The following is a 61,711-nucleotide window of genomic DNA, read 5'->3' as shown; positions in this document are numbered from 1 at the left end:
TAATTTACCGAACCTCGTTAAAACTCTTGTGTTCTTTCTTGTCCTATTTTTCTTTCAATATTTGAGGGTATAATAGTAGTATTTAATTGTGCTATTAAATTACTATAGAAGGGATATTCTGTCTAAGGAAAGACTTGGTATTTAAGAGATCCATGTGATCCACCTCTCTTCCCTGGGAATTGAACTTTGTGTGATTTTTTAGTACAATAATTTACACGCTTCTGACCCTATTGGAACAACAAGTGGTGTCAGAGCCGAAGGTTAATCGTAGTATGCTCTATGGTTGCAGTTTAAACTGATCTTCCACATCAGAAAAGATTTCCTTAGGTATATTGAAAGATTATGGAGAAAACGGTCGGTGTAGGAGCTTCAACATCGTCCATGTGGACAAGACCGACAATTGCAAATGCAAGATTGCCCGTGGAGATCTTTGATGGCACGGGCCATTTTGGTATGTGGCAAAGTGAGGTTCTAGATGCCCTTTTTCAGCAGGGTCTAGACATTGCCATTGATGAAGAGAAACCAGATGATGTACAGGAGAAAGATTGGAAGGCGATCAATCGGTTGGCATGTGGCACAATTCGATCATGCCTTTCTCGAGAGCAGAGGTATGCTTTTTCAAAGGAGACTTCTGCAAATAAGTTGTGGGTGGCACTTGAAGAAAAGACTGTTTCGCTTCACATATGTCCCAAGTACCACAATGAATGATCACATCACCGAATTTAATCAGTTAGTCACTGATTTGCTGAATATGGATGAGACATTCAAAGATGAAGATTTGGCTTTGATGCTGTTAGGGTCACTTCCTGAGGAGTTTGAGTTCCTAGAAACTACTCTACTTCATGGCAGGAGTGATATATCTCTGAGCGAAGTCTGTGCGGCCTTATACAGTTATGAACAGAGAAAGAAGGACAAACAGAAAAACTCAATCAGAGATACAGAAGCTTTAGTAGTCCGAGGTCGTTCATACACTCGGAAGAAAACTCAAAAGCGAAGATCAAAGTCAAAGTCCAGACTCGAGAAAGATGAATGTGCTTTTTGTCATGAGAAAGGCCACTGGAAGAAAAATTGTCCAAAGCTGAAGAATAAGGGAAAAGCTGCTGTAGATGCTTGTGTTGCTAAGTATGATACTAGTGACTCTGAACTATCACTGGTTGCATCATCATCGTCGTTCCATTCAGATGAGTGGATATTGGATTCGGGTTGTACCTATCATATGTCCCCTAACCGGGAGTGGTTCTCTGATTTAGTAGAACTAAATGGAGGAGTTGTTTATATGGGCAATGACAATGCCTGTAAAACTGTTGGGATAGGTTCAATCCAATTAAAGAATAAAGATGGATCAACCAGAGTTCTGACTGATGTTCGGTACGTGCCCAGTTTGAAGAAAAATCTCATCTCATTGGGAGCCTTGGAATCCAATGGTTCAGTTGTTACTATGAGAGATGGGGTTTTGAAAGTGACATCTGGCGCACTTGTGATATTGAAGGGCATCAGGAAAAATAACTTGTATTACTACCAAGGTAGTACAGTTATTGGAGCAGTCGCTGCAGCTTCCGGCAATAAAGAATTGGACTCAATACAGTTGTGGCATATGAAGTTGGGACATGCCAGCGAAAAATCCTTGCAAATTCTGGCAAAGCAAGGATTGTTGAAAGGTGCAAAGGCTTGCAAATTAAAATTTTGCGAGCATTGTGTTCTGGGAAAGCAAAAGAGAGTGAAATTCGGTACTGCTATCCATAATACAAAAGGTATTTTGGAATATGTTCACTCAGATGTGTGGGGGCCTTCCAAGACACCTTCATTGGGAGGAAAACACTACTTTGTTACTTTAGTTGATGACTTTTCCAGAAGAGTTTGGGTGTATACCATGAGAACTAAGGATGAGGTGCTTAGAGTTTTTCTTAAATGGAAAACTATGATCGAAAACCAGACTGGCAAGAAAATCAAGCGGCTTAGGACGGACAATGGAGGGGAATATAAGTGATCCGTTCTTCGATGTGTGCCAAGAGTATGGTATTGTTCGACACTTCACAGTTAGGGATACGCCACAGCAGAATGGATTGGCAGAGCGTATGAATCGAACATTGCTGGAGAAAGTTCGATGTATGTTGTCCAATGCTGGGTTGGGCAAGCAATTTTGGGCTGAGGCTGTGACATACGCTGGCCATCTTGTTAATCGTTTTCCATCATCTGCATTAGAAAGAAAAACTCCTATGGAGGTATGGTCTGGAAAACCGGCTACAGATTATGATTCCTTACATGTGTTTAGAACCACTGCATATTACCATGTGAAGGAGTCAAAGTTAGATCCGAGGGCAAAAAAAGCTCTCTTTATGGGAATCACTTCTGGAGTGAAGGGATTTCGTCTTTGGTGCTTAAGCACAAAGAAAATGATCTGTAGCAGAGATGTTACCTTTGATGAATCTGCCACATTGAAAAAGGTAGCAGATAAAGATATTCAGACGAGCAATACTCCACAGCAGGTGGAGTGTACTCCAAAACAGGTGGAGTGTGAGCAGATGGGGATTTGCCCAGTTAATAAGTCTAATTCTCCAGCCACAATGGAGGAATTAGAGGTTGAAGAGGTTCTGACCCAAGAACCACTAAGTACACCAGAACCAGTTGCAGTTGCAAGGCCACGGAGAGAAATTCGTAAACCTGCTCGATTTACTAATATGGTGGCCTACGCCCTTCCCGTTGTTGATGATATTCCTATCACTTATCAAGAAGCAATGCAAAGCTTAGAAAGTGATAAATGGAAAAGCGCCATGGATGAAGAAATGCAGTCTCTTCGGAAGAACAATACTTGGGAGTTGGCACAATTACCAAAAGGTAAAAGGGAAATCGGATGCAAGTGGGTATTCGCAAAGAAAGATGGATCTCCTAGCAAGAAGGATATTCGCTACAAGGCAAGATTGGTAGCTAAAGGCTATGCTTAGAAGGAGGGAATTGACTACAATGATGTATTTTCCCCTGTTGTGAAGCATTCCTCCATTAGAATTTTGTTGGCCTTGGTAGCACAGTTGAATTTGGAGCTAGCTCAACTTGATGTTAAGACGGCTTTCTTGCATGGTGAGTTAGAAGAGGAGATCTATATGACTCAGCCAGAAGGATACACAGATGCTGGTGGTAGAAATTGGGTTTGTAAGCTTAACAAATCGCTATATGGATTGAAGCAATCCCCGAGGCAGTGGTACAAGCGATTTGATAGCTTTATGAGAAGGCAGAAGTACACAAGAAGCAAATATGACAATTGTGTATATTTGCAGAAGCTGCATGACGGATCTTTCATTTATCTACTCTTGTATGTTGATGATATGTTAATCGCTTCGAAGAGCCAAAATGAGATAGATAAGCTGAAGGCTCAGTTGAATCAAGAGTTCGAGATGAAAGATCTAGGTGAGGCCAAGAAGATTCTCGGCATGGAGATAAGTAGAGATAGACCGAGAGGCAAGCTCTGTTTAAATCAGAAGCAATATCTGAAAAAGGTATTACAATGTTTTGGTGTAAATGAAAACACAAAACATGTAAGTACCCCACTTGCTTCTCATTTGAAACTTAGTGCTCAATTATCTCCGAAGACTGAAGATGAAAGAGAATATATGGCGAAAGTCCCATATGCTAATGCAGTTGGGAGTTTGATGTATGCGATGGTGTGTACGAGGCCTGACATTTCACAAGCTGTTGGAGTTATGAGCAGGTATATGCATGATCCTGGAAAAGGACATTGGCAAGCTGTGAAATGGATTCTACGGTATCTTCGAAAAACCGTAGATGTTGGTTTAATTTTTGAACAGGATGAAGCACTTGGTCAGTTTGTAGTTGGATATGTTGATTCCGACTTTGCTGGTGATTTAGATAAACGTCGTTCAACTACGGGGTATCTGTTTACTCTTGCGAAAGCCCCAGTGAGTTGGAAGTCTACCTTACAGTCTACAGTAGCTATGTCTACTACAGAGGCAGAATATATGGCAGTTACAGAAGCTGTTAAGGAGGCTATTTGGCTTAATGGATTGTTGAAAGACTTAGGAATTGTTCAAAGTCACATAAGTTTATATTGTGACAGTCAGAGCGCTATTCATTTAGCGAAAAATCAAGTCTATCATTCAAGAACCAAGCATATCGACGTAAGATATCACTTTGTGCGGGAAGTCTTTGAAAAAGGAAAAATTCTACTTCAGAAGATTCCGACAGCAGATAATCCCGCAGATATGATGACCAAGGTGGTAACAACAATCAAGTTTAATCATTGTTTGAACTTGATTAACATCCTGAGAATTTGAGCACCTTCAGGTGTATGGCGCTCGAGAGCGCATTTGTAGGCACTACAAAAGATAGCTTTATCGAATTTGGGGAGTTGAAGAAAGTGTGTGAAGATGTGATTGTCCTAATCAAATCTTCAAGGTGGAGATTGTTAACATTAATGGAAGACAATTAATAATGATTGCCATTAACATTAATGGGAGACAATCAATAATGACAACCACCAACTTTGGAAAAGTGGCAAGGGATAATTTTTTTTTGGTCCTTGAGATAATGGGCTATTTATTGTTTGGTCCTTAAACCTCAACTATAAATAGGCCTTCTCATTTCTCATTTCAATTCATCCCAACCAATCTTTCTCTCTTAGTTTTCTCTCTTCTCTCATTTGAGAATTCTTAAGGAATTCTATTTGTTTGTAATACTTTGAAGATAGTAAAGTTATCATCTGGTGTTAGTGCCCGAGGACGTAGGTATAATTTACCGAACCTCGTTAAAACTCTTGTGTTCTTTCTTGTCCTATTTTTCTTTCAATATTTAATTGTGCTATTAAATTACTATAGAAGGGATATTCTGTCTAAGGAAAGACTTGGTATTTAAGAGATCCATGTGATCCACCTCTCTTCCCTGGGAATTGAACTTTGTGTGATTTTTTAGTACAATAATTTACACGCTTCCGACCCTATTGGAACAACATTTACCTCTTAGTCCAATTTCTTTGTAACAAAATTTTAAACAAAATTTAGTTACTGTTAGTGTAGTTTACTTAAAAATAGTTATGATTAATTATGTATACAGGCATAAATTTTGAGCAAAATAAAAAATAGAAAATAATGGCAGGGCTGATGCAAACTGCAGTAGTGGCAAGTCCAAGCGAAGGTTTTAAGACTACATAAGTAGCTGTGCTAAAAGCAATCCCCATGGCAACGAGTGCAGGGCCGAGGATCACATCAGCGATGAACATTTTAGACGTAATTGAACCAAGCGATTTTGGAAAAAGAGGAAGCAGCATCCCAAAGTGGATGAAGATGGTAGAAAGAGAGAGACTAAAGGCCAATGCATTTGTTACAACAAATGTTCTAAAAGCTACCTCATGAATCAGATAAGGAGTGCCCTGGTCTGAACCTTCTTCACTCTTGAAACCACCTGGAACGGTTATTGCCTCTGCGAATGTGACGGTGACTATAAGTGCTGCCACTACTAAATGAGCATCTCTTGTTTTCTCCAAGTTTATATCTGCAGATATGTTTGGCAAGCCAATGGGACAAACTGGTTTCTCCGCGACTTCTTCATTCACAATTTCTTTTAACAATTTCACAATTTGCTCCTACCACATTAGCCGATTATATTATAGATCATTATATTATATATGTTATATAATCATAATTCAAAACACAAATATTAATAAAACCATAGCCGTAGGCATAGAAATACACATATAAATATACCTTTTTCTCTTCCTTATCATATTGACATGCATAGAAAACTTGTTGAGGTGTGATTCCACTAGCATCGTTCCAGTCCCTTAGATTTCTGACTGATCCATATTCAGTGGTAGCATCATCATCCTTTAATAAAAATCCAATAGGAAGGTCTCTAAATGCCAAAAAATGAAGTAAATTCCAACCTCTTTTGTCCACTCTTTCACAACAATCTGGACAATAAGACAGAATCTTTCTTACTGTTCTAAAAAAACCTTGCCTGGCTGCCATAAGAAGGGGTGTCATCCCCCACTTTTTATCACCTATATAAGCAACAGATATATCCCATTTTAACAGCTCTTCCACAACTGCATCGTGACCCAAGTGTGCAGCATAGTGAAGAGGGGTGCGTCCATTTTCATCTGTTTCCTTTGTCAAATTCCCTTTCTTCTCTAGAATTATCCTTGTAACCCCTAAATTCAAGCCCAAAAAAAAGTCAATGGTTCTATTCTCTATTTATTTCAAACAAAAAAAATTTTGAAACTTAACTTACTTGGATCTCTAACCATAGCTGTTGCATGCAAAGCTGTTCTACCGTGGGGGCCACCATGAGCAGTTGATTTTGATTTATCTAATAATTGTTGAAGCCGTGGCCTACATTGCAACAAAGAACCAACAGCAACAAATTGGTCAAAAGACCAACAGCAGCAAATTGTACAATTTTAGCTGCTATACTGTTTTATAGCAAAGAAATGGAGTTGGTTCAGTTATAAAATTACTTTTTGAATATTTGTTCCTATGGAACTTAGTCTAAATCTTTGTAATGAGTTAGCTAAGTTAGTAGGAAAGATTGACTGATGTAATAGCTGGTATGCCAGCTTTCTTTTGTATACAAGTTGTTATATTTTTAGTAAGTAAGAGCAGTTAAATTAGTAGGTAACTGTCAAATACTTTTGTAACCATCATATATTCAAAATTTGAATGAAATTATGACGACTTCTCAGTTACAAATTTTCTTGCTGAGTTCTTTTCTTTTGTTTTTTTCTTTCATTCGTTTTTGCTTTCTTTGCTACTGCCATTTTATCTAACAAATGGTATCAAGAGCTTTCAGTCTTTGAGGGCCTTGGTTGTACACTGTCACTAAGCAAATTGTGTTTGAAACAAAAGAAGAATAGGTTGTTTTGCTTGCTGAAAAATGAGTTTTACACCACCTCCTCCACCTGTCTTTGCTGGAGAAAATTACAACATCTGGGCAGTGAAAATGAGAACATACCTGCAAGCACACGACCTGTGGAATGTTGTTCTCAATGACACTGAGCCACCACCACTAAGAGCCAACCCGACCATAGCCCAGATTAGGCAGCACAATGAAGACTGTGCCAAGAAGTATAAGGCTATGTCGTGCCTTCAAAGTGGAGTTTCTGATGTTATTTTCACAAGAATAATGGCTTGTGACACTCCAAAGCAGGCCTGGGACAAACTTAAGGAGGAGTTTCAGGGGTCTGACAAGACTAGACAACAGCAACTGATCAACATGAGAAGAGATTTTAAAAATATCAAAATGAAAGACTCAGAAACCATCAAGCAGTATGCTGATAGAATCATGACTACTGTCAACAATATAAGGCTACTTGGGGAGGAATTCAGTGACCAAAGAGTGGTTGAGAAGGTCATAACAACCTTGCCAGAAAAGTATGAAGCAAAAATTTCTTCTCTGGAAGATTCAAGGGACTTGTCAACAATCCCTTTGACAGAGCTTATAAATGCTCTTTATGCTCAAGAGCAGAGAAGGGCAAATAGGCAGGAGGATCACTATGAAGGAGCTTTTCAGGCTAGAAGCAGAGAAAGCTCAAGTGCAAACTTAAATGCCAAAGGCAAGAAGCCCTGGACTGAGAAGAAGAAGAAAGAACCTGTCAAAAGGAAGTTCCCACCTTGTGTTCATTGCAAGAAGACTACTCATCTTGAGAAATACTGCTGGTATAGACCAGACATTCAATGTAGAGCCTGCAAGCAATTTGGCCACATTGAAAAGGTCTGTAAGAGCAAGCCAAAACCACAACCACAATTTCAAAGCCAAGCTCAAGCTGCAGAAGAGGTTGAATCACCAGAAGAGCATGTCTTTTCAGTATCATGCTTTGCAAGCTCGAGCAAAGTTAGTAAAATATGGTTGATTGACAGTGGATGTACCCACCATATGGCTTCTGAGAAGAGTATATTTAAGGAGCTTGACACCACCTTCAAGTCCAAAGTTAAAATTGGCAATGGTGAGCTGCTGGAGGCAAAAGGGAAAGGCAAGACCTTGATAAGCACCAAGTCAGGTATTAAAACCATTTCTGAGGTTCTCTATGTACTTGACATTGACCAAAATTTGCTAAGTGTTGGCCAGCTATTGGAGAAGGGTTACTCTCTGATTTTTGAAGGAAAAAACTGTTTGATCAAAAATGCTGCTGGTGAAGTGTTGACTACAGTGGCTATGCAAGACAGAACCTTCATTGTGGATGTGAATCAACTGCAAGCCAAGGCATATGCATCTCAGTCTGATGAGACAGACTTGTGGCACAGGAGGATGGGGCATGTGAACTACAATTCACTAAACATGCTGCACAAAATGGATTTGGTCAGTGATATGTCCAAAATTGAGCCAAAGGATGCTGTATGTGAGGTCTGTCAGCTAGGCAAACAGACCAGATTACCCTTTCCAGTCAACAAGGCATGGAGAGCACAAGGGAAGCTTCAGCTTATTCATACAGACATCTGTGGACCAATGAAGACTACCTCCTTAAATGGCAGCAGGTACTTTGTACTCTTCATTGATGATTATTCAAGGTTCTGTTGGGTAAATTTTTTGAAGCATAAGTCAGATGTTTATGACTCCTTCTGCAAATTTAAAGCCTTGGTTGAAAACCAAGCAAATTGCAAACTAAAATGTTTGAGGTCTGACAATGGTTCTGAATATGTATCTCAGAAGTTTCAAAAATTGTGTGATGATGTTGGAATTCAACACCAAATGACTACTGTGTACACACCACAACAAAATGGTGTTTGTGAAAGGAAAAACAGAACAGTCCTTGATATGGCTAGGTGTTTGTTATTTGAGGCTAAAATGCCTAATGTTTTTTGGGCTGAAGCTGTGAATACAGCTATTTACCTGTTGAATAGGTTGCCAACTAATGCAGTCAAAGGAAAAACTCCCTTTGAAGCCTGGTTTGCACAGAAACCATCTGTCTCTCATTTGAAGGTATTTGGTTGTCTATGTTATGTGTTGGTACCTGAGGAGAGAAGAACTAAGTTAGACAGGAGGTCCATGCCTGGGGTGTTTGTTGGCTACAGCAACGTGAAGAAAGGATACAGAGTCTTTGATCCACTGACCAAGAAGGTTGTAGTGAGCAGAGATGTAAAATTCAGTGAAGCAAGTAGCTGGAAATGGGATGGAATTGAAGCAAATTTGCCTGATGGAGAAGAGATTGATGTTGATCTGCAGCAAGCTGAAAATGAAGAAGTAACTGAAAATGGGTATGATGATCAACCTGTTCGAGGCACCAGGACATTAACTGACATCTATGAGAGATGTGCAGTAACTATAGTAGAGCCTTCATGTTTTGAAGAAGCTGCAAAAGAAAAATGCTGGCAGGATGCTATGGAAGCTGAATTTAAAATGATTCAGAAAAATGATACATGGGAGCTTGTAAACAGACCTGAAAACAGAAAAATTATAGGTGTAAAGTGGGTCTATAGAATTAAGAACAATGCAGATGGCTCTCTTAATAGACATAAGGCCAGACTGGTTGTTAAAGGTTATAGTCAGCAGCAAGGGGTTGATTTTTCTGAAACCTTTGCACCTGTTGCAAGGTTGGATACAATCAGATTGCTGCTAGCTTTGGCAGCTCAAAAGCATTTAAAAGTGCATCATCTGGATGTTAAGTCAGCCTTTCTAAATGGCTTTCTTAATGAAGAAATATTCATTGAGCAACCTGAGGGTTTTATGGTCACTGGTGAAGAACAGAAGGTCTACAAGCTGAAAAAGGCTTTGTATGGTCTAAAACAGGCTCCAAGGGCCTGGTATGAGAGGATTGATGGCTACTTAGCAAGGCTCGGGTTCACAAAGAGTATCAGTGAGCCTACACTCTATGTTAAGAAGGATCAGGAGGAAACCTTGTTAATTGTTTCCTTGTATGTTGATGATCTGTTGGTTATTGGCTGCAAAGATGAACTTATTGAAGACTTCAAGAAACAGATGCAACATGTCTTTGAGATGAATGACCTTGGTCTGATGACCTACTTTCTTGGCATGGAGATAAAACAAGGAAGTGATGGCATTTTCATAAGTCAGCAAACATTTGCTTCCAAGGTGCTTGAAAAATTTTGCATGTTGAAATGCAAATCAGTCACTACACCAGTTGCATTGGGAGAAAAATTGTCAAGTGCCAGTGAACATGATCGAGTAGATGAGAAGGCATATAGAAGCTTAATTGGTTGTTTGCTTTATTTAACAGCAACTAGACCAGACATTGTCTATGCTGTTAGTCTACTTTCAAGGTTTATGCACTGCAGTAATGTGGCACATCTGAAGGCAGCAAAAAGAGTGTTAAGGTATGTCAAAGGAACCATCGATACTGGTGTGAAGTTTTGGAGGGCAAGGGAGCTGAAACTCGTAGGCTATTCTGATAGCGATTGGGCAGGGTCAGTTGATGACATGAGGAGCACTTCAGGTTATTTTTTCACCTTAGGCTCGAGTGTTTTCAGCTGGAGTTCGAAGAAGCAACAAACTGTTGCACAATCTACAGCAGAGGCTGAGTATATCTCAGCTGCAGCAGCTGTGAACCAAGCCATTTGGCTTAGGAAGATTTTGGATGATTTGAATGAAAGTCAAGTTCAGCCTACTGAGATTAAAGTGGATAATCAATCAGCTGTGGCCATAGCCAAGAATCCAGTCTTCCATGGTAAAACTAAACACTTCAAAATCAAATTCCATTTTGTTAGAGAAGCTGAGCAATCTAGGGAGGTTAGCTTAGTTCATTGCAGCTCAGAAATTCAGCTAGCTGACATTTTAACTAAACCATTGGGAGCCAACCGATTTAATGCTTTGAAGGAAAGGATTGGTGTTTGTTGCATACAGACCAAGGAGGAGTGTTGAAGCCGTGGCCTGCATTGCAACAAAGAACCAACAGCAACAAATTGGTCAAAAGACCAACAGCAGCAAATTGTACAATTTTAGCTGCTATACTGTTTTGTAGCAAAGAAATGGAGTTGGTTCAGTTATAAAATTACTTTTTGAATATTTGTTCCTATGGAACTTAGTCTAAATCTTTGTAATGAGTTAGCTAAGTTAGTAGGAAAGATTGACTGATGTAATAGCTGGTATGCCAGCTTTCTTTTGTATACAAGTTGCTATATTTTTAGTAAGTAAGAGCAGTTAAATTAGTAGGTAACTGTCAAATACTTTTGTAACCATCATATATTCAAAATTTGAATGAAATTATGACGACTTCTCAGTTACAAATTTTCTTGCTGAGTTCTTTTCTTTTGTTTTTTTCTTTCATTCGTTTTTGCTTTCTTTGCTACTGCCATTTTATCCAACAATAATATGCTCAGCAAGCGCCGACTTCCTCTCCTAGCTGCTAAGTAAAGTGGAGTTTCGTGGTTTATATTGGCAACATATGGAAAATCAGGGTCTTCATGCTCCAACAATGCTTGCACCACTTCAACATGGCCATACCGTGTTGCTATATGTAAAGCCGTATTGGATTCTTGATCCGTATGTCTGATCATCTCCCTCACTGCATTCAGTTGATCCATTCCCAGCTTCTCTAAATCTTTATCAATAACTCTTGCACAAAACAGGATTAGAAGTCGTACAATAGTAGAATCTCCATACCTTGTTGCAACATGCTATGGAGTTTGACCTTTAGCATTTGTTTGGAGTAGCAATGATAGACACTTGACAAGAATTTTTAGGACAAAATCTAATCTGCTGGTACGTTGCCAGATACGCTCAGGGGTTGACAAGTTAACATGGAGCACGTTGTCATGGTTTGGGGTCTTCAGCGACTCAAGTTCAGGCCCCTGGTAATTATCGAATTCTTTAATTTTGCCTATTGCTGCAGCTTTATACAATGAAGCATCCATGTAAGTGATGTTCTCTGCAGGCTTCTCAGGTTCATCGGAGGAAATAACAATGTCGTTTAACGATGGTCCCATATTTGTTGATCTATTGCATAGCTTTCTTCCTTGAAAACACCAATTAATCAATTAGCTTGGAACATTCAAAGATAAAAGAAAAAAACATTACAAATTAAGAAAAATTACAAAATGCCTTACTTATTCCACGACACCTAGTGGCTTTATCAAGACAAGTGACACACACACACACATATATATATATGGCTTGAAGTCTTTAACATAGCATATAACAAAAGCGTGGCATGCATAATTCCTTTCTTGAACACTTCAGCATAGTATAACAAAAGCCCCATAGCATGCATAATTCATTCCTTCAACACTTTAACTTATACTTTATTCTATTTAAACAAAACAACATTTTACTTGCTTTATTCTTGTTGTGTTTTCAAGCAAAGTTAGTAAAATTCCCTAATATAATAATAACAATAATTACTTTAAGAATAAGAAGTATAGATTTATATAATTCTATCACAACATATCTATTTCAGTTTCTTTTAATTGGAGATGAATCGGGTAGGCTTGGACGACTCTAGCTTTGTGGAGTAAAAAGGAATGGACCTACAAAACGTAATAACACTTTAAGAGCATTGGAGTTCAGACTTCGAGATACTCTTCAATTCTTAAATCAGATAACAAAGATAGGGTTGTCAAGGTTCTTAAGGAAAATTATAGGAACAAATTGTTTGCTTCTAAGACTTACCTATTCTACGGCTACTCTACTGACTTTAAGTCCGATAAGGATGCTCTCCGAGATGCTCTCAAACTCATACGATAATTTTTCCTTAATCATAATTAACTTGTGTTAATGTCTATAAAACCTTGTTCAATAAGTGGAATGCATTAATTATCTACTCTCAGGATAAGCAATAAGGGTCAAAGACATCAAATATTATTAAGGGAGGAGCCGAGGTTGTTGAGACATCAAATATAATAGGTTGGAAAGCTCAAATATAATAGATTGTTGAGACATCAAATATAATAGATTGGAAATCTCAAAATGACTTCACCAAAGTTGGTTGAAAATGTATGGGCTTAAGGTAGAGCCAAGGGTTGGTAAGGCCCTACCCCTAAAATGGGAATTTTCTGTTTTAATCCCTTTATAATTTATAAAATTTTAAATTAATAATCATAAAATTTCATTTTGGCTCCCAAAAATAATAAAAAATTGATTTAATTATTTAAAAATTATAAATATATAGGCTATTAAAATGGTAAAATTATATATATATATTACTATCATAAAAATATACAATTTAATTTTAACCCCTTAAAAAAATTATTGCCTTTGCCCCTATATGGGTTAATGAATGTTTTGATTTTGTTTTTACCACCTGTAAGAAAGCCTACAGCAACTTAATTATTTTGATACTTATATTAACTTTTTTTTTTAAATATTCAAAAGCTAAAAGGATTTATGATGACTTCCCATTTTTAAATAAAATTTTGTGTTTTTTTAATCCTAAAATTCTCATTTTATTACTGATTTGTCAAATTAATTTTTAATTATAATAGAAAATTAATTACAATATCTTTATTATTATTTGATATTAAATATATCTTACTTTACAAATATTGTGATCTTTTTTACCTTTTTGGAAATTGTATGTCTCTCAACTAATAATTTTATATTGATTTGAATTAAATGGAAATTGTTAATATTAAGGTATCCCAAAAATAAATTAAAGTAATATTGATAAGGTAACATTGGCACTAGGAATTGGAACAACATTGTAATAGAGGATAAAGTAATATTATCTATTTATATTTTACATATAAAATGGAGGATTCAAAAATACCTACATCCAAAGTAAAAAGGCAGGACAGATGAGATATGAAACAATGGCAAATTCATAAGAAGGTTTTAAGGCCACATAATTGCCTAGGCTGAAAGCCATCACCATCGCCCCGTTGCACAGCTAAGGATCTCAGATATAGACCGAGTTCGATATAAAACTATTTGAAGCCAAAAAAACTCCTGCTAATAGATAATCCAGAACCCCTAAATGAAAGATGAGGGCAGAAACAGAGAAAATAAAGGCTATTGCATTTGTTACAACAAATGCTTTAAAGGCTGCCTCGTCAATCAACAGGGGAGTGCCTTGCTCTAACCCTTTTTCACTAATCAAACCACCAGGAACAGTTATTGCCGCTGCGAATGTGACAGTGGCTATGAGTGCTGTCACTACTAAATGAGCATCTCCTGTCTTCTCCAAGCTTTCTGTAGAAATATTTCGGAATCCGAAATGACAAACTGGTTCGTCCGCCACTTGATCATTCTCAATTTCTTCCAACAATTCTTTGATTTGCTTCTATCATACCACCCACATTAGCGGATTGTATTGTAAGTTTATTAAATATGTTAATTCAAAATTTAAATATTAATAAAACCGTAGCCATGGAAATGCCATATATATATATATATATAGACCTGTTTATGATGATGTTTCCCGAAATGATTCTCAGATCGAAGTGCATTGTAAACTTCTTGAGGTGTCATTCTAAAAACACCTTCTAACTCCATTAAATTTCTGACTGATCCATATGCAATTTCAACACCACCACGCTTGAAAAGAGAACGCCTCAATGGAGAGGAAAGGTCTCTAAAAGCCAGATAATGAAGTAAATTCAAACCTTCGTTGTCCACCTTTTCACAACAATCTGGATATAAAGAGAGAATCTTTGAAACTGTTCCAACATAACCTTGCCTGGCTGCCATAAGAAGGGGTGTCATCCCCTCTTTTTATCACCTATATAGGCAGCTGACACATCCCTTTTTAACAGTTCTTCCACAACTGATAATCTAGAACCCAAGTGTGCAGCATATATAATGAAGAGGGGTGTGTCCATCTTCATCTCTTTCCTTTGTCAAATTCCCATTCTTCGCTAATATTATCCTTATTGCCTCTAAATCCAAGCAAAAAAAATGTCAATAGACCTGTTCTTTTTTTATTTCAAAAAATTTTAAAAGAAATTGGAACTAACTCATTAACATACCTGCATCTCCAGCCATAGCTGCTGCATGCAAAGCTGTTCTACCGTGGGGACCGCAATGAGCAGTTGATTTCAATTGATCTAATAATAGAGTCAACAAGCGCCCAGACCCTCTCCTCCTAGCTGCTATGTAAAGTGGAGTCTCCTGTTTTTTGTTGGCAGAATACGAAAAATCAGGGTCTAAATGAAATTTTAGAGCAGGGAGCGAAATTAAATTGTATTTTTTATAATAGTAAAAATAAAATTTTACTATTTTAATAATTTATTGTCTTTATAATTTTTAAAAGATTAAATCAAATTTTTATTATTTTAAGGGAGTGTAATTTTAGCATTACAAATTTGAATTTTTAAAGGCCTTAAATAGAAATTTTCCATTTTAGAGGGCTGGGCCTGCCAACCTCCCTAGATTCGCTACTAACCAAAGTAATAGAACTTGTAGACATTGAAGGGCTAAATTTTTATTATGCCAATAAAAAAAGATTATATCAATATTATGATCATGATTTAAGGAGTGACCAAAATATTAAATGTTGATAATTTTAACAATTAAATTAGACTTTTTTAAACTTGAGTGACCAAAACAGTAATACACACTAATAATTGAATGATTATTTGTATAACTTACTTTAGATATTATTATTATATAATGACTTAATTGTAAAGAAAAGAAAAGGAAATGTTTTAATGATGTATTTGGATACTATATATTATTGCTTTATATTTTTACTAAACAAAGACGACTATCTCTGGTTAGATGTCAGGTCAATAAAGTACGAGTTTTTTATGGTTTAAAGAAACTACAAAGAAGGAGAAGAAATGAAGAAAAAGAATGGAAGAAAATGGGGTGTACAGCTCTTTGTGGTGAAGTCAATGCTGCCCTATGCTGCTTATTAGGCCATAATCAAATTTAAGAGCAGGTGCTTAGCAGCTATAAGCCCTTGTGTTGTGGACAAGGCAGCCATGAATTCCTTGCAGTGTGACATATATATTTTGATTACTTACTATGCTGCTCAACACTTGGAACCACATCCACTTTGGCTTCATATGGAGATTTAATTCCCTTTCACAGATATTTGGGGAAATAAATGAAGTTGTTGATAACATATTTCCTTATCTAAATTGCTTGCCATTTACAGCCATAACTGCTGCATGCGAAGTTGTTCTACCATTGGGCTTTCATGAGCTCTTCTTTTTATTGTCCTTTGGGCAACATGAGTACTTTTTAGTAAAAATTGATGCTCTCTACTTACAAAATTCGGAATTCCATTCATTTCTTTACAAAAAAATTCAAGTGTTTTTGTTTGAGCTTTATAGATACTTAATTTTGTTCGGAGCATTAATAATGTATAATTTTAAGAACTATACACAATAGTATTACGAAGAGACTCTTCAACCAACATAGCCATAACCCAACTAAAACCAAAATCTTGCTCCAAATTTTGAGAAAACCAAAATTCAAAGTAAAATCAGGTTTATATGATTTTTATATAAATTAACTAGGATCCGAGCATGATTTGGACAATAGTGATATTGTCCCTATTACATAATTTCTAAAAGAGAAATAAATTAGGTGACAATTATACATTTATAAAAACGATTTAATTGTGGAATAATTTAAACCGTCACAACTATTATCATAATAGTGACGGAATTTTTTATTATCATTACAACTATTGTGGTATCAATTTTAAGAGTCGTGAGGGTATTAAAACCTTCTTTCCGCATAACCAACTCTCAACATTTTTATCTGGATTTCTATCATAAACCCAAAATTATCTTTTTAAAAAGGAATTTTCAAATTTTTTTAGAAGGTGATTTTATAAGTGACTGATCACATGTAGCTAAATAAATTAGCGGCGAACCTTCTCATATTATTCAATGATTCATCAATATAATTTTAAATTATAATGGAAAATTAGTTACAATATCTTTATTATTCTTTGATATTTAATAAATCTTACTTTGTATAATTTATGATTTTTTGATATTTAATGAACCACCCTTAATTTTTACGTAAAAGGTGGAATAATCAAACCATAAATCAAGGCTAAGTTGTCTTGAAATTCATGTGTATTAATGATGGATTACATTCTTGTTTTAATTTGTGGAATTGGGATACAATTTTTGTTAATATTTATTAGTTTTGAAATGTTATTGTTTTCTATTCTATTTAATTTCACAATTTTTAAAGTCGAATGTTTCTGAACTTTGGGATAATATTTGATTTGGCCCCAAATGTTTTCTTATTTGTTCATATGTGTAATATATGATAAAAAATATAAAATGGAAAACCTCAAGAAAGGCCCTTGAAATTTGAATATGCTACATCTTGATCCTTATTTTTGTTTTGCTATTAAATAACCGATTCACTCATTTAATATATTTGTTTTTAATTTATCAAAAATTTGGATCATAATTAAGTACCTAGATATGAAATTTAATTTATGAATGTAGACAAATCATATTTAACAAGGTGCTAATTTTGAGTGTCGCGAGCGTGTTAAAACTTTCCTTTCATATAATAACGTTTTTCTCTTAATTTTTATCCTAGGCTCAAAATTATCTTTTAAAAAAGAATTTTTAATTTTTTTTATTAGGAATTGGAACAACATTGTAATCAATGATAAAGTAATATTATCATATTTATATTTCCATATGTATTGAAGGATTCAAAATTCCATAAAAATAGAGTAAAATGGCAGGGCCGATGAGCCACGAAACAATGGCAAGTCTGTGGGAAGGTTTTAAGACCACATAACTACCTGTGCTGAAAGCAATCACCATTGCCAACGTTGCATAGCCAAGGATCCCAGAAACAACCCGAGTTCGATATAAAACTGTTTGACGATAAAATTTAAATCGTGAAAATAGATTATCCAGAACCCCAAAGTGGGTGGTGAGGGCAGAAACAGAGAAAAGAAAGGCCAATGCATTTGTAACAACAAATGCTTTAAACGCTGCCTCATGAATCAAAAGGGGAGTGCCTTGCTCTGACCCTTTTTCACTCTGCAAACCACCTGGAACAGTTATTGCTGCTGCGAATGCGACGGTGGCTATAAGTGCTGCCACTATTAAATGAGCCTCTCTTTGCTTCTCCAAACTTTCTGTAGAAACATTTTGTATGGGAAAGCGACAAACTGGTTCCTCCGCCACTTGATCATTCTCAATTTCTTCCAACAATTCTTTGATTTGCTTCTGCCATGCCACCCACATTAGCCGATTGTATTGTAGATTTATTAAATATGTTAATTCAAAACTTAAATATTAATTAAACCATAGCCATGGAAATGCCCCACATATATATATATATATACACACCTGTTTATGATGATGTTTCTCAGATCGAAGTGCATTATTAACTTCTTGAGGTGTCATTCCAAAGGCACCTTCCAACTTTCTTAGATTTCCGAATGATCCATATACAATCTCACTACTACCATACTTGAAAAATGGATAGTACTTGAAAAATGAACTCTGTATTAGGGAGGAAGAGCCTCTAAAAGCCAGATAATGAAGTAAACTCAAACCTTTGTTGTCCACTTTTTCACAACAATCTGGACATAAAGAATGAATCTTTGAAACTGTTTCAAAATGACCTTGCCTGGCTGCCATAAGAAGAGGTGTCATCCCCCTCTTTTTATCACCTATATAGGCAGCTGATACATCCCATTTTAACACTTCTTCCACAACAGAAATGTAACCTAAGTGTGCAGCATAATGAAGAGGGGTGTACCCATCTTCATCTCTTTCCTTTGTCAAATTCCCCTTCGTCTCTAATATTACCCTTATTGCCTCTAAATCCAAGCAAAAAAAAATGTCAATCGACCTGTTTATTTATTTCAAATTTTTAATATAAAAAAGGAACTAATTAACTCAACAACATACCTGAATATCCAGCCATGGCTGCTGCATGCAAAGCTGTTCTACCGTGGGGGCCGCCATGAGCTGTTGATTTTGATTTCTCTAATATTACATTCAGCACGCCGCCGTCTCTTCTCTTAGCTGCAATATAAAGTGGAGTCTCCTGTTTTTTATTGGCAGAATATGGAAAATCAGGGTCTTCAAACTCCAACAATGCTTTCACCACTTCAACATTGCCACACCCTGCTGCTTCATGTAAAGCCGTGTTGGATTCTTGATCCCTAATCCTCAGCATCTCCCTCACTGCACTTACTTGATCCATTCCCAGCTCAAAATCTCCATCCCTAGCTTTTGCGCAAGAATTGATTAGAAGTTTCACAATAGCAGAATGTCCATACCCTGCTGCAACGTGCAAAGGAGTTTGACCTTTAGCATTCGTTTGGAGTAGCAGTGACGGACACTTGCTCAGAATTTGTTCGACAAAATCTGGTTTTTTTTTTATAAAATCTGATTTTATTTTTCTTTCTATCGTAGTAAGGAAAGAATTCAAAAACCGATTCAATGATGCAAGTACTTCGGAATTCAAAAACCGAATCAATGATGCAAGTACTACGGAGAAGATTTTGAGTTCTGGGAAATTGAAAATCTCCTGGGTAGCCAAGTTAACATGGAGCACGTTGTCTTGGTTTGGGGTCTTTAGCGACTCAAGTTGAAGCCCCTGGTTATTATTGAATACTTCAATGTTGCCTTCTGCCGCTGCCTTATACAGCGAAGCCTCCATGTGAGTGATGTTCTGTTCAGGCTCCCGAGGTTCCATTTTTGTGGATCTATTTCTTCCTGGATAACACCAAACAGAATTTAATTAATTAGCTTGAAGCATTCCAAGCTCAAGAAAAAAATACTGCAAATTCAGAAATTTACCGAATGCCTTTTCAGTTAGGTACTTGCTTGCATATGCCTGCATTCAAGTAGGAGTTTTTTATGGTGAAATTTGGTTTTAAGGAAACTGCAAAGAAGGAGAAGAATTAAAGAAAGAATGGAAGAAGATGGGGTCTACAGCTCTTAGTGGTCAAGTTAATGCTGCCCTATGTTCTTTTTCTATTCCAAGACAGTGTTTGGTAGCTCAGAAAACTGTTTCACACTAAATTTTGGTCATGTTAGTTAATATTGACTCATTCAGACTAAACCCTAGATTTTCTTTTCACCCTTACAACAAAGAAAATCCCTAAGACCAAAATGATTTACCACATTTTCAACAAAAGAGATGATAAATTAGATTAACTTTTTATTTGTGTTTTTCTTTGAAGTTTTTCTTTAAAGAGAAAATTGAGTATTAATTTATCTATACATATTTTTATATTTTTTTATGCATTTTATAATTTTGTATATATTTTTATCTAAAAAAGCTATTAGATATTTGTTTTAAGTTTTATTATAAATTTTTAAGAATCAAGATTACATAATCTATAAAGTTAAGGGCTAGATTTTTTTTTTTAGAATTAGGACCAAATTAATAGAATATATAGGCATTGAAGGGCTAAATTTATTATTACACTACTAAAAAAAGGATGCGTCGGCATTCTGTTAATGATTCTCGCAACAAGACACAATGAAGGAGTATATGAAAGAATTCAATGAATTGATGCTCCAAATCACGGATTTGAATGAGAAGGTGGGCATTATTCTTTTTCATCGTTGATGATTTGAAGTCGTGGGTTAAACAGGAATTGGAACGTCAAGGGGTGAAATAAAGATATCATCGGCAATCCAGCTAGTCGAGGATGTTCATTGTGGGAAAAACATCGACTTAGTAGATCAGAGTGCTAAGAAAACCCCCTTAGAAATGCTAAAGGTGCGACAAACCAATGGGAAGTTTGTTGAGTTACCAATGGGGCTACCACTTATGAGAAAGATAGGTTGTGTATCAAATTTTTGAAGAAAAGTAGTAATGTAAACTGGGCAACTAAATTGAGTAAATTCTACGAGCGAGGTACATCCCAAACACTTATCTAGTGTTTTACATTATGACTTATTGTTGGATTGGTAAAGACACAGAGGGCATTTCAATGTTCTGAAGTGGGTAAGCCAAAGGGCTTAAAAACCAAAATTAGCGGCAATACCCAAGGTTAAATCGGTGTTTAATGTTGGTGTGTTGAATCTTGTTTTTGAGGATTAAGGGGATCTCGATTGAGACAAGTCACAATAGGGACAAGTAAAAGCGGTGACCTCTTACGATCGAGATGTACAAGAAAGAAATATAGTTCGAGTTAGGCGACGGTGGAGATATAAGTCAAGGCAAATATTCTGAGAGGCGGAACTATGCGATAGAGAGACTAGTTGGGAATTAGCCAAGGCATTGAGGCAGTTCTAAGACGAGTCAAAGCAATATCATTCTGAGGATACGACGAGGGTGTTGCGAAAATGGGTGGAGGAGAATGTCACGGGACGCAGATCAAAGCCCATGACTATTGCACACAAAACACCTCATAGACGTCAACTGATTAAATGGGGCTCATTTAACTCACTTAAACTGACCTGATACAGGGAACACATAGAGAAACCCATCTATTTAAAGCCTTGGTGGCCTAGTAAAATACTCCAATGAAACTAGAGTTACCATGGTAATTATTGTAAATCTTAAGGGATAAAGATGAATAGAGTTTAAATCCCTTAGGACTCTTATCTTGTAGGTTGACACTAATCTCAGTTATTGATGTAATTCAATTTGTACCGTTGGATCTAGGCGAGTTCAACTATAAATAGAGATTTTCTATTCTTGAGTTAAATAATACTTTTGAGAGCATTTACTCAAACACTTGGTATGCACAATTTTTTTTTTGTGTGTGTGTGGCTTCTTTCTTTTTCAAGTTTGCTTCTACTTTACTTTCGGTGCCTTAAAGAATTTTTGCAAAAATTTTTATTTTTCAAGAATAAAATTGACTTAGACAAATTTGAACTCAAGAAATCGCCTTAAGAAAATTTCCAATAGGAGCTCATTTAGAAATTTTTTAGTTAAATTGATTTTTTTTAATCTAATTTTATAATTGAACTAATTTTTTTAGTTTGGGTTTTGAATTAAAATTAAATGTCTGAATTTAGAACGAGGGTTAAATTGAATTTCTTTCCAAATTTTTGAGGATCAAAATTGAGTTTTACTCGTAAAATTCTGATTAAATCACGGGTCAAATGGAATAGAGTGTTGAATGTTGGCTGTAAAATTTATGTTCGTAAATTCTTTTTGAAAATTTATTCTTTTATAAAAGAGATGGCTATCAACTTCGTCAAAAAGTGATATCTCACAAACACATGATGAGATTTCTAAAAAAAAAAATGTGTTACCTTTGAAAAGTACACCCTTATCCCTCAAAAGGTTTAATAAAAAAAGTATAATCATAAATTTACTCATAATATTTATATTTTTTTTAGTTAAATTTAACTATTAACTTTTTAAAAAAATCAAATCATTTTTATTAACATAATACTATTTATCTTTTATAATACATTAAAAAATAATTTAAAAATTGTAAAAACTTAAAAATTATTTTAAAAAAATTCGAAATTCAAATAGATTAGCATAAAGAGTATGTGAATTTTCACACGGACTACCATATTTAAAAATGTAACATTTTAATGTAAAAAATAGCAATTAAATTCTTTTTAAAAGTGGATGGCTAAATTTTACTCTTTTTAAAAGATTGACTGCTAAATTTAACTAAAAAACTAAGTATCAAATTGACAAAAATAAATAAACATTTAAAATTTTGGTGTTAAATTTTAACATGAGGAGCATACTATCAAATAACATCATAGAGCGGCTCGATAGGGGAGTGGCGAATCTAGCATGGTCTGAGAAGTTTCCATCTTACAGGCCCTCACTCATGCTGATAATACAATTTCTGATCATTGTCCTTTGTTGTTGGATACGAATTTTTCAACTAATTCAGGTAATTTCTCTAATGCAGGTAGATTATTTCATTTTGAAACGGTCTGGCTCCTAGAAGATTCCTGTTATAAGCAAGTCAAAACTTTGTGGGAATCCAACAAAAATGTGGCAGTGCCTGAAAGGTTAACTATGGTAGGGGAGGGTCTGAGAAAGTGGGCAAGTCGTTTGAAGAAGGAGAGGGGTGCGATTATGGAGGAGTTAAGAGGGTGTCTGAATAAATTGACTGCGGAAGATCCATCAGATGAGATTATTGAAGCTATGATTCATACTAAATTAGAATTGAATCTTGAGATTGATAAGGACGAACTTCATTAGGAGCAAAAGGCAAGAGCGAATTGGCTAAGGTATGGGGACCGAAATACCAGTTTTTTTTCATAATTTTGCATCGAGTAGGCGTCGTAAAAATAGGATTATTGGCCTGAAGGATGAAGATGGGTCAATGAAGGAGATGGAAGAGGATTTTATGCGTATTGCTACTAACTATTTCAGAGGATTGTTTTCAAGTGAGGGTTGTAGGGGGACTCGAAAAATCTTTGAAGGGGTGCAGAAAACAATAACGGATGAGATGAATTGCATGTTGTTGAAAACTTTCCAAGATGAAGAAGTTAGTAGGGTGGTTAAGGAGTTGGGGGGAACTAAAGCTCCGGGGTTCGATGGCTTCCATGCTGTGTTTTTCCAAAGATTTTGGGTGATTGTAAGTGAGGATATTACAAAATTTTGTCTTAGAGTGCTTAACATAGAACTTCTGTTAAATGAGGTAAATTTTACAACTATTGTTTTAATGCTTAAAGTTTCAACGCCAGATTGTATGACATCTTTTCGGCCCATAAGTTTATGTACGGTGCTTTACAAGATTATTGCAAAAATTATCGCAAACAGATTTAAAAAGGTGTTAGATGGTTGTATTGATAAAGCCCAAGGGGTGTTTGTTCCTGGCCAGCTTATTACGGATAATATTCTTGTGGCCTATGAAATTCTTCACACATTAAAAAACAGAAAGAAAGGGAAGAATGGCTCTTTTGCATTAAAGTTGGACATGAGTAAAGCATATGACAGGGTTGAGTGAGGGTTTATTACTGGTATGATAAGGAGTAGGGGTTCGATGAAAAATGGGTAGAGTTGATTTACCACTGTATCTCTTCGGTCTCGTATGCGATTATGGTTAATGGAAGTTTGAGTGAGCCTTTCCAACCAGAACGTGGCCTTAGACAAGGGGATCCATTGAGTCCCTGTCTGTTCCTCATTTGCATTGAAGGATTCTCAATAATCCTTAAACTAGCAAAGCGGGATGGGCTAATAAAGGGAGTTTAAGTTTGTCTGGGAAGCCTGAGGGTAACCCATTTGTTTTTTGCGAATGATAGCATTATTTTTTGTGAAGCAAATGAGAATGGTTGTAGGTTAATGAAAGGTTTTCTTGATGATTATGAGAAAGCATCAGGTCAGAAGATTAATTTTGAGAAATCTCAAATTTTCTTTAGTTCAAACTGTTCTGAAGATATTCGAGATCAATCAACAAATTATATGGGTGTTAGGGTAGTTATCTACCAACTATAGTGGGGCGGAAGAAGAAAGAGGCTTTCCAAAGGATTAGCGATAGATTGAGGAAGAGGGTGAATGGGTGGTGGAGTCGAATGTTTTCCCAATGGGGTAAAGAAGTATTCATCAAAGCTGTGTTACAGGCCATATCGATTTACTCTATCTCTTGTTTTCTTCTCTCGAAATCGTTGTGTGCTAACTTTGAAAAAATAATGAACCGATTTTGGTAGGGTAAAGGAAGTAACCGACGTGGTTTGCATTAGAGTTGTTGGTCAGAATTATGCAAGGCAAAGGAGTGTGGTGGTTTAAATTTTCACGATATGGGGAAATTTAATATTGCTTTGTTAGCTAAACAATGATGGCGGCTGGTTATATATCCGGATTCGTTATTAGCTAGAATTTTTAAAGCAAAATACTACCCTCTGTCAAGTTTTTAGGAAGCAAGATTGGGGGCTTATCCTTCATATATTTGGCAAAGTATATATGTGGCACGAGGATTGTTAGAGCAACGGATGGGCTGGCGAGTAGGAACTGTTGTTCCAATAGGGTCGGAAGCGTGTAAATTATTGTACTAAAAATCACACAAAGTTCAATTCCCAGGGAAGAGAGGTGGATCACATGGATCTCTTAAATACCAAGTCTTTCCTTAGACAGAATATCGTCCTCGGGCACTAACACCAGATGATAACTTTACTATCTCCAAAGTATTACAAACAAATAGAATTCCTTAAGAATTCTCAAATGGGAGAAGAGAGAAAACTAAGAGAGAAAGATTGGTTGGGATGAATTGAAATGAGAAATGAGAAGGCCTATTTATAGTTGAGGTTTAAGGACCAAACAATAAATAGCCCATTATCTCAAGGACCAAAAAAAAATTATCCCATGCCACTTTTTCAAAGTCAACTTTAGGGTGCTAAACTTGCACCACTTTGTATTGTTTGCCATTAATGTTGTCTCCCATTAATGTTAACAATCTCCACCTTGAAGATTTGATTAGGATAATCACATCTTCACACACTTCCTTCAACTCCCCAAATTCGATAAAGCTATCTTTTGTAGTGCCTACAAATGCACTCTCGAGCGCCATACACCTGAAGGTGCTCAAATTCTCAGGATGTTAATCAAGTTCAAACAATGATTAAACTTGATTATTGTTACCACCTTGGTCATCATATCTGCGGGATTATCTGCTGTCGGAATCTTCTGAAGTAGAATTTTTCCTTTTTCAAAGACTTCCCGCACAAAGTGATATCTTACGTCGATATGCTTGGTTCTTGAATGATAGACTTGATTTTTCGCTAAATGAATAGCGCTCTGACTGTCACAATATAAACTTATGTGACTTTGAACAACTCCTAAGTCTTTCAACAATCCATTAAGCCAAATAGCCTCCTTAACAGCTTCTGTAACTGCCATATATTCTGCCTCTGTAGTAGACACAGCTACTGTAGACTGTAAGGTAGACTTCCAACTCACTGGGGCTTTCGCAAGAGTAAACAGATACCCCGTAGTTGAACGACGTTTATCTAAATCACCAGCAAAGTCGGAATCAACATATCCAACTACAAACTGACCAAGTGCTTCATCCTGTTCAAAAATTAAACCAACATCTACCGTTTTTCGAAGATACCGTAGAATCCATTTCACAGCTTGCCAATGTCCTTTTCCAGGATCATGCATATACCTGCTCACAACTCTAACAGCTTGTGAAATGTCAGGCCTCGTACACACCATCGCATACATCAAACTCCCAACTGCATTAGCATATGGGACTTTCGCCATATATTCTCTTTCTTCTTCAGTTTTCGGAGATAATTGAGCACTAAGTTTCAAATGAGAAGCAAGTGGGGTACTTACATGTTTTGTGTTTTCATTTACACCAAAACATTGTAATACCTTTTTCAGATATTGCTTCTGATTTAAACAGAGCTTGCCTCTCGGTCTATCTCTACTTATCTCCATGCCGAGAATCTTCTTGGCCTCACCTAGATCTTTCATCTCGAACTCTTGATTCAACTGAGCCTTCAGCTTATCTATCTCATTTTGGCTCTTCGAAGCGATTAACATATCATCAACATACAAGAGTAGATAAATGAAAGATCCGTCATGCAGCTTCTGCAAATATACACAATTGTCATATTTGCTTCTTGTGTACTTCTGCCTTCTCATAAAGCTATCAAATCGCTTGTACCACTGCCTCGGGGATTGCTTCAATCCATATAGCGATTTGTTCAGCTTACAAACCCAATTTCTACCACCAGCATCTGTGTATCCTTCGGGCTGAGTCATATAGATCTCCTCTTCTAACTCACCATGCAAGAAAGTTGTCTTAACATCAAGTTGAGCTAGCTCCAAATTCAACTGTGCTACCAAGGCCAACAAAATTCTAATGGAGGAATGCTTCACAACAAGGGAAAATACATCATTGTAGTCAATTCCCTCCTTCTGAGCATAGCCTTTAGCTACCAATCTTGCCTTGTAGCGAATATCCTTCTTGCTAGGAGATCCATCTTTCTTTGCGAATACCCACTTGCATCCGATTGCCCTTTTACCTTTCGGTAATTGCGCCAACTCCCAAGTATTGTTCTTCCGGAGAGACTGCATTTCTTCATCCATGGCGCTTTTCCATTTTTCACTTTCTAAGCTTTGCATTGCTTCTTGATAAGTGATAGGAATATCATCAACAACGGGAAGGGCGTAGGCCACCATATCAGTAAATCGAGTAGGTTTACGAATTTCTCTCCGTGGCCTTGCAACTGCAACTGGTTCTGGTGTACTTAGTGGTTCTTGGGTCAGAACCTCTTCAACCTCTAATTCCTCCATTGTGGCAAGAGAATTAGACTTATTAACTGGGCAAATCCCCATCTGCTCAAACTCCACCTGTTTTGGAGTACACTCCACCTGCTGTGGAGTATTGCTCGTCTGAATATCTTTATCTGCTACCTTTTTCAATGTGGCAGATTCATCAAAGGTAACACCTCTGCTACAGATCATTTTCTTTGTGCTTAAGCACCAAAGACGAAATCCCTTCACTCCAGAAGTGATTCCCATAAAGAGAGCTTTCTTTGCCCTCGGATCTAACTTTGACTCCTTCACATGGTAATATGCAGTGGTTTCAAACACATGTAAGGAATCATAATCTGTAGCCGGTTTTCCAGACTATACCTCCATAGGAGTTTTTCTTTCTAATGCAGATGATGGCAAACGATTAACAAGATGGCCAGCGTATGTCACAGCCTCAGCCCAAAATTGCTTGCCCAACCCAGCATTGGACAACATACATCGAACTTTCTCCAGCAATGTTCGATTCATACGCTCTGCCACTCCATTCTGTTGTGGTGTATCCCTAACTGTGAAGTGTCGAACAATACCATACTCTTGGCACACATCGAAGAACGGATCACTTTTATATTCCTCTCCATTGTCCGTCCTAAGCCGCTTGATTTTCTTGCCAGTCTGGTTTTCGATCATAGTTTTCCATTTAAGAAAAACTCCAAGCACTTCATCTTTAGTTTTCATGGTATACACCCAAACTCTTCTGGAAAAGTCATCAACAAAAGTAACAAAGTAGTGTTTTCCTCCCAACGAAGGTGTTTTGGAAGGCCCCCACACATCTGAGTGAATATATTCCAAAATACCTTTTGTATTATGGATAGCAGTGCCGAATTTCACTCTCTTTTGCTTTCCCAGAACACAGTGCTCACAAAATTTTAATTTGCAAGCCTTTGCACCTTTCAACAATCCTTGCTTTGCCAGAATTTGCAAGGATTTTTCGCTGGCATGTCCTAACTTCATATGCCACAACTGCATTGAGTCCAAGTCTTTGTTACCGGAAGCTGCAGCGACTGCTCCAATAACTGTACTACCTTGGTAGTAATACAAGTTATTTTTCCTGATGCCCTTCAATATCACAAGTGCGCCAGATGTCACTTTAAAACCCCATCTCTCATAGTAACAACTGAACCATTGGATTCCAAGGCTCCCAATGAGATGAGATTTTTCTTCAAACTGGGCACGTACCGAACATCAGTCAGAACTCTGGTTGATCCATCTTTATTCTTTAATTGGATTGAACCTATCCCAACAGTTTTACAGGCATTGTCATTGCCCATATAAACAACTCCTCCATTTAGTTCTACTAAATCAGAGAACCACTCCCGGTTAGGGGACATATGATAGGTACAACCCGAATCCAATATCCACTCATCTGAATGGAACGACGATGATGATGCAACCAGTGATAGTTCAGAGTCACTAGTATCATGCTTAGCAACACAAGCATCTACAGCAGCTTTTCCCTTATTCTTCAGCTTTGGACAATTTTTCTTCCAATGGCCTTTCTCATGACAAAAAGCACATTCATCTTTCCCGAGTCTGGACTTTGACTTTGATCTCCCCTTTTGAGTTTTCTTCCGAGTGTATGAACGACCTCGGACTACTAAAGCTTATGTATCTCTGATTGAGTTTTTCTGTTTGTCCTTCTTTCTCTGTTCATAACTGTATAAGGCCGCACAGACTTCGCTCAGAGATATATCACTCCTGCCATGAAGTAGAGTAGTTTCTAGTAACTTAAACTCCTCAGGAAGTGACCCCAACAGCATCAAAGCCAAATCTTCATCTTTGAATGCCTCATCCATATTCAGCAAATCAGTGACTAACTGATTAAATTTGGTGATGTGATCATTCATTGTGGTACTTGGGACGTATGTGAAGCGAAATAGTCTTTTCTTCAAGTGGAGCTTATTTTGACTATTTTTCTTCAAAAAAATTTCTTCAAGTGCCACCCACAACTTATTTGCAGAAGTCTCCTTTGAAAAAGCATACCTCTGCTCTCGAGAAAGGCATGATCGAATTGTGCCACATGCCAACCGATTGATCGCCTTCCAATCTTTCTCCTGTACATCATCTGGTTTCTCTTCATCAATGGCAATGTCTAGACCCTGCTGAAAAAGGGCATCTAGAACCTCACTTTGCCACATACCAAAATGGCCCGTGCCATCAAAGATCTCCACGGCCAATCTTGCATTTGCAATTGTCGGTCTTGTCCACATGGACGATGTTGAAGCTCCTACACCGACCGTTTTCTCTATAATATTTCAATATACCTAAGGAAATCTTTTCTGATGTGGAAGATCAGTTCAAACTGCAACCACAGAGCATACTACGATTAACCTTCGGCTCTTGATACCACTTGTTGTTCCAATAGGGTCGGAAGCGTGTAAATTATTGTACTAAAAAATCACACAAAGTTCAATTCCCAGGGAAGAGAGGTGGATCACATGGATCTCTTAAATACCAAGTCTTTCCTTAGACAGAATATCCCTTCTATAGTAATTTAATAGCACAATTAAATACTACTATTATACCCTCAAATATTGAAAGAAAAATAGGACAAGAAAGAACACAAGAGATTTAACGAGGTTCGGTAAATTATACCTACGTCCTCAGGCACTAACACCAGATGATAACTTTACTATCTCCAAAGTATTACAAACAAATAGAATTCCTTAAGAATTCTCAAATGGGAGAAGAGAGAAAACTAAGAGAGAAAGATTGGTTGGGATGAATTGAAATGAGAAATGAGAAGGCCTATTTATAGTTGAGGTTTAAGGACCAAACAATAAATAGCCCATTATCTCAAGGACCAAAAAAAATTATCCCATGCCACTTTTTCAAAGTCAACTTTAGGGTGCTAAACTTGCACCACTTTGTATTGTTTGCCATTAATGTTGTCTCCCATTAATGTTAACAGGAACAAGAGAGAATATCTAGATTTGGTTTGATCGTTGGTTACCGAAATGGGCTGGAAACAAGATTCATACACGTCCCATTGATGATTCGGTCCAAACAGTGGATCAGTTAATTGATCAGGATAAACGAATGTGGAACGAAGAGATAATTACTAGGATTTTTTCTGCTAAAGATGTGGAGGTGATTAGATGCATTCCTCTATCCAAAGTTGAATGTGCAAACTGTCAGGTGTGGCAGGGGGAGAAAACAGGTCAGTATACTGTACGTAGTGGTTACAAAGAGCTCATGATTCAAAATGAGAACACAAAAATTTCAAATGATACACAAATGATCTATAAAAAATTGTGGTCACTATCTATACCTGCTAAGATTAAGCTAACGATGTGGAGAGCCTTAAGAGGTTTTTTGCCTACAGGGCAGACGCTCTTTAATAGAAGGATTCGAAATTCTGCAACCTAAGACCAAAATGATTTACCACATTTTCGGTAAAAGATCAAGTTTTTAAGAGAAAATTGAGTATTCATTTATTTATAAATATTTTTATATGAATTTTATAATTTTTATAATTTTATATGTATTTTTAAAGTTTACTAATATATATGTGCTTACAATGAAGTTAAAAATATTATAGATAAAAATATATAGTAGTTTAATAGAAAATAAATTGTATTAAGTAAATTTATCTATTACGTAGATTATCAATTTCATTTAGATGTATTTTAAATAATTTCTTTTATTATTTATAATATTTTTATCTTTCAACAAGACATTAAACATGATTAAGTATTCAAGTTCACATTTTCTTAATTATTACAATAAAAAATTTAATTATAAAAAATTATAAACACTTAGGGCTTATTTGGTTGAATGGAATGAGCCATTCATTTAGGCCTGGCTCAATAGGCTCACTACAACGCAATTTTGATTCATTGTAATATATGTTATTACAGTCGAGTTTATTTAGCTCTCTATTCCTTAAAATTACCAGGTGCCATTTATTGCTCCAACCACTTAATTACAATTAAAGGCATTGAATAATAAAGAAAAATATCATAACCTACCATCACTATCCTTTTTATATCTTCCATTTTTCTTATCAGATCTTCAATCTTTACCATTTTCTTTTAAAATGAAGATCTGGGTATTATTCATTTTGTGATTTGGTGTTTGATTTTCACTTTCTTTTAATTTTGGGTATTGTTTTTTTAGGGGGTTTTTTTTGTGTGTGCTTGAATTTATTTGGAGGAAAAATATGTAATTTTTGAGTAACTTTTTAGCTTGAAAATATCTACTTGTTTATGTATGTGTTAATGATGTATTTCGACACAATTATTGCTTTCTGCTAACTTTATACTTTTACTTTAAACAAAACGACAATCTCCGGTTGAAATTTGGGTTTAAGCAAACTGTAAAGAAATTACTTGGCAAAGAAGGAGAAGAAATGAAGAAAGAGAATGGAAGAAAATGGGGTGTACAGCTCTTTATGGTGATGTCAATGCTGCCCTATGTTGTTTATTAGGCCATAATCAAATTTAAGAGCTGGTGCTTAGCAGCTATAAGCCTTTGTTCTGCTTTCTTAATTTCTCAAAGCATCAACAATTAATGACTAAATTAAACTTTTTAAATGGCACTAAAAAAAAGTTGCTAAAGATGGTTAAAATGCTAAAAATTGTTGAAAGGTAGATGCATGATGCATCAAATCCATCATTTTTGAACATGCTTCACAGATAATGCGCACAAGCGCATGCTTCCACCAAATTAATTTCGCATAATGCAAATTTTAACTGTCAATGGTTTTATTTTTTTAAGTTTGAACGCTAAATTTGACTTAAAAATAAATATTAAATTAACCAAAAAAAATGTTTAAAGTTGAATTTATCATTATACCTAAAAGATAATCTAAAATTTTCTAAGATTTATTTACTAAATAAAATTTACATGAAAGATATTAATGATGTAATTGATACTATTATTAAATTTATACATTAAACAAAACGACAATCTGTGGTTAGAGGTCAGGTCAATAAAGTAGGAGTTTTTTATGGTGAAATTTGGTTTTAAGGAAACTGCTAAGAAGGAGAAGAATTAAAGAAAAGAATGGAAGAAAATGGGGTGGAAAGCTCTTTATGGTTAATTGAACATTATATATAATTGAACACTTTAGTATTAGTAATATATAGGGTTTGAGGTCAGCTGTGTAGAAAATTGATCAATATTTGGAGAAATAAAACAAAGAAAATGATAAAAAAATATAATGAAAAGAGAAAAAAAATTTTATATGGAAGAAATAAAATTCCTTATAATAAACTTTTTTTATTTCAATCACTCTACTTTAAATTCTTCATCACATACAACTCTTTATATAGGAGTTGTAAGTGACTATTCATCTATATCACTAAATGCTAGGAGTTGTCACTATTCATTTACATAACTTAAATATTATAAGAGTTATGACTATCCATGCATATGTATAACTTTTCATATTCAAGTCTCTTCACTCTTCATAATGTGTATAATTTTTCATCTTCAAGTCTCTTCACTCTTCATATTCAAGTCTCTTCACTCTTTTAACTTTTCATAATTTATTTGTACAAGATTAATTTAATTATGTGCCAACAAGCTGGTCAATAAAGTAGGATTTTTATGGTGAAACTTAGTTTCAAGGAAACCGCAAAGAAGGAGAAGAATTGAAGAAAATGAGGTCTACAGCTCTTTGTGGTGAAGTCAATGATGCCCTATGTTGTTTATTAGGCCATAATCAAATTTAAGTGCTGGTGCTTAGCAGCTTTAAGCCATTGTGGACAAGGTAGCCTTGAATTCCTTGCAGTGCGACATATATATTTTGATTACTTCCTATGCTGCTCAAATTGCCTGCCATCTACAGCCATAACTGCTGCAAGCAAAGTTGTTCTACCATGGCCATGGGGGTTTCCATGATCTCTTCCTTTTATTGTCTTTCGGACAGCATGAGTAGTTTGTAGTAAAAATCGATTATCTCTACTTAGAAAACAGACTTAACTTCCGTTCATCTCGTTACAAAAAATTCGATTTCACCACTTCGACATTGCCACACCCTGCTGCTTCATGTAAAGTTGTGTTGGATTCCTGATCCCTAATCCTCAGCATCGCCCTCACTGCATTTACTTGATCCATTCCCAGCTTCTCTAAATCTCCATCTGTAGCTTTTGCACAAGACTTGATTAGAAGTTTCACAATAGCAGAATGCGCATACCTTGCTGCAACGTACAAAGGAGTTTGACCTTTACCATTCGTTTGCAGTAGCAGTGACAGACAATTGCTGAGAATTTGTTCGATAAAATCTGATCTGGTACGGTTCCCGATACACTCGGTGGTTGACAAGTTAACATGGAGCACGTTGTCATGGTTTGGGGTCTTCAGCGACTCAAGTTCAGGCCTCCGGTAATTATTGGAATCTTCAATTTTACCTTCTGCTGCAGCTTTATACAATGAAACGTCCATGTAAGTAATGTTGTTTGCAGGATTCTTAGGTTGCACAGCTTTCTTCCCTGATAACACCAATTAATTAATTAGCTTGGAAAATTCAAAGATAAAAAGGAAAATTATATATTACAAATTAAATGCCTAATTACTTATTTCAAGTCACCTAGTGGCTTATCAAGACAAGTGACACACATTTATATATATAATTTATAATTTCAACACTTTATCGATATATAATAACGAAAATATAATCTTAACTCGAATGAAGCAATAATTAAAATTCTTATAAAATATATATTTGGCATGAATTTAAACCATGTCCTATTCTTAAACACTTTAGCATAACATAACAAAAGCGCCATGGCATGCATAATTCATTCCTTGAACACTTTAGCTTAATACTTTATTTCATTTAAAAAAAAAAAACAACATTCTACCTACTGTAAGCCTAAAACCTATAGATTTATAGAATTCTATATCACAACATAAACACTTTATAGAGCATAGTAATACCTAAATCAAATAAATTATAAACACTTGAAGGCCTAGGTTAGGAATGATTATCAAAAGTGTTCTTGGGATTAAGTTTTTTTCAAAAATATTTTTAAACTAATTTTTTATTTGGAGGAAACACTTTTTCTTTAAAAAAGATAACTTATTTAGAAATATTTTTGCCCGATAAAGATGCTCTCTGAGATGCAGCAAGTGTAATACTAATAAAAACATATTAATAATTTTTTAAGATTAAAAAATATTAATAATTTTATGTAATTGATTATTTAAATTATTTTTTTAAAGCATGTAAACATCAATAAAAATTAACATCTTTGGATTTAATAAAAACTTTAAACCATTCTAATTACATCTTAAAATTGTTAAGGTTATATAAATTAGGTCCTTCCATTACTAAAATTATTAATTTAATCATTAAATGACACGTCGGATCTTATGTGACATAATTTAAAATAAAAATTTTAAGAAAAAATATTTTTAAAATAGATGTTTTATCATTCACTTGTTTTGAGATTTTCGAAGTTTATATAGAAGTTTTATCATTCGCTTGTTTTTTCTTTTCAATTTTACTTGATTTTTAATTTTCACTTTTAAAAAGAATGCGACGATATTCCATTTCTTTAAAGTTGTTCGTTTAAATTTATCTACATAAAATTTGACAGTTAAATTAACGATTTTAATAACAAAAGAACCCTACTAATATAACATCCATAGTTTAAAAACGTAAACGAACATTTTAATATTTAAACACTAAATTAAAATGAGGATCATAATTTGAGATTTCGGATGGAATGAAAAATAAAATACTAATTTTATTTTAATTTAGAAAAATAAACAACTTAAAGCAGCCAAAGATGAGATAGGATCAACCATTTATCATCAACCTAAATACAAATGAACCTTAATAGCCAACAAAAACACACAAATGAGCCCAAAATACAACAACGAATGTACGAGAATCGAAGCCCCACTGGTCTTAAAGTTGCCGAACTCCACGCACCTGTGGTGGCCGGGAACTTGAAACAACAACCCCGGCGTTAGCAGCACGAAAAGAACCAACGCCACGATAATTGGACCCCAGTCCGACATCGTTTTCCGGTAAGGTTTGCAAGGGCAACTAGGCAACTGTGATTTATTGATGGAGTATTTGAATCTACGGAGTTTTTTATATGCAAATGAAAGAGAAGATAAAGTGAAAGAGAGTGTGGTGCGGCGTTTAAGCGATGAAGGCATTTTGGATTCATTGCCACCGCCATTGAAATAACTTCATTCTCATGCCTACACTCTCTTAAAGATTTCTTTTTGGATCAATTTTTAATAGATTAATTTGGGTTTGATTTATTTGGATATGTTTAAATTTCTTGAATTATTTCGGTTTTAGATTTTGTGTATTTGTTTATTGGATTTTTCGGGTTGAGTCATATTTCGAGTTTATGTTTTTGTAGGTTTTTTGTTTCAATGTTTCAAAAATTGGATTGGTGGTCGAATAATCAAACTACCTATTCTTAGTTCAACTAGTACAACATCCAATCCAACAATAATTAAATAGAAGTTAAAAATTCATTTAAAATAAATATTAAAAAATTTATAAACCAATTTTTTCATTTGAAAAACAGGAATCGACTTTGAAAATGAAAATGGAGTCGTCACCAATCCTTTTTTTGAGGTGTGATCGGGTCACCTTGAGATTTTAATAAAACATATTGATTTATTAAAATAACGATTTTGGTCCTTAAATTTTGAGAAAACACGTTTGAAAGTCGATTACACACGAGGAAGGGTTAGCACCCTCGCAATGCCCAAAAATTGGTACCGAATTGATTGTTTAATGTCTGAATGTTGAAAATTGTAATGGCCTAAATTCAAAGTTATCAGAACAGTGGTTTCGTAACCACAAATCCGATTTAAAGAGAAATTAATTTTAATATTTTTGCATGAATATTGATATGATAGGAAAATCATATGAAAATATCGATAGAAAAATTTTACCGATTTAGTGGTTAGTTAGAAAAAGAAATTATTGAAGAAATTGGGTAAAAAAATAAGGTATCGAGACCTTGATCTCGTAAAACCAAGTCGGAAATATTTTTATAAATATTTATGAAGTGTTAGTATTATGGTATTAAAATTTCGTTAGAAAATTTCTACGTTTGGGTAGTTAATTAAGTGAAAGGACTAAATTGAAAAGGGTGTAAAAGTTACTAGAAGGATTAAATAGCTCAATTGTTAAATGAGGAGGGACATAAATTGAAAATAAGCCCAAAAGAAGATATTTTGGGCGGCATAAGCTGAGAAAAATCTGGAGAATTGGTGAAATAAGGGCAAAATGGGAAAATAACAAAATTTACTAAAATAAAAATGGAACCAACTTGTGATATCTAGAATTCTCTTCATATTTTCTTCATTATCATCAGCCAAAAACATCCTAAGGGTTTATTCAAGCTTTTATTTCATAATTTTTGCATCAAGCGAGTTAATCCTTGTCTTTTTCCTGTAATTTTTGTGTTTCTAAGACTTTTACAACTAGGTCCTATTACTAAATTTATTAGTTTTTTATTTTATGAATGAAATTTAAAGTTTATATGAATATGTGCTGCAAGTTTATGATGAAATAGCATGAAATTGAATCTTTAATTTGTTTATGAGATGATTTTATTACGTAATTTCAATAGAAATTGATTTGTAGGATCTAATTGTGAAAAAGTTTGGAATCAAAGTCTAGTGCTAAAATTCTGATTTTCAAAGGTTATAAAGTAGTTAAAGTGATATAATAAAGTGTTAATTGAGAAAAATCATCTCAATTGAGAGGTTAATTGAGTAGGGATGAAATTATCATTTATTAAAAGCTTAGAGGAAAAATGGTAATTAACATCGTGCAATAAAACAGTTTTGGATAGCACCAGTAGCTTAACTTTGAAAAATCACCATAAATTTTAGAAATTGAATTAGAGGATTAATAAAATATTAAATTAAATCTTATTAAGTCTAGTTTCTCATAGAAGAAACGGTGTAAGCAATGGAATTGTAAATCATAAGATATAATAGGTTTTGTGAGACAAGGTCAGAATGATTTTAGGTTCCCCTGTTTTGACTTTGGAAAATCATCAAAAATTGGAGAAAAATAATTAGGGGATTAAAATTATATGTTTAAAATCCTTAATTAGTCTATTTTCAAAAAGAATAAACGAGAACATCATTTAAATCCTGTACAAGGAGATAATTAATTTTTAATGAAGAAAGGTCGAAACTGTCAGACAACAGAACAGTGATGAATTTGAAGAATAAATTGTACTTATTGGCTAAACCAAAAATTCTAAAAATTTTATAGTAAGAAGATATGTGAGAGTCTAGTTTCAGGGAAAATTAGCGGATCTTAATTTGGAATTCCGTAGCTCAAGATATAAATAATTTAGTGACTATGACTCAATGGGACAGCTTTGAATGAACTATAAATAATAATGGAATTATAGAGAATGTTACATATGAACACGAAATGTATTAGATTAATGATTAAATTTATTTATTTAGATCCAAAAAACTCAAATACGAAGCTAGATTGAGGAAAAGAAAAAGTTCGAAATTAGTAGATTTTTGTTTACGAACAAGTATCAAGGTAAGTTCATGTAACTTGAATTATATTCTTAAATGCTTGACATATATTTTTCTTGATATGAATATGATTTGGATGTTTATTGTATGATAATTGATGAAGTATAGATATTCTTGATGAAAAGAGAAAATAAATCCCGATTGAATGAAAGGAAAATTTGATGGATCTCTGAAAAGGAATTGACGGTACAAAGGATCTAGCCCGGACGGGTGATCCTATCTTGATATAGCCCTCCCAAAGAATATGAGGAAAATGAATTTAGCCGGGACGGGTAATCCGAATTAGGGTCTGAATTTAGCCTGGACTGGTAATTCAGATCCAAGCTCATTAGAGTAATTTTCATTGCAAGGGATTTAGCCTGGATTGGTAATCCCGACAATACTCTATGAGATTATATTACAGGGGATTTAGCCTGGATTGGTAATCCCGCTGTAAGGATGAGGTTCACGGGAGTGTGCTCTCTGAAATGGAAATGTGCGCGCATGAATATGAATTGACGGACCCGGATTTGTACACTTAGGTGTACCCCTGAAAATCCATCGAAATTTCAAGTAGTTCAACGGGATAAATATGGAAAAATAACAAGGGAATGGAAATCATGGAATTGATGAGCTCATCCATCATGGTATATATATTATTGATACATGAAAATTATTGAACTAACTTGAAAGTTGAGTTTGTGCATGATAGGGGAATAATGTATTGAATGGATGTATGAATGTTTATTACATTGTATTGAAAATATTAGGTAAGTATAATTCTTGTTACATGAGCTTACTAAGTACAAAGTGCTTACCCTGTTTCTTTTTCCCCTGTTTTGTAGTGTTAAGAGCTCAGAGGTCGGATTCGGTCAAAGACATATCACACTATCAACCTGGTATAAAAAGAAACTTTATTTTGGAAATCAATGGCATGTATAAGCTATTAAAGTAAATGTTAATGTGAAATGAATGTATGGTTAGCCATTGGTATGGCTAACAAATTTTGATTTTGATATCTGATGAGGTTATCTTATGAATATGTTAAATATATCTTGAAAATATGTTGAAATGGATTGGTTGTGTTGGATTGGTCTCGGTTTAAAATTGCAGGGGAGATTAGATATTTATAAAGGGGTTATATTAAGTTCATAAAAAAATTCTTATGGTTTCGATTTAATCCCAGTTTGGTCCCGATGTATGTTTTGGGCTTCGAAGGCCCATCCAAGGAACGTCATGATATGTTTCAATAAATGAACAGTATTTAACTCGTAATAATGAAAAATTTATTCAGTAAAATTTGGTAATGCCTCATACCCTATTTCAACGACGAATACGGGTAGGGGGTATTACAAAAATTTGAAGAGATTTTAAAATACGATCCCTTGAAAAGAAAGCTTGGATAATCGAATTGGATGATAAGACATACCCATTTTAAAGAAATAAATCGTCACACTCAGTGAGTTAGGGTGCAACAATTCAATATTCGAAATTAGGTTTGTCTTTTTAAATTTTAAAAAATCATGCATTTTGAGAAGGATATTTGGTTATTTGGGTCAACTGAGAAATCAAAATCCAGTAAGTTAAGGTTCAATTTCTCGAAATTCCTAAACACCGAATATTGCCTTTATTTTAAAATCCTTAACTCGAGATGATAAAATGTCATATCCAGTAAGTTAGGATCCAACATTTTGAAATCCCGAAAAACTTTATTTAGAAATTATATGGTTTTATTGCAAAAGAAATAATTGGCTATCTAAATTCATCGGAAAAAAATTGAAGCCCAGTAAGTTAGGGCGCAATTCTCTTGAAAATCATGAATACCGAGTATTTTGACAATTTATGAAATAAGATGATTTTAATGCTTTTATTGAAACACGGTTAAAAAGATACAGTGATTAAACGAACAATGAACCATGCAAAATTTGAACGTAAAATGCACCCCAATGAATAATGAACAATAAATAAACACAAACAAACATAATAACAATAACTTCAATCATACATTATGCAAATATTAACATCAACATTTAAAAACTATTAATCTAAAAGAAAACAATAAAATATAACTCATGAAAAAAATAAGAGAAAAGAATTTAGGAATAAAAAAATGTACACAAAATTATACATTTAAAAGAGAAAAAATTAAAATATGTAATTAATATGAAGATTTGAAACAATTTAATAATAGAACTAAAAATGAATAAAATGTTTAAATGAATTTTAAAGAAAGAATTATGAGAAGAAAATAAAGATGAATAAATCTACAATTTATATATATTTTTTAATCTAGATAAGCAAAAAAAAAACTAATTTAAATAATAATATACCTATAATAATATATGTAAAAGTCAAAATAAGTAAATTGGAATAGAAAATTTAAAAGAAATAAAGTATTTATGTATAGAAAATAGGTAAAAATTTACAATTTGAAATTAATCATATATTATTATATATACATATGTATACTAAAAATAATTCAATATAAATTATATATGCATATGTGAAAGAATCATAAAATGTTATTGGTAAATCTTTAAAGTTAAAGGTATATATACATATATATGAGTCTAAACAAATATAAAAATATGTATAAATTATACTAAGATAACATAAAATATGTATATAAAATAAAATATTTGTAAAATTAAGTAATAATATACAAAAACATAAAATAATACTATATAATAAAATAAAAGAATTTATAATAAGATTAGGTTAATTGATATAAAAAATACTAATAATAATAATAGTGATAAATAATAATAAACCAATTAATTTAATAAAAATAGATCAATTTTGAATTAAAACAAAATTCCTAGGGTGAATTTGAAATAAATGTGCAAACGACCGAATTGAGAACCAATTAGCATCAAAGGGACTATTATAGCAATTTAACGCGCAAATCTTCTTTGGCATACGGATCAAAATCTTCAAAACGATGCCATTCAAACATGGATTCAATTGAAACCAAAATCCAATATAGTGTATAAATTAAAATAATAATAAAAATTAAATTAAAACAATACAAAATACAAAAGGACCTGTGGTGCAAATGGACCATTGAGATAAAACGCGCAGATCCTTTCCTCGGATCAGGTCACCACGCGGATCTGAGCCTTCAAATGACGCCGTTTTGAAAGCATCACATTGGCATCAAACGGCGATGTTTCTTTCACTGCTTATAGACCAAACCCTAAGAAATCAGCAGCCTACTTCATTCTAAACAAAAACCTAAACGAAATGATCTCTGCGCCGCTCTGTAAAACGACCGCTCAAAAAAGGATCTTCGAACCCCTGCTCAAACTCTGATTGCGACGAAGAGAACAAGGATCTGACCGCGAGGTAATTTCTTCGCTTTCTAATTTTTTTTTTGTTATCTTACTTGAATAATGAACAAATAATCGAAGAAAAGAGAACCGAAAGAAAAAACAAAAAAGAAAGGAAAAAGAAAAAATTCAAATCACCTTTGGAATTCTCTGTTTTCTTTTTCTTTAGAATATATTTTTTTGACTTTCAATCTTTGTGTGCGTAATCGTTTACAGTATTCGAATTGACTTTATATAGCCAAAATTGCAAAATAAATAATAAAAATAAATACAAAAATCTAATCTGTTATCCCTTCGACCCTTTTCTGTTATTCTTCCTTTCGCTACTGCTTGCGTGTGTATTTTGCAGGTACTCAGCCAGCCTGGAGCAACAGACGGAGGCGCACACGCGCGGAGGCGTAGCATGTGCGAGGAGGGCCGTGATTTTCCTTCTACGGTGACTGAAGGGTTTCAGAAACCCTAAGGGTTTCTGGAATACTCTTTCAAAATGGGCTAATTGGGCTTAGGTATTGGGTTTGTAGTATTTGGGCTTAGTGGGTCTGATGGGTTTAGTATTTGGGTTAAGGACCGAATCGAGCTTAAAGTATTATGGTTTGATTTGGGCTGGTAATTTTATTGTAATTGGACATTAATATTTTTGGACATTATTTACTATTTTTATTTGATTTTTTATAGTTTTATTTTTATTTGCTTTTTTGGTATTTATTGGGCCAGGCAAAATGAGTTATTACAAGCTCAATAATGTTACTGCTATTTGATAACTTGTGAAAGTTGGATAATTGAAATTTAATTTTAAACAAAATTTAGTTACTGTTAGTGTAGTTTACTTAAAAATAATTATGATTAATTATGTATACAGGCATAAATTTCGAGCAAAATAAAACATAGAAAATAATGTCAGGGTGGCAAGTCCAAGCGAAGGTTTTAAGACTATATAAGTGGTTGTGCTAAAAGCAATCCCCATGGCAACAAGTGCAAGGCCAAGGATCACATCAACGATGAACAATTTAGACGTAATTGAACCAAGCGGTTTTGGAAAAAGAGGAAGCAGCATCCCAAAGTGGATGAAGTGGGTAGAAAGAGAGAGACTAAAGGCCAATGCATTTGTTACAACAAATGTTCTAAAAGCTACCTCATGAATCAGATAAGGAGTGCCCTGGTCTGAACCTTCTTCACTCTTGAAACCACCTGGAACAGTTATTGCCGCTGCGAATGTGACGGTGACTATAAGTGCTGCCACTACTAAATGAGCATCTCTTGTTTTCTCCAAGTTTATATCTGCAGATATGTTTGGCAAGCCAATGGGACAAACTGGTTTCTCCGCAACTTCTTCATTCATAATTTCTTTTAACAATTTCACAATTTGCTCCTACCACATTAGCCGATTATATTATAGATCATTATATTATATATGTTATATAATCATAATTCAAAACACAAATATTAATAAAACCATAGCCGTAGGCATAGAAATACAAATATAAATATACCTTTTTCTCTTACTTATCATATTAACATGCATAGAAAACTTGTTGAGGTGTGATTCCACTAGCATCTTTCCAGTCCCTAAGATTTCTGATTGATCCATATTCAGTGGTAGCATCATCATCCTTCAATAAAAGCGTAATCTAATAGGAAAGTCCCTAAACGCCACAAAATGAAGATAAAAATGCAATTGGTTTGAAGTGGGTGTTCAAGATAAAATTTGGTGCAAATGGAAGCATCCAAAGCACAAAGCTCGTATTGTGGTGAAAGGTTATGCCAGCAATATGGTGTTGATTTCGAAGAAACCTTCTCTTTGGTAACTCGGTTCAAAATGGTGAGGCTTGTTCTAGCATTGGCTGCACAATTGCAATGGCATGTTTATCAATTTGATGTCAAATTAGCATTCCTCAATGGAGATCTACAAGAGGACGTTTATGTAGCACAACCAGAAGGTTTCATAGAGAAGTGCAACGAAACAAAGGTGTACAAGTTGAAAAAGGCATTGTACGGATTGAAGCAGGCCCCTCGAGCATGGTACAGCAAGATCGATGGGTATCTTCAGAAGAAAGGGTACATAAGAAGTAAAAATGAGCCCACCTTATATGTGAAAAAGGAAGGTAAAAATGATTTCATCATTGTTTGTCTTTATGTTGATGATATCATTTATACTAGTTCCTCTAACTTTCTTCTTGATGAGTTTAAGTCTCAAATGATGAATGAATTCGATATGTCTGATATGGGTTTATTCCATTATTTCCTTGGTCTTGAAATTCATCAAGCTGAAGATGAAATTTTTATCTCACAAAGAAAATATGCTAAGGATCTTCTCAGTAATTTTGGCATGCTTAATTGCAAGCCTGCAACTACACCCATGAATATCAATGAGAAATTGCAGCTAGAATATGAAAAAGAAATGGCAAATGCCAGGAGGTTTAGAAGCTTGGTTGGAGGTTTAATTTATTTGACTCACACTAGGCTCAATATTGTATTTCCTATTGGTGTTATTTCTAGGTTTATGCAGCAACCTTCAAAGGCTCATTATGGAGCAACAAAACGGGTTTTGCGGTAATGACTGGAACTTTGGAGTATGGCATTTGGTGCTCAAAAATTTCAAATTTCAAATTGTATGGGTTCATAGATAGTGATTAGGCAAGTTCTTTAGATGATAGAAGAAATGTATCAACAAATATTTTCATTCTAGGTTTAGGGGTAATCACTTGAAATTCAGTTATTTTAAAAGTCTATTTGTTGTCTGCAACTTTGAACTAAGGGAGAGTGTTGAGGATTAATGCAAAGTCGTGAGTTGTTTAGTTGACCAAGTATCTCGATAGAATCTTTATTAGTTCCAGATTTTCAATTTAATTGAATAAATTTTTAGTTATTTTTGTGTTAAGGTAATTTCTTTGTAAGCTTATAAATATAGATATTTATATTTTATTTTATCAATTCAGTGTTTATCAATAATAGAATAATTTTGATGCATCTTTACAGTTTTCTATAGAATCTCGTCTGTTTGCTGGGTAGTGTTTTGCTTTTCTTTTGTTTTTTGAACTGTTGGGTGTTGCTTTGATCTGGTGGCATCCTTTTGTGCGTCTGTTCAGCTGATGTAATTGGGTTTCTTGGTTTTCGTTTTGACTGGTTACCATTTCAATAAAACTGACCGGTCCGATTCCATTAAAGAAAACCCCACTTTTTTTTATTATTTAAAATAGGTTCATCTTGTATGGCAAAAAGTGTATACATTTAGCCTAGGTAATGTAAAATCATAAAGTAAAAGAAAATGAAAATCTGTGTAAAAACAAAAGATACTCTGGAATTGGTGATCTTCTCCAAAACCAATAAGGGTATTTTAACTTTAATTGATGGAGGAAGTGACAATAAAAGGCTAAAAAGGCGTTGAATTTACAAAAGAAAAGAGGAAAATGCTACATCTTGATCCTTTATCTTTGTTTTGCTATTAAAATATCGATTCACTCATTTAATATATTTATTTTTAATCTATCAAAAATTTGATCATAATTAAATACTAACATATGAATTTTAATTTACAATACATATTTAATAAATTGTGAGCATAATGTAGGTGCTAAAATTTTCCTTTTGTGTGACCAACTCTCAAACCTAACTCAAAACTATCTTTTTAAAAATGACTTAAAATTTTTCTTGCTACGAATTGAAACAACATTGTATCATATTTATATTTTACATATGTAACGAGGGATTCAAAATTGCCCACATACAAAATAAAAAGACAGGGCAAATAAGATATGAAACAATGGTAAGTCCGTGGGAAGGTTTTAAAATCACATAACTGCCTGTGCTGAAAGCAATTACCATCGCCAACGTTGCATAGCCAAGAATCCCAGAAACAGATTGAGTTCGATATAAAACTGTATGACGAAAAAAATTAAATTGTGATAATAGATTATCCAGAACCCCAAAGTGGGTGGTGAGGGCAGAAACAGAAAAAAGGAAGGCCAGTGCATTTGTCACAACAAATGCTTTAAAGGCTGCCTCATCAATGAAAAAGGGAGTGCCTTGCTCTGACCCTTTTTCACTCTTCAAACCACCAGGAACAGTTATTGCCGCTGCGAATGCGACGGTGGCTATAAGACCTGCCACTATTAAATGAGCATTTCTTGTCTTCTCCAAGCTTTTTGTAGAAACATTTTGTAAGGGAAAGCGACGAACTGGCACCTCCGCCACTTGATCATTTTGAATTTCTTCCAACAATTCTTTGATTTGCTTCTGTCATGCCACCCACATTAGCCGATTGTATTGTAAGATTATTAAATATGTTAATTCAAAACTAAAATAACATGGAAATACCATATATATATATATACACACACCTGTTTATGATGATGCTCCTCAAATCGAAGTGCAGTAAAAATTTCTTGAGGTGTCATTCCAAAGGCACCTCCCAACTTCCTTAGATTTCTGAATGATCCATATACAATCTCACTACCATCATACTTGAAAAAAGAACGCCCTAATGGGGAGGAAGAGGATCTAAAAGCCAGATAATGAAGTAAATTCAAACCTTCATTGTCCACTTTTTCACAACAATCTGGACATAAAGAGAGAATCATTCTTACTGTTCCAAAATAACCTTGCCTGGCTGCCATAAGAAGCGGTGTCATCCCCCTCTTTTTATCACTTATATAGGCAGCTGATACATCCCATTTTAAAAGTTCTTTCACAACTGAGAATCTAGAACCCAAGTGTGCAGCATAATGAAGAGGGGTGTGTCCATCTTCATCTCGTTCCTTTGTCAAATTCCCCTTCTTCTTTAATATTACCTTTACTGCCTCTAAATCCAAGCAAAAAAAATAATGTCAATAGACCTGTTCTTTATTTATTTCAAAAAAAAAAAATTGGAACTAACTCAACAACATACCTGCATCTCCAGCCATAACTGCTGCGTGCAAAGCTGTTCTACAGTGGGGGCCGCCATGACCAGTTGATTTGAGTTTATCTAATAATAGAGTCAACAAGCGCCCAGATCCTCTCTTCCTAGCTGCTATGTAAAGTGGAGTCTCCTGTTTTTTGTTGGCAGAATACGGAAAATCAGGGTCTTCAAATTCCAACAATGCTTTCACCACTTCAACATTGCCACACCCTGCTGCTTCATGTAAAGCCGTGTTGGATTCCTCATCCGTAATCCTCAGCATCTCCCTCACTGCACTTACTTGATCCATTCCCAGCTCTAAATCTCCATCTCTAGCTTTTGCGCAAGACTTGATTAGAAGTTTCACAATAGCAGAATGTCCATAACTTGCTGCAACGTGCAAAGGAGTTTGACCTTTAGCATTCGTTTGGAGTAGCAGTGACGGACACTTGCTGAGAATTTGTTTGATAAAATTTGATTTCTTTTCTCTTTTTATAATAGTAATGAAAAAATTCAAACGCCGATAGAATAATAAATATAGTGCGGGGGAGAAAATGAATATTGAGTGAACTCTGTTAAAAAGCCAGACAGGGTTCTCCTTGGTTGCCAAGGTAACATGGAGCACGTTGTTATGGTTTGGGGTCTTTAGCGACTCAAGTTGAAGCCTCTGGTTATTATCGAAAACTTCAATGTTGCCTTCTGCTGCTGCCTTATACAGCCAAGAATCCATGTGAGTGATGTTCTCTTCAGGCTCCATTTTTGTTGATATATTTCTTCCTGGATAACACCAAACAAAATTGAATTAATTAGCTTCAAACATTCCACTCAAGAAAAAAGTACTGCAAATTCAGAAATTTACCAAATGCCATACCAGTTAGTTGCTTGCTTGCATATCCTCCATTCAACTCACCGACAAATGACAACTATATATACTTGAACACTTTAGTTGTAATAACCCATTTAAGCCCGGGCCCAAAATTAAGAGTCTAAAGTCCAGATTACAAAGTCAAAAAAATTTAAAACAAAAATAAATAAACCCATTACCCTAGCCCGAACCCGAAACCCACAAACTTAACCCAGTTACAATAGGCCCAATACAAACTCTAGCCGAAAATACCCAAACCCAACACAGCCCAAAATATTCACCAAACGCCGAAACCCAAACAGCCTACAGTCACGGCCAGTAGCCACGCACGCAGGCCCTTCACGCATGCTGCATCTTCACCACGCGCTTCATCCAGTTGTACCTGCAACAAACTGCAAAAACGGAAGAACAGCAAATAACAAAACAGTAACAGAAAAGGAAAAAGGAAAATAATAGGAAAATAGAAGAAAAATAGCTGTATTTCGGGGCTATAAAAACCCCATTTCTGTATTGTTTAAGGATCCCGAAAAAATCAATAAAAAAGGAGAACAATCAGCAGTTTTTAAAAGGTGATTTACTGTTTTCTTTCCTTTTTTTCGATTATTTTATTTTACTTATTCGCGATTCAAAAGAAAAAAAAGAGAAGGTGATACCTTCGTGGGTGCGCCAATGAAGCCTTCTTCCCCTCTGTGCTAATCGGAGATGGATGGGCGGAGGCCTGAGATTTGAAACGGCAAAGAATGGTTTCAGATATGAAGCGGTAGAAAGGAGGAGTTTAGTTTAGTTTTTTTTTTAATCAGCTTGAAACATTCCATGCTCAAGAAAAAAAAATACTGCGAATTAAGAAATTTACCAAATGCCCTACCTGTTAGTTACTTGCTTGCATATCCTCCATTCAAGTCACCACAACTATATATAATTTCATACATCAACACTTTAGTAATGGTAATATATAGGGTTAGAAGTCAAGTCAATAAAGTTGGAGTTTATTATGGTGAAATTTGGATTCCAGGAAACTGCAAAGAAGGAGAAGAATGGAAGAAAATGGGGTGTACAGCTCTTTGTGGTCGAGGCAACGCTGCCCTATGTTTTCTTTTATTATTCCAAGACAGTGTCTAGTAGCTGAGAAAATTGTTACACACTAAAATTTGATCATGTTAGTTATTATTGAGTCATTTACACTAAACCTTACATTTTCTTTAAAGTCTTTTTTTTTTAATATTCATTTATTTATAAATATTTTTGTATTTTTCATGTATTTTATAGAAAAAAATATTTAATTTTTTTTATTTTTTAAAGTTTTATTTTAATTTTTTAAGAATCAAGATTAGATTAATTTAATGTGTAAAATTAAAGGCTAAATTTATTTTTTAGAATTAGGACCAAAATAATTAAATTTGTAGACATTGAAAGGCTAGAGTTATTATTATATTCTAATAATTGAATGACTTAATTGTAACAAAAAGAAAAGTAAATGACCCTAAAACGAAGTTGCTTCCACCATATTTTTTAACATGCTTTATAGATAATGCGCGCAAACGCATGTCTCCACCCAATTAATTTGGGATTATGCAAAATTTAGTTTTGAATGTTTATAATTTTATGTAAATTTAATTTTTTGAGAATGGATTATATGAAATTGTAATTTTATATTAGTACTATAATCCCCATAGTTGGTCTAAAATTTGAGTGGGCTTGGGCTGAGTTTCAACGAGTTTACACCGGACAAGTTGTTAAATTGGGCTCGCAATGGGATTTCGCAAGTTGAGCTCACGGGGGATCCGCATTCAAAGCTTGCTAACCTACGAAGTCCCATGTATATAGGTCACATGAACATGTGTCAAGTGTAAAATATGTGTCTCCATACATGAAGCCTACTTAGCATGTTATGTCATTGAACAATATCCATATGATATAAATAGGCAAATACCACTGTCTAAAAGGACAAAGAGAAAAAAACTCAACACACGTCATTCATATTCCTTTCCAATAAGAGGATGAAAAATCATATTTTTCTTTTTGATTTTCAACTTTTTCTTCTTGAAAAAAATTCAAATCCAACTAAAATTGCTAAAAATTAGGAAAAAAATTATTATTTATCTTTCTACTATTAGAAACATTAAATTTAATTTAAAAGTCAAATTAAAAATAATAATAAGTGTTTAGAATTAAATTTATTATTATGCTTAAAATTTAATTTTTTTTAATTTATTTTGAAAGATATTAATGATGTAATACCATTATTGCTTAGTGCTTTATTAAATTTATACTTTAAACAAAGACTGCAATCTGTGGTTAGAGGTGAGGTCAATAAAGCAGGAGTTTTTTATGGTGAAATTTGGTTTTAAGGAAACTGCAAAGAAGGAGAAGAATGGAAGAAAATAAGATGTACAGCTCTTTGTCGTGAAGTCATTGCCGCCCTATGTTGAACGCCATAATCAAATTTAAGAGCTGATGCTTAGCATCTATAAGCCTTTGTAGCAGCCTTGAATTCCTTGCAGTGAGACATATATTTTTGTTACTTCCTATGCTGCTCAACAGTTGGAATCACATCGACTTTGGTTTAATATATAGATTTAACTCCCTTTCACAGATATTTGGGGAAATAAATGAAGTTGTTGGTAGTATATTTCCATATCTAATTGCCTGCCATCTACAGCCATAACTGCTGCATGCAAAGTTGTTCTACGGAGAATTAGTTACAATATCTATATTATTGTTTGATATTTAATAGATTTCACTTTACACAAATTATCCACATACAGAGAAAAAAGACAGGTGGAATGAGATATGAAACAATGGCAAGCCCGTAGGAAGGTTTTAAGACCACATAACTGCCTGTGCTGAAAGCAATCAACATCGCAACCGTTGCATAGCCGAGGAACTCAGCAACAGACCGAGTTCGATGTAAAACTGCTTCACGCCAAAAACTAAATTGTGATAATATATTATCCAGAACCCCAAAATGGGTGGTGAGGGCTGAAACAGAGAGAATAAAGGCCATTGCATTTGTTACAACAAATGCTTTAAAGGCTGCCTCATCAATCAAAAGGGGAGTGCCTTTTTCAGTCTTCGAACCACCAGGAACAGTTATTACCGCTGCAAACGCGATGGCAGCTATAAGTGCTGCCACTATTAAATGAGAATTTCTTGTCCTCTCCAAGCTCTCTGTAGAAACATTTCGTAAGCTAAAGTGATGAACTGGTTCCTCCGCCACTTGATCATTCTCAATCTCTTCCAACAATTCAATGATTTGCTTCTGCCAGGCCAGACACATTAGCCAATTGTGGTGTGGGTTTATTAAATATGTTAATTCCAAACTTAAATATTAATAAAACCATATCCATGGAAATGCAATACACACCTGTTTATTATGATATCTCTCAGATCGAAGTGCATTATAAACTTGTTTAGGTGTCATTCCAAAAGCACCTTCCAACTCCATCAGATTTCTGAATGATCGGTATGCAATCTCAATACCACCACGCTTGAAAAGAGAATGCCCTAATGGAGAGAAAGGGCCTCTAAAAGCCAGGTAATGAAGTAAATTCAAACCTTTGTTGTCCACTTTTTCACAACAATCTGGAAATAAAGAGAGAATCTTTGAAACTGTTCCAACATGACCTTGCCTGGCTGCCATAAGAAGGGGTGTCATCCCCCTCTTTTTATCACCTATATAGGCAGCTGATACATCCCCTTTTAACAGTTCCTCCACAACTGATAATCTAGAACCTAAGTGTGCAGCATAATGAAGAGGGGTGTGTCCATCTTCATCTCTTTCCTTTGTCAAATTCCCCTTCTTCTTTAATATTGCTCTTATTGCCTCTAAATCCAAGCAAAATAAAAAGTCAATATACCTGTTCTTTATTTATTTCAAAATAAAATAAAATAAAATAATTGGAACTAACTCAACAACGTACCTGCATCTCCAGCCATAGCTGCTGCATGCAAAACTGTTCTACCGTGGGGGCCGCCATGAGCTGTTGATTTCGATTTATCTAATAGTATACTCAGCATGCCCCCATATCCTCTCCTAGCTGCTATGTAAAGTGGAGTCTCCTGTTTTTTGTTTGCAGAATACTGAAAATCAGGGTCTTCAAACTCCAACAATGCTTTCACCACTTCAACATTGCCACACCCTGCTGCTTCGTGTAAAGCCGTGTTGGATTCCTCATCCCTAATCCTCAGCATCTCCCTCACTGCACTTATTTGACCCATTCCCTGCTCTAAATCTCCATCTCTAGCTTTTGCACAAGACTTGATTAGAAGTTTCACAATAGCAGAATGTCCATACCTTGCTGCAACGTGCAAAGGAGTTTGACCTTTAGCATTCATTTGGAGTAGCAGTGACGGACACTTGCTGAGAATTTGTTTGATAAAATTTGATTTCTTTTCTCTTTTTATAATAGTAATGAAAACACTCAAAGACCGATAGAATGATTCATAGAGAACGGGGAAGGATATGATTATTAAGAGAAATATGTTAAAAATCCAGGCAGCATAATCCTGGGTTGCCAAGTTAACATGGAGAACGTTGTCGTGGTTTGGGGTCTTTAGCGACTCAAGTTGAAGCCCCTGGTTGTTATTGAATACTTCAATCTTGCCTTCTGCTGCTGCCTTATACTGCGAAGCATCCATGAGAGTGATGTTCTCTTCAAGCTTCTGAGGTTCACAAGAGGAAGTAAGCATGAAGTTTATCGATGGTCCCATTTTTGCTGATCTATTTCTTCCTGGATAACACCAAACAAAATTTAATTAATTAGCTTGAAACTCAAGAAAAAAAATACTGCAAATCCAGAAATTTACCAAATGTCTTACCAGTATGGTACTTGCCTATAATATCTTCTTCTAAGTCTCCTGCAGAGTGATCAATACAAATGAAACGTCTATATGTAAGTCCTTGAACACTTGTCAACTTGTCAACTTGTAAATAGAATAATCAAACTATCAGTTTTCCTGTAATGCCCAAGTCAACTTGTCAACTGCAAAACGTTAATTCTTCACCCAAGTTAGTGCACTTTTTTTGAAAAATCAATTCAAATATATTACTTATATATTTTATAATTTTTATAAAAATATAAAAATCAAAAAATCAAAATATTAATACTTATTACATCCAAGGAAGAGTTGTTGGACCTCAATATTTTATTTTAGCTACATTTATTTTTATTAACGTTCCTTTCATAAAAATTATTTATCTAACCCATCAAAATTTCTTGAAAATTTACAATATTATATCCTAAAATAATACCATATCTTTTCAAAAATTTTGGGGTGTTGCAGTTCTACGACTACCAAGTGCCAGGTGAGCCCACTCATCCTTAGGCGTGAGGTATCAGCTTAGGTGAGAGGTGTTTTATAAGGGGCCTTCACAAAGGGTTCAACTCAAACCGTTCTTGGGTCCGCCACATGTCTCATGGTGGCAAGGTATAACAACTAGTTAATTATCCTTTGAATTATTTAATTTGGCCCTTGAATTATAGCTAAAAATAATTCTAAAAGTATCAATATGATATTTCAATATAGTTCAGGGGCCTAATTAGTTAACAACCCTTTGAATTATAAGGTGTCATGCCATCCTTTTAATAAAAGTTGAGGGACAAGCGACCAAAATGTAACAGCTCAATAGTGATGGTGACTATTTGGTAACTTGTGAAAGTTGGATGATTGAAATATTTAAACAAAATTTAGTTAGTGTTAGTGTAGTTTACTTAAAAAAATTTGTGATTACCTATGTTGACCAGCATAAGTTTCGAGCAAAATAAAGAATAGAAAATAATGCCAGTGCTGATGCAGACTGAAGTAGTGGAAAGTCCAAGTGAAGGTTTTAAGACTACATAAGTGGCTATGCTAAAAGCAATCCCCACGGCAACGAGTGCATAGCCGAGGACCCCAGCAGTGGTCAACATTTTAGGCGAAATTGAACCAAGCGATTTTGAAAAAAAAGGAAGCATCAACCCAAAATGGATGAAGAGGACAAAAAGAGAGAGACTAAAGGCCAATGCATTTGTTACGACAAATGCTCTAAAGACTGCCTCATGAATCAGATAAGGAGTGCTTTAGTCTAAACCTTTTTCGCTCTTGAAACCACCTGGAACGGTTATTGCCACTGCGAATGTGACCGAAGCTATAAATGCTGCCACTACTAAATCAGCATCTCTTGTCTTCTCCAAGCTTTCTGCAGTTATAGTTGTCAAGCCAATGGGACGAACTGATTTCTCTGCTACTTCTTCATTCACAATTTCTTTCAACAATTTTACAATTTGCTCCTACCACATCAGCCGATTGTACTGTAAGTCATTGTATTTTATATGTTATTTAGTCATACTAAATAAATAAAAACCATAGCCATAGGCATAGAAATACAAATATAAACATGCATACCTTTTTCTCTTCCTTATTATCATTAACATGCATAAAAAACTTGTCGAGGTGTGATTCCACTAGCATCTTTCCAGTCCCTTAGATTTCTGACTGATCCATATTCACTCGTAGCATCACAATTTGTTAATAAAAGGCGTAATCCAATTGGAGGGTCTCTAAACGCCACAAAATGAAGTAAATTCCAACCTCTTTTGTCCACTCTTTCACAACAATCTGGACAATAAGAATCTTTCTTACTAAGGCTCCATAGCCTTCCCTGGCTGCCATAAGAAGGGGTGTCATCCCCCACTTTTTATCACCTATATAAGCAACAGATATATCCCATTTTAACAGCTCTCCCAGAACTGCATTGTGACCCAAGTGTGCAGCATAGTGAAGAGGGGTGTGTCCATTTTCATCTGTTTTCTTTGTCAAATTCCCTTTCTTCTCTAGTATTATCCTTGTACCCCCTAAATCCACCAAAAAGAAAAAGTCAATGGTTCTATTCTTTGTTTATTTCAAACCAAAAAAAAATTGGAACTTACTTAACTTAATTGGATCTCTAACCATAGCTGTTGCATGCAAAGCTGTTCTACCGTGGGGGCCACCATGAGCAGTTGATTTTGATTTATCTAATAATATACTCAGCAAGCGCCGACTTCCTCTCCTAGCTGCTAAGTAAAGTGGAGTTTCGTGGTTTATATTGGCAAAATATGGAAAATCAGGGTCTTCATGCTCCAGCAATGCTTGCACCACTTCAACATGGCCATACCGTGTTGCTATATGTAAAGCCGTATTGGATTCTTGATCCGTATGTCTGATCATCTCCCTCACTGCATTCAGTTGATCCATTCCCAGCTTCTCTAAATCTTCATCAATAACTTTTGCACAAAACATGATTAGAAGTCGTACAATAGTAGAACCTCCATTCCTTGTTGCAACATGCAATGGAGTTTGACCTTTAGCATTTGTTTGGAGTAGCAGTGATGGACACTTGACAAGAATTTGTTCGATAAAATCTGATCTGGTACGGTACGATGGTTGACAAGTTAACATGGAGCACGTTGTCATGGTTTGGGGACTGGGGTCTTCGGCGACTCAAGTCCAGGCCTCTGGTAATTATTGAATTCTTCAAATTTGCCTGCTGCTGCAGCTTTATACAAGGAAGCATCCATGTAAGTGATGTTCTCTGCATGCTTCTCAGGTTCACCGGAGGAAATAATAATGTCGTTTAACGATGCTCCCATATTTGTTGATCTATTGCACAGCTTCCTTCCTTGAAAACACCAATTAAGTAATTAGCTTGGAACATTCAAAGATAAAAGGAAAAAAAACATTACAAATTAAGAAAAATTACAGAATGCGCCTAGTCACCTAGTGGCTTATCAAGACAAGTGACACACACACACACACACACATATATATATATATAACTTATTGCTTAAAGACTTTAAAATAGCATAACAAAAGCGTGGCATGCATAATTCCTTTCTTGAACATAGCATAACAAAAGTGCCATACCATGCATAATTCATTCCTTTAACACTTCAACTTATACTTTATTCTATTTATACAAAAGAACGTTCTACTTACTTTATTATTGTTGTGTTTTCAACCAAAGTTAGTAAAATTCCTAAATGTATGAAATAATAATAATTCTATTCTAATATATCTATTTTAATCACTTAATTGGAGATAAATCAAGTAGGCTTGGATGACTCCAACTCCGTGGATTAAAAAGGAATAGACCTACAAAGTACAAAATATAGGAACCTTGTAAGAGCATCAGAGTTTATATTTCGAGATGTTTTTTTATACTTAAATCAAATAATGAAAATAGGGTTGTCGAAATTCTTAAAGAAAATTATAGGAACAAATTGTTTGCTTCTAAGACTTGCGTATTCTATGGCTATCCTACTGACTTTAAGTCCAATAAGGATACTTTCCGAGATGCTCTCTCACTTACGGTATAATTGTTCCTTACTCATGATTGGCTTCATGTCCAACGAAATACATTAGTTGTTCATTCTTAAGTTGAGCAGTAAAGGTCGGAAAAGGGCAACCACTCATTCTTTTTAAGAGTTTGAGATCAATCCTACTTAACTCACCAAAATAGCTTGTTTTGTTATTTAAAAAATAAAAAAAAATATCTTTATTTAAATTTAATTTTAAGATATATAAATATTAATATAAAATTATGTTTATATACTTTGTTATTCTTTATTAGTAAAATCAATCGAGTAAGTTATAATGAGGATGGAAAACATAAACTGAAGTTCAGCCCAAAGTGAGACAAGCGACCGAACCTATGCATGTAATGCAAGTGAAAAAATTTTATTATAAAAAATTATGAAAAAATAATAAGATTTTGAATGAAAGGGTAAAGTTGACTCTTTGGAACTTTTGTCTTAGGTTAAAGTCCCTGAAGTTTTTTCTAGAGTTTTTAAAAAAAATTTATTTTTTACAGATTTTATATAGACTTACAAAATCACCATCATAACAAATATTTATTATCATTTTTAAATGATTTTAAGTATTTTCTAATTGAGTTGATGTCCAATCAACTTAATAATAAATAGATAGATATTTGGCTAAAGCTCTTTTCAAATTTTTTAATAAAAATTATATTGAACTTATAAATATAACATATGTGTGTTTAAGGGTTAATTACGCCAATCATCTTCAAATTTGAATTATTTTTATTCTAAATTAGCCCCTAAAGTTTAAATCATTCTACTTACATCTCCAAACTATTAATGATATATCAATTAGGTTCTTCCGTTACTAAGATCGTTAATTTAATCGTTAAATGATATGTCGGATCTTATATGACCCAATTTAAAATGAAAATGTTAAGAAAAATTATTATAAAAATAGATGTTTTATCATTCACTCGTTTTAAGACTTTCAAAGTTTATATAGAAGTTTTATCATTCACTTGTTTTTTCTTTTCAATTTTACAATATTCTATTTCTTTAAAGTTGTTCATTTTAAAGTTATCTACATTAAATTTGACAGTTAAATTAATAATTTTAATAACAAAATGACCTTATTAATATATCATCGATAGTTTGAGATGTATGCGATGAAAATGAAACACTAATTTTATTTTAATTTAGAAAAATAAATAACTTGCAAATTTCAAAAACAACAATAACAAAAGAGCTTAAAATTACAGCCAGAGATGAGATAGGATCAACCATTTATCAACCTAAATACAAATGAACCTTAATAGCCAACAAAAACACACAAATGAGCCCAAAATACAACAACGAATGTACGAGAATCGAAGCCCCACTGGTCTTAAAGTTGCCGAACTCCACGCACCTGTGGTGGCCGGGAACTTGAAACAACAACCCCGGCGCTAGCAGCACGAAAAGAACCAACGCCACGATAATTGGACCCCAGTCCGACATCGTTTTCCGGTAAGGTTTGCAAGGGCAACTAGGCAACTGTGATTTATTGATGGAGTATTTGAATCTATGGAGTTTTTTATATGCAAATGAAAGAGAAGATAAAGTGAAAGAGAGTGTGGGGCGGCGTTTAAGCGATGAAGGCATTTTGGATTCATTGCCACCGCCATTGGAATAACTTCATTCTCATGCCTACACTCTCTTTAAGATTTCTTTTTGGATCAATTTTAAATAGATTAATTCGGGTTTGATTTATTTGGATATGTTTAAATTTCTTGAATTATTTCAGTTTTAGATTTTGCGTATTTGTTTATTGGATTTTTTGGGTTGAGTCATATCTCGAGTTTATGTTTTTGTAGATTTTTTGTTTCAATGTTTCAAAAATTAGATTGGTGGTCGAATAATCAAACTATCTATTCTTGGTTCAACGGGTACAACATCCAGTCCAACAAAAATCAAATAAGAAGTTAAAAATTTGTTTAAAATAAATATTAAAAAATTTATAAAATGGTTCAACATTTTATTTTTTATCATGGTTTTCAATTCTTTTTATCGATTTTGAGTAGTTCAATCTATTGTCCAGATCGATATACCAACCAATTTTCAATTTAACTAACAAATCTAGTTCGATTCCAACAACAATAACTTTGTTCTAGTCAGGTTCAAATTGTTTTGAGTTTAAATGATTTTGAATCTAAATTATTCTAATTTAGATCATTTGTTAAACTTGGATTATGATCAAATCAAATTAGATTAAATTTTGATTTAAATTAATCAAGTTAAGTTCTCAGATTCGGTTCAGAATTAACTTATCTGCTCATATCATATAAATCAGATGACAATCAAATTTTGATATATGTGATGATCATTTTTATCTTAATTTTTCAATTATATTTCCCCAAAATTATTCAATCAAAGTTTTAGTGATATCAGTAGGCACATGCATATGGCAGAGAATATGTGATGTCCAAGTAAATATCACTTTCCATTTATTTAAGGGTTGGATTATTTGTTAAATCGATAATTTTGATTTATTCGAGTTTTGAAAAAATAATAGTTTTCACCCATCCGATTAAAATTACTATTTTTATCTTAAAAAATAATATTTTTCTGCAAATTTAATTATAAAAAATATATATTAATTTTAATAAAAATATTTTATTTTTAAATAATCAAATGAGCTTTTTGAAGTTTGGACCTACCCAAATCAAACTCAAATGGACTTGAATAAAAGGCTTCAACAATTTTAAGGTAATACAGCCCAACCCGGCCCGCCCATAAGGACTCATGCCTCCATTTCTTTAAGACTTAAGAGGGACTAAAATTCGAATTTGAACAAAATTTTAATTAAATTCTATTACAAATAAATAAATAAAATGATAGATTTGAAAAATATACATTAATTTTGGTTCAATATGTAATATGATATATGCACTTTAATTTTTCGCAATTGTATGCATGATATTTTGATTTGATTCAGTTTTTGCAAATCACTAACAACATTATCAAATATAGTACTCTCGTTTTTATGTTTACATATTGCATATATAAATGATTATATCTATTCAACATGAAAATAAATTGATGCATTTATTTTTTTTGAAATGTGTACAATCAAATCATCTAAAGTTTTTATGTATGCAACTGAACCAAAATTAAAGGTTCGTGTATCTAATTGCATCAAATCAAAGTTTATGTATCACATTGCATATTGAGTCAAAGTAGATGTGTATATTTGAAAATTGTACCATAAGTAAACAAAGAACATCTTCGTTAAATTCTACCATTAATCCATGTATTGTGTGTAAGTTGCTATTTGGTTCTTAAACTTTAATTTGGTCATTTTTAGTCTTTATACTTTTCGAGTTTTGAAATTTCAATCCTAATCAAATGATAAAAATAAATTTTATGATGTTATTTCTAAAATCTCTTGCGACAAACATATTATCAAATATATAATGTATTATCAACTTGCTATTTTAGCATATTACTAACAAAAAAGTCACCTAATGGATTTAATGTCTATCACTTGCGTCAAGATTGAAATTTCAAAATTCGAAAAGTATAGAAACTAAAATTGTTCAAATTGGAGAACATGAACTAAATTCACAACTTTAGGCATAATACAAGACTTACGACAAAATTTAATCAAACAGATTTAACAGTTGGGGTGTAATCAAGCCAAACCTGAATACCGGCAAACTTGAGCTTGATACTTGGCTCAAGTAGACCTTCAACTTCATTAAACTCATACATATTCAAGCTCAAGCTCAAGCTCGGTTTAATAATATAATAAGGGCAATAACGTAATCTAAAAATATAAAATATTAAAAGTGAAAAGCTTATTAGTTGTTTAAATCGAATATTACTAACACTTGAATTCAGCTCAAACTACTCGAATTTAACTTAATAATTATTTAATTGAATTCGAAATTTTTCGAGTTAAACTCAAATAACTTGGGAGCACCATAACTAAAATTTTAATATTCAAAAATTACCCCATAAAAACTAAAGTCCAATTTTGCTAGCAGAATTTGAGTTGTCTCGAAGTCCACCGCTACAAGCCACCCGATGAAATCAGCCAGAGATAAGCTCGCAATAAATGCCAAGTGAACCCGTCTCTTTCTCTTTGTGGGGCAATATGCTTTTCAATCCAAAAAGCAAATTATTAATCAACCACATCTTTTCAATTTTAATCCTCCAAAATTCATTTTCAATCTTTCAATTATTCGAAATGGAATCGATTCAAGATATCGAGACGATCAATCAAGCAATCCATAAACTCATTGAAGAAAGAAGAATCAAGAGTACATCATCTGATGTTAAGCTCTCTCAAGATGTTGATGATGATGAACAAGTCCTCTCCAGATTACTTTCTCAGGTATCAAACAAGTTTCCTTTTATAAAAATTTTCCTGGGAAAATCATTTCTTTTTGTTGGATAGAATCAACAAAACCCAGATTTCTAAATCACCCCTTTGATGGATTTTTCTTGCCGATATCACAGTTTATCCAATTGCAAACTGTCTGGTTTGTACTCTATGAGCATAATTTGTGTTTATTTGAATTTTGAATATGAATCTCTGATCTAGATAAAGTATATATATAATATGAATATATTCAAATTTTCAATGTTTTCCATGTTTTGGAAGGGTTCAGCATCCATATTCATTTGAAGAACTCTTAATATCCTAACTTTACCATTAATGCTTTTGTGTAAGTTTTTTAATATTTTATCCACGTCGTGAGTGCGTTATAATTTAATTATAGTTTGGTTTACTTTTTAACAGTTAGAATCATTAAAAGGAGTTGAAAGATCAACTCTACCAAAAGAGGAAACATCCCCAAGCATTGACGAATCAGAGCCAAAGGTCAAAAAGGGCAACCAAGAAAGAGGTGGTGGAAATGGAGGAGTAGAGGAAGAGATAGTGAAAGAGCTCAAAGCGGTGAAGAGACAGAACACAATAACTCATTGTCTGCTTTCGGCCCTCATCGTCGTCACCCTAATTTGGGAACTCTCCGAGGTTTCTCTGGTTCTCAAACTCCGAGACGGTATGAGTCACCCTTTTCGATCGTTCGGAAGTTTGCTTGCCGGAATGCTGCCAAGCCCTGGCAAGATTAATGTTGTTGGCAACGGGGACGACAAAGATGGCAACGATCATAACATTGTCGACCCTTTGCTTCCTTCCGTTAGAATGCCTGAGCTTCCCCATGTTGAGTTCCCGCATATGGGATCAAACGATGAAGAGTAGTGAGAAATGTGAACTTATTATTGTTGGATTTTGCATTGTAATGATTATTTTTAGTTATATTTATACGAATATATTAATTGTAATTGTAATTTAAATAAAAATAATTTATCCTTAAATATCAATTTTATGTCAAAACAAAATTATATTTATATTTATGAATCCAAAATTTATTTAAATAATTCATTACACATTCAATAATTTCGAAAATCGAATTTAAAATTATCCAAAAATAAAACAAAATTATTTAGCTAGCATTATAAATAATAAATAAATGAATAGACAATTTTTTACAACAAAATTAGTTGATTTTCTGTTAAGAAATTTTTAAAAATAATATTGAGTTGATTTTGTAGGTAAAAGTATCGTGAAAGTTTTTTGTACTATGAGTTTAATTGCATTTTGTTCTTTCTACTAAAAAATGTATAAATTAATTCTTATAAGTTAGATCAAAGAGTAAATTGGTCCTCCTAGCTGGTCTTTATACATCAGCATGAGGTACGCATGGCATACCACTTGTAATTGTCTGGTTAATCCGCCGACCGTACTAATTTTTAACGATAAAGATAGATAAAAGAAATTAACAAAAATGATCAATTTATTTTTTGATATGATAGTTAGGAACTAATTTATTTGTTTTTAAAAATAAATAAATAAATTATAACTTTTATCTCTTAATATAAATACCTTGATGTTACTCTTACTCGATTTTGCACAAAGGTAATAATAACCACATAATACATTATTTTTCTATTTAATTATTTATATATATTGGAAATTATGCAAGTAATTAAAAAAGTTTTATTTATTAAAATGGAAAAATAAAAAGCGTCGACAGCAGGGTTCGAACCTGCGCGGGCGTAGCCCAACAGATTTCAAGTCTGTCTCCTTAACCACTCGGACATATCGACCTTGTTGTCATGATGGCACAAGAAATTTATATCATCATTACCATCATCATTTTTATTATTATTGCACTTTTGGGTAAACTACAGCTAAGTTCACTAAACTATTAGTAATTTTACATTTTAGTCACTCAAGTTCAAAATGTTATAAAATAGGCATTGGAACTACTCAAAAGTCTTTAAGTCATTGGCTATTAGGTTTTTTTTATAAAGTCTTGCTAGCAAGCTCTAAGTGATGATTTGATGATAAGTTTGATGGATCAGTACCAATCGACAAGTAGAAAAACATACATCAGATTCAAGTCAATCTGATAGTTAATGTTGAAGATTAGAGAAAAAAGTTATTTAGATTTTGGTTCAAAGATAAGTGATGTTCAAAGTTGTTTTATGAAAAAAAAAATTAAACTAGGGAAAAAAGCTTTTAATTAGTGTAGGCAATGTGAATAGAGAAAGCCATACAATAGTGATTTTAATAGCCTAGTGACATAAATGAGAACTTTCGAATAATTCAATGATCATTTTGTAACTTTTTGAAATTGAATGACCAAAATATAAACTTATTAATAGTTTAGTAACCTTCGATATAGTTTGCTCTTTTTTTATAGCTAAATATGTAGCATCTTTTTTTATTTTCATTCATGAATACTTTTTTACTAGTAGTCGAAAGATAAAACCCAAAGATAAAATCGAGTACAACTACCCT

The 61,711-nt window shown here is 34.2% G+C and overlaps 8 protein-coding genes, 1 long non-coding RNA gene and 1 other non-coding gene across 12 annotated transcripts; 2 read left to right on the top strand and 8 right to left on the bottom strand.

Moving 5' to 3' along the window:
- Positions 1 to 17,479: 17,479 nt before the first annotated feature.
- Positions 17,480 to 19,856, bottom strand: LOC107898608 (ankyrin repeat-containing protein ITN1). The gene is made up of 4 exons (XM_016824108.2): positions 19,638 to 19,856; positions 18,741 to 19,553; positions 18,174 to 18,649; positions 17,480 to 18,050 (listed from the first exon to the last, which is right to left on the bottom strand). The coding sequence occupies exons 1-4, from the start codon at positions 19,678 to 19,680 to the stop codon at positions 17,499 to 17,501; spliced, it is 1,884 nt and encodes a 627-aa protein (XP_016679597.1). The 5' UTR covers positions 19,681 to 19,856; the 3' UTR covers positions 17,480 to 17,498.
- Positions 19,857 to 34,774: 14,918 nt separating this feature from the next.
- LOC107898611 (uncharacterized) lies at positions 34,775 to 35,026 on the bottom strand. Its single transcript, XM_016824111.2, has one exon. It carries the CDS (start codon positions 35,008 to 35,010, stop codon positions 34,801 to 34,803), a length of 210 nt encoding a protein of 69 aa, XP_016679600.2. The 5' UTR covers positions 35,011 to 35,026; the 3' UTR covers positions 34,775 to 34,800.
- A 5,435-nt stretch (positions 35,027 to 40,461) lies between these two features.
- LOC121215990 (uncharacterized) lies at positions 40,462 to 41,492 on the top strand. The gene is made up of 2 exons (XR_005911972.1): positions 40,462 to 40,854; positions 41,188 to 41,492. It is a non-coding gene; the product is annotated as an uncharacterized lncRNA (long non-coding RNA).
- Positions 41,493 to 41,685: 193 nt separating this feature from the next.
- On the bottom strand, positions 41,686 to 42,177 carry LOC107898023 (ankyrin repeat-containing protein NPR4-like). The gene has a single exon (XM_016823582.1). The coding sequence runs from the start codon at positions 42,175 to 42,177 to the stop codon at positions 41,686 to 41,688; it is 492 nt and encodes a 163-aa protein (XP_016679071.1).
- Positions 42,178 to 44,496: 2,319 nt separating this feature from the next.
- Positions 44,497 to 47,707, bottom strand: LOC107898610 (ankyrin repeat-containing protein ITN1). 3 transcript variants are annotated; one of them, XM_041091056.1, is made up of 7 exons: positions 47,445 to 47,675; positions 47,233 to 47,297; positions 46,586 to 46,971; positions 46,304 to 46,491; positions 45,724 to 46,104; positions 45,176 to 45,636; positions 44,497 to 45,071 (listed from the first exon to the last, which is right to left on the bottom strand). In XM_041091056.1, the coding sequence occupies exons 5-7, from the start codon at positions 46,022 to 46,024 to the stop codon at positions 44,526 to 44,528; spliced, it is 1,308 nt and encodes a 435-aa protein (XP_040946990.1). In that variant the 5' UTR covers positions 46,025 to 46,104; positions 46,304 to 46,491; positions 46,586 to 46,971; positions 47,233 to 47,297; positions 47,445 to 47,675; the 3' UTR covers positions 44,497 to 44,525. The 3 variants fall into 3 exon arrangements, with proteins under 3 accessions (XP_040946990.1, XP_016679598.1, XP_040946989.1); XM_016824109.2 differs by having other exon boundaries at positions 45,724 to 46,491; positions 47,445 to 47,707; XM_041091055.1 differs by lacking the exon at positions 47,445 to 47,675 and having other exon boundaries at positions 45,724 to 46,491; positions 46,586 to 47,420.
- Positions 47,708 to 48,886: 1,179 nt separating this feature from the next.
- Positions 48,887 to 51,520, bottom strand: LOC107898024 (ankyrin-2). Its single transcript, XM_016823583.2, has 4 exons — positions 51,398 to 51,520; positions 50,500 to 51,309; positions 49,944 to 50,404; positions 48,887 to 49,838 (listed from the first exon to the last, which is right to left on the bottom strand). The coding sequence occupies exons 2-4, from the start codon at positions 51,287 to 51,289 to the stop codon at positions 49,317 to 49,319; spliced, it is 1,773 nt and encodes a 590-aa protein (XP_016679072.2). The 5' UTR covers positions 51,290 to 51,309; positions 51,398 to 51,520; the 3' UTR covers positions 48,887 to 49,316.
- Positions 51,521 to 52,638: 1,118 nt separating this feature from the next.
- Positions 52,639 to 54,013, bottom strand: LOC121216148 (ankyrin-3-like). The gene is made up of 3 exons (XM_041091464.1): positions 53,488 to 54,013; positions 53,150 to 53,412; positions 52,639 to 52,848 (listed from the first exon to the last, which is right to left on the bottom strand). The coding sequence occupies exons 1-3, from the start codon at positions 54,011 to 54,013 to the stop codon at positions 52,639 to 52,641; spliced, it is 999 nt and encodes a 332-aa protein (XP_040947398.1).
- A 2,069-nt stretch (positions 54,014 to 56,082) lies between these two features.
- LOC107898612 (uncharacterized) lies at positions 56,083 to 56,650 on the bottom strand. Its single transcript, XM_016824113.2, has one exon. The coding sequence runs from the start codon at positions 56,500 to 56,502 to the stop codon at positions 56,149 to 56,151; it is 354 nt and encodes a 117-aa protein (XP_016679602.1). The 5' UTR covers positions 56,503 to 56,650; the 3' UTR covers positions 56,083 to 56,148.
- A 2,246-nt stretch (positions 56,651 to 58,896) lies between these two features.
- LOC107898613 (uncharacterized) lies at positions 58,897 to 60,228 on the top strand. Its single transcript, XM_016824114.2, has 2 exons — positions 58,897 to 59,236; positions 59,645 to 60,228. Exons 1-2 carry the CDS (start codon positions 58,958 to 58,960, stop codon positions 60,104 to 60,106), a joined length of 741 nt encoding a protein of 246 aa, XP_016679603.2. The 5' UTR covers positions 58,897 to 58,957; the 3' UTR covers positions 60,107 to 60,228.
- A 704-nt stretch (positions 60,229 to 60,932) lies between these two features.
- TRNAS-UGA (transfer RNA serine (anticodon UGA)) lies at positions 60,933 to 61,014 on the bottom strand. The gene has a single exon. It is a non-coding gene; the product is annotated as a tRNA-Ser (tRNA).
- Positions 61,015 to 61,711: the final 697 nt, after the last annotated feature.

The sequence above is a fragment of the Gossypium hirsutum genome, chromosome D04 (assembly GCF_007990345.1).
Source record: "Gossypium hirsutum isolate 1008001.06 chromosome D04, Gossypium_hirsutum_v2.1, whole genome shotgun sequence".
In the NCBI taxonomy this organism is placed as follows: Eukaryota; Viridiplantae; Streptophyta; class Magnoliopsida; order Malvales; family Malvaceae; genus Gossypium; species Gossypium hirsutum.
Note: the sequence above shows the minus strand (reverse complement) of the source record. Positions and strands in the feature narration are given on the sequence as shown.

What these genes read in the sequence shown, in the direction of transcription:
- LOC107898024 (XM_016823583.2), bottom strand. Translation starts at nt 51,289, where the DNA reads ATGGGACCATCGATAAACTTCATGCTTACTTCCTCTTGTGAACCTCAG. An exon ending in AGCTATGGCTGGAGATGCAG is followed by an intron (nt 50,405 to 50,499) that starts GTACGTTGTTGA and finishes GCTTGGATTTAG; the next exon opens with AGGCAATAAGAGCAATATTA. An exon ending in AGAGATATCATAATAAACAG is followed by an intron (nt 49,839 to 49,943) that starts GTGTGTATTGCA and finishes CTGGCCTGGCAG; the next exon opens with AAGCAAATCATTGAATTGTT.
- LOC121216148 (XM_041091464.1), bottom strand. Translation starts at nt 54,013, where the DNA reads ATGACAACGTGCTCCATGTTAACTTGTCAACCATCGTACCGTACCAGA. An exon ending in TAGAGATCCAATTAAGTTAA is followed by an intron (nt 53,413 to 53,487) that starts GTAAGTTCCAAT and finishes TGGTGGATTTAG; the next exon opens with GGGGTACAAGGATAATACTA. An exon ending in TGAAAGAGTGGACAAAAGAG is followed by an intron (nt 52,849 to 53,149) that starts GTTGGAATTTAC and finishes CTGATGTGGTAG; the next exon opens with GAGCAAATTGTAAAATTGTT.
- LOC107898608 (XM_016824108.2), bottom strand. Translation starts at nt 19,680, where the DNA reads ATGCAGGCATATGCAAGCAAGTACCTAACTGAAAAGGCATTCG. An exon ending in CCTAACTGAAAAGGCATTCG is followed by an intron (nt 19,554 to 19,637) that starts GTAAATTTCTGA and finishes GGTGTTATCCAG; the next exon opens with GAAGAAATAGATCCACAAAA. An exon ending in AGAAACATCATCATAAACAG is followed by an intron (nt 18,051 to 18,173) that starts GTGTGTATATAT and finishes GTGGCATGGCAG; the next exon opens with AAGCAAATCAAAGAATTGTT.
- LOC107898023 (XM_016823582.1), bottom strand. Translation starts at nt 42,177, where the DNA reads ATGAATGAAGAAGTTGCGGAGAAACCAGTTTGTCCCATTGGCTTGCCA.
- LOC107898612 (XM_016824113.2), bottom strand. Translation starts at nt 56,502, where the DNA reads ATGCCTTCATCGCTTAAACGCCGCCCCACACTCTCTTTCACTTTATCT.
- LOC107898613 (XM_016824114.2), top strand. Translation starts at nt 58,958, where the DNA reads ATGCCAAGTGAACCCGTCTCTTTCTCTTTGTGGGGCAATATGCTTTTC. An exon ending in TCTCCAGATTACTTTCTCAG is followed by an intron (nt 59,237 to 59,644) that starts GTATCAAACAAG and finishes ACTTTTTAACAG; the next exon opens with TTAGAATCATTAAAAGGAGT.
- LOC107898610 (XM_016824109.2), bottom strand. Translation starts at nt 46,471, where the DNA reads ATGGAGCCTGAAGAGAACATCACTCACATGGATTCTTGGCTGTATAAG. An exon ending in AGTTATGGCTGGAGATGCAG is followed by an intron (nt 45,637 to 45,723) that starts GTATGTTGTTGA and finishes GCTTGGATTTAG; the next exon opens with AGGCAGTAAAGGTAATATTA. An exon ending in AGGAGCATCATCATAAACAG is followed by an intron (nt 45,072 to 45,175) that starts GTGTGTGTATAT and finishes GTGGCATGACAG; the next exon opens with AAGCAAATCAAAGAATTGTT.
- LOC107898611 (XM_016824111.2), bottom strand. Translation starts at nt 35,010, where the DNA reads ATGTCGGACTGGGGTCCAATTATCGTGGCGTTGGTTCTTTTCGTGCTG.